This window comes from Opisthorchis viverrini (genome assembly GCF_000715545.1).
Source record: "Opisthorchis viverrini unplaced genomic scaffold opera_v5_21, whole genome shotgun sequence".
In the NCBI taxonomy this organism is placed as follows: domain Eukaryota; kingdom Metazoa; phylum Platyhelminthes; class Trematoda; order Opisthorchiida; family Opisthorchiidae; genus Opisthorchis; species Opisthorchis viverrini.
In genome coordinates, this window is record NW_008751677.1 from 1328896 (window position 1) to 1395862 (window position 66967).

Consider the following 66967-nt stretch of genomic DNA (forward strand, 5'->3'; position numbering starts at 1 on the left):
TGTCTACAAATTGCAATTCAAGTTTATATGAAGAGAGTAGAAAATGGGGAAAATGTAATATTGATTTGCAAAACACCACAGTTACTGCGCATCAGAGATTTAACAAGCCTCAGTCGAGCTTCTTCAAAGCGCTGCTGTTGCTGCTGTACAATTATTTGGAGTTGTGAGGTCATGGTTTCGGGTTGTAGCCAGTTGTTTTTTCTTTCGGAAAGGTCGTGCAACTCAGTTTGACCTTGGCTTCCTGAACCTCCACTGCACAGAGCTCAGAAGGCGCATGAGCTTCAGACGTTTTTTTATGGAGACATAAAAAGATTACTATAGCCGTATTCATAGGGTTATCACACAATTCTGCCCAAGGTCGTGCTAGGATCTCCCTGAGGGACGAGATTCGCAGAGCTAAGAAGCTTGATCCAGATTGGCTAACATTCTGATCAATCAGGACATGCCTTCGTGTGGTCCGTTGCCTGCACGTGACACACCCGTCCGATCGACCTAATGTTCTGTTCGGTTACGATTCTGGTTAGCCTCCTGACATAGAGCTGATGGTACCACGCGACGACCGAGGTGGCATGTGTTGATTTATGTGTGCAATTCATGGGTGTACATGGGCTGGGATAATACAAGGGCGCTTAGATCTACACAGGAGGACGATTAGGGTCCTCAACCAAATCATTTGGCTCGAAAGCCTAACCACAAGGCAGCGATGTTTGGTGTGAAATGTGAGTGCATTTCAAGTTTTGCAGAACAAGTCGCCACTACTACCCTAACCGCCATCCTAGACTACAAGATCCTGTCCTTGACGGCTGATGCTATTACCACAACCTCGTAAGCAATCTTTTGGTGGTTCGTCCCGTACAAATCGGACCTGTACAATAAATGCCTGTTGCCGCTGTATAGTTACACGTAGTCGCTGGATGGCGCATTAGGCATCACTGATTTGTCAGCAACTTTCACATCACATGCATGTAGAAACCGTGTAAGTCACCGGGGATTATATTTAAAAAAAAGTCACACCTTAGGCAAAGACGAGGTGGAACTGGAACAAATAGTGAGAAACGCTGTTGCAGTGCATATAAACCAAACTAAGGTTATATTTGTTAAAAAATCCTACGAAGCCTTTCATGAATACCTCATAGGTCACGAAAATGTAAAATCGGAAAGTTGTGGTAATAGTGATTTTCATCCTTGACATCGTAGTGTAAATTCTGCTGACACCCTTCACGGATTCACGGATTGATACACAGGATCTAGGCTTTTGCCCGAGTTCCCCGGGTCGACTTTGTTCTTATCGTTTAGTGGCTGTCATTCACCTGAAAGACACTTAATGTTCTCAGTGTGGGGCAGTATGCTCGCCAGATCGAGGATTCGCATAAATAAGTGTCTATTAGTGCTTTGGACTAGGTTCTAGAATGAGCGTGGACAACCGTCGGAGGAAGGTTATTCCACGCAGCTACTACCCGAAATGAAGGAAATTAGCCTAATGAATGTGTGCGCTCTGAGCTTGAAAATCTTACCATGTCCCTGCTGTGTGTTTGTTGGGTCGATGGTGAAAATCTGTTGGCCAAGTTTTGTTCAAACAGGGCATAAGTAAGAATTGGGTCTCCTCGGAGGCGGTGATACTCCAGGAAAAAAGAGTTAAAGCACTGCGGATCTGAGACCGGCAACCGTTTTTGTACCAACTCCGTGGCCACGCTCAATGAGGGTGATGTCTTCCGTGCGTCCTGAGTAGACAACTTGGTTGGCGTATGCAAGGAACAGTCCGACGTAGGTCGCATAGAGTATTTGAAAGTTCATGCGAGTAATACGGGAGAACGTGCGCTGAACCGTCCGTAAAATGGCGAAGGCCCTTGAGGTCGATTTCTCATGGTGCAGTGAAAAGACAAGTTTTAGGAGACCCAGATACCCAAAATCTTTTTGGCGTCTATCCTCATGATGTTTTTTGGCTCTTTCTCGCCATACATAACAGGCATTCGCTGAGTCTCTTCCAAATGACATATGGACGCACTTTTCTTCATTCAGAGGAAGGTGCCAGTCCAACGACCACTGCTTTGCAGCGTCTACATCCATTTGGAGGGCACNCTTTGCAGCATCTATATCCATTTGGAGGGCACTGGCATTGGAACTTTATAATTTCAAGTCGGCCGCAAAAATTAGATATGGGCCCGCAGTGGTCCCAAGACGAAGCCTTGCGGAACTCCAATGGAGGTCGGCGCTGGAGAAGAGTAGGTAGAACCTACATTCACTCTAAATGATCTGTCTGATAGGAACGCCTCGATCAGTGAGGGATTTTGCCTTGAATCCCGTAAGACTCGAGTTTGTGGAGCAGCGAGACGCAAAGGACCCTATCAAATGCGTTTGAGAAGTCGAAAAACATGACATCCGATATGAGTCCATCGCCCTTGGATTGGGTTAAGCCGTCCATAAACACGAGCATGTTTGTCACACAAGAACAGTTTGGGAGAAATCCGTGTTAAACTGAAGATGTCAAGTTTTTTTAAGTGAGGTGATCTAGGATAGCTCGCTTCAGAATGCGTTCTATCACCTTTCATAGCACGCTAGCGAGGCTTATGGTGCTGTAGCTCCCAGGTAATAGTCGGTCACCAGTTTTTTAGATTGGCGTGACAACGCTTCCTTCCAACCAGCGGGACGGTATCCTTTGTCAAGCGACTGACGACTAGATAGAAATGATTTGCCAGTGTAGACGACGTTTCCTGCAGTATATTTGGATGGACCTCGTCGGGCCCCATCGCGCAGGATGGTTTGAGTTGCCGAAAAGCAAGTCAGTGGAGAGCAAGTCGGTTAGAGGCTGTTCGTCGTTATGCCATGACAAGAGTGTAACGAGGGCGCTGTGGCTGAATATAGAGCTGCATGATTTTCTCCATAAACTTCAGATACATTCGCTGGGTCATTCGTGGGTTCTCCGTTCCTGTCCCTTAAGGAGAACGCGGATGGCTTGTTTCTGCGGCGATGTCTCATCTATTTGAACGGTACATTTGTTTTTCTGGGCGAGGTTCAGAATGGTGGTGGCGTTTTCGTGTGTTCTAATGGCGGATTTTTGATTCTTAGCGGTTACACATTTTACGAAATGCCAGCTCATTTTCTGTTTCCTATAGTGAACTTTTTGAAAAATGTCGAGACCTCTTTTCCGAAGGCACCGAACCCTTTTGGGTAGCTTGCGGCTCATCCGAATGCTTGCTGATTTCTAAGACGAACATCGCGTCAGCCTCATAAACTTTCCGGACAAGACTTGGGTCGCGTTTTCCAATTTGATACACCTAAGGCGTCAGATTGGTTTATCCCTGAATCTCGAGGGACGTGTGTATCAAGCTATAGTACGGGCTGTTTTGTTGTGTGGTTGTGAGACTTGGCCTATTCGAAACGGAACTGACACGTCTTCAGGTGCTCGATAATTGTTTTGGCAGAACTATAACTCGTGTGGGTTGGTGTCGGCGAATCCGTAATGAGGCGATTGGAAAGCGCGTTTTCGATTGTGCAACGGATACTTCCATTGAAGAAAGTGTCCAGCACCAGAAGCTGCGTTGGTTGGGACATGTGTTGCCTATGCCGAACCATCGTTTGCCGAAGAGAGTGCTGTTTTCCATGCCCGATTCAAAGTGGTCTAAGCAGGAAGGTGGCCAACCCTTGATTTGGCGAAACGCTTGGGTACTGTCGGTGCTACTCGCCTTCCAGGATGAGGACCGTGTGAAGCTCACTGCGCCTGGTTAGAGACGTTTCAATAAACGGCTGCCAACCTATGTCAGTGGCGTTCTTGTTGTCTCCTTCTCTCCAGGTTGTCTGAGTGAATGTCTGGAGGTGTAGGCACCTCAGAACTGTTGTGGTATGTTAGCACCAAGATGGCTCAGCGGTTAGAGCGTAGTTGTATTAAAAGCCCTACAGTGAAGAGAAGAGAAAAAGAGTGGATGAGGGAGGGGACCTAGTGCCGGACTATGTCAAGCATACTGAGGTGCCTACACCTCCAACCGCTCAATCAGACAATCCGGAAAGAAACTGACAACACGAACGCCACTGACATCGATTAGCCGCCATTTCTTGCAACGTCTCCAGCCAAGCACAGACGGGGTCACGGGAGGACAGACGGGATCACGGGAAGATCCGTGGTTCGAACCTGACCTTTGCCTCTCGACGTCCTCTGTCTAGACTCGGGCAACCCGGCAGTATCTCAGGCCTCGTGCTTCCTTTGGGTTGCATGACAGCTAAGCACCGAAAAGGAGTTACAGCTGAACGATTATTATTTTACTTCATCACCGATTTCCTTCCCCGTCCACCTTTATTCTTTTCTTTACAATAATGCTTCCAAATAAATCATGGTTGTACGGCTGTGAAGCATTGGTGCTGAACACTGATGTCATGCTCTCGATGATGATCAGACAGGACAATCGGGATGGGCGAGGCCTCGTGTAAGTACAAAGCAACCCCACCAGCCCTCCCTCGTTTTTAGTCAGCTCGAAAAACAGAGTAGCCGTCTATCGAGATCTCTGCGTCAGAGATATCTGGTGTGAGCCGGGTCTCTGAGTGCGATTATGGACGGCTGTTCAAGGCAAACTGATCGCTTAATATCGCAAAGTTTGTTGCAAATGCTGAGGTATTTCATGGACAAGCATATCAACACTGTCTGTGCTGCCTTCGAAGATGAGCAGCAGAGAGTTGTGTGACCAGAGAGGTTAGTAGACTTAATAGTTGTACGTCGGGTTTGAGTCCAAGGCTCCGAAGGGGCCTCTGAGACATACTCGTCTGCTTCCTGCCTTAGTGGTTTCGAGAGATGCTTTAATTTGCAGGGTTTTTCTACCCGTGGGAGCTCGGTTTGCGCGGGCCCTTTACCTTCGGGGGATGAGGTTTTTTCTCCGTGGGCAAAAATTCCGACCATTGTTACCTTTACCTCTTTCAATACCGCCTTTTGGACGACCGGATTTGCTGTTGCTTAAAGATTTGGGGTAAACTTGCGTCTGTTTGGTTTCTTGGGCGTATTGGTGCAGCCTGACCGAAAAGGTGTCTATGTGAGGTCCTGAGGGTAGGGTGGCAGCACCAAGAAGTAATTCTTTTTGTTGGAGCTCCTATGAGGCTCGTTTCCGCAGAGGACTTCGCCTTGAAGCCATCCAGCAGTTTTCTGTTTTGGCGAATATTATGTGGCTCGTTTGGCTGCAATCACCTTTCGTATTTGTGTGGACACTCGATCCACTTGCAATCAGCGTAGCCAACTGGGTGTACGTGGGATTTTCTGGTTCGCTCTACTCAGGTTTGTGGCTTTGGCCGTCGGGGTCTTGGGCGACGACGGTGTACACAAGCGAAGAGGATACTTTTTGCGGAGTTTAGCTGGAGATTGGCGGTTTCACGTTCTCAGTGGTTGTACGGTTCTCGCTGCATGCCCCGACGTTGAGGTCAATGCATGTGGTTGATGTGTCGGTAGGCTTCACTGCTTGTCTTCGCATATTTGACTCGGTCCAGCACAGAAGTTATGACTTGGGTGTGGAGTTTTCCACTGCCCCCTTTTGTCGTCTGTTACAGAGAGAAGCGCTGATAGTTCTACGTACTTTGGGCGCTGCTTCCGCGACTTGCCACCTTTATTCTTTTCTTTACAATAATGCTTCCAAATAAATCATGGTTGTACGGCTGTGAAGCATTGGTGCTGAACACTGATGTCATGCTCTCGATGATGATCAGACAGGACAATCGGGATGGGCGAGGCCTCGTGTAAGTACAAAGCAACCCCACCAGCCCTCCCTCGTTTTTAGTCAGCTCGAAAAACAGAGTAGCCGTCTATCGAGATCTCTGCGTCAGAGATATCTGGTGTGAGCCGGGTCTCTGAGTGCGATTATGGACGGCTGTTCAAGGCAAACTGATCGCTTAATATCGCAAAGTTTGTTGCAAATGCTGAGGTATTTCATGGACAAGCATATCAACACTGTCTGTGCTGCCTTCGAAGATGAGCAGCAGAGAGTTGTGTGACCAGAGAGGTTAGTAGACTTAATAGTTGTACGTCGGGTTTGAGTCCAAGGCTCCGAAGGGGCCTCTGAGACATACTCGTCTGCTTCCTGCCTTAGTGGTTTCGAGAGATGCTTTAATTTGCAGGGTTTTTCTACCCGTGGGAGCTCGGTTTGCGCGGGCCCTTTACCTTCGGGGGATGAGGTTTTTTCTCCGTGGGCAAAAATTCCGACCATTGTTACCTTTACCTCTTTCAATACCGCCTTTTGGACGACCGGATTTGCTGTTGCTTAAAGATTTGGGGTAAACTTGCGTCTGTTTGGTTTCTTGGGCGTATTGGTGCAGCCTGACCGAAAAGGTGTCTATGTGAGGTCCTGAGGGTAGGGTGGCAGCACCAAGAAGTAATTCTTTTTGTTGGAGCTCCTATGAGGCTCGTTTCCGCAGAGGACTTCACCTTGAAGCCATCCAGCAGGTTTCTGTTTTGGCGAATATTATGTGGCTCGTTTGGCTGCAATCACCTTTCGTATTTGTGTGGACACTCGATCCACTTGCAATCAGCGTAGCCAACTGGGTGTACGTGGGATTTTCTGGTTCGCTCTACTCAGGTTTGTGGCTTTGGCCGTCGGGGTCTTGGGCGACGACGGTGTACACAAGCGAAGAGGATACTTTTTGCGGAGTTTAGCTGGAGATTGGCGGTTTCACGTTCTCAGTGGTTGTACGGTTCTCGCTGCATGCCCCGACGTTGAGGTCAATGCATGTGGTTGATGTGTCGGTAGGCTTCACTGCTTGTCTTCGCATATTTGACTCGGTCCAGCACAGAAGTTATGACTTGGGTGTGGAGTTTTCCACTGCCCCCTTTTGTCGTCTGTTACAGAGAGAAGCGCTGATAGTTCTACGTACTTTGGGCGCTGCTTCCACGTGTGACTTGCCTCCTCCAGAGCATAACTGCCTTTGGTAGTCGAGGGGTCTCTGGTGGTTGAGCAGAAACTGCTGTCCGGATGCGTTGGCGTGCTTCCGGGAGCACAGGGTCTAAGACCACAATCGGTTTAGCCATAAGTTTGGGGTCGGCTGATCTGGCGCCAAGCGGAAGCCTGTTTCGCGCCTCTCTCCTAGAACTGCCATGGCCCAGCTTTCGCGCCTCTAGAGGGCGATCTTGGGATAGGCGCCTTATCGTTGGGAAAGCATTTTGAATGTTGACAGCTTGCTCCAAGATCTGTACGGCAGATGGGCAGGGGAGGGTAACTTAAAGCCCAAATTTTCGCTTGCTTCCCTCGTGACGTCACCATTCAGCGTGAAGCGACGCGTGGTCAGTGTGAGGATATGCATGTGAGGTTTGCCTCCTCCAGGGCGTCACTGCCTTTGGTGGGTGAGAGGCCTGTAGTGGTCGAATAGAAACTGCTGTCCGGGGACGCAGCTGGTTTCGTCGGCCTGCTTTCGGGAGCACAACGGGTTATGGCCACAATGGGCTTGGTCATGAGTTTGGGGTGGCTGAATTCGTGCCCAGCGGAAGCCTGTTTCGGGCCTCCAACCCTGACCTGTTGTGACTCTGCTTTCGCGCCTCTAGAGGGCGATCTTGGGATAGGCGCCTTATCGTTGGGAAAGCATTTTGAATGTTGACAGCTTGCTCCAAGATCTGTACGGCAGATGGGCAGGGGAGGGTAACTTAAAGCCCAAATTTTCGCTTGCTTCCCTCGTGACGTCACCATTCAGCGTGAAGCGACGCGTGGTCAGGCTTTGTGAGGATACTACCAAAGAGCGACTGCCATCTTTGTTGGTGTGATTTTTTCAGAGAATTACTCCTAGATGATCAGTCTACTCTCCTTTACGCGTTTGTCCACTAGAGACTCCGTGGCCGTCTTTATTACCGCGTCAGAGAGCTGGATGAACTTCCTCGCAGCCAGCGGACCCGGGATGGGTAGTGCGAGGTAATCGTTCTTTATCAACTTTCGTCCAGGTCGCTGCATTCTTTGTTTCTGCATCCTCCGGTGCCTTAGAAAGAAGCTCCAGTTTCGCGTCGAGTATCCCGATTAAAGCGGAACACTCACACCGGTCTTTCTCATTCAGCAATGGGGATTTGGCTTCGTTTTTAGTGGCTCTCCTTAGTCGCGGTATGCATTGCACCCTTAATATGTAGGCAGCTGGCGCAGACAAACGGGTCAGCAGAGTTAGCTAGTTGGCTTACCTGGTCGTCCTGTAAACCCGTGCATTTAAAGTGCCACCAGGCCTTGCAGGTGTGGCATTACATACCGCGTCTTACGTTCGACGGACAGTCATTTCGTCCATATTTGTTGTGGTCCATCGATGGTTGCAGAGAGCAGTCCGTATTCATTAGTGTCTTGGTTGAGACTGGGTGCAAAATAGGGACTGAGTGCAAAATAACGGGTTATCACGTAAATGTTTGTGTGTGTGTGTGTGTGTGTGTGTGTGTGTGTNACACGTGTGTACTCTGTAAATAGATTGAACAGTGAAAGAATTGCTTTACAAATTTGCGCGAGAGAAAAACGAAAACAATTTCGAACGTGCTGCGCTGTATCGATAAATGAATTATATCTACCAGTGCGTAGCTATCTACTTATGCTTTCCCAGATCATCGATGATCGAAAATTTGGCAGTTATAACCAATGTGTACCACGTACACGATTCTTAAAGCCCATGGCAACGATGAGAGTTTTGGCACAAGGGGTCTTATGCAGCAGATGAGTACTCACATTCTCATATTTCAGGGTGACCGCGTGTTGTTCGTACATGCACATCATGCAGCATCCGGAGAAGCCTGCAACTGGTGTGGTGCAGTTTGACCTTCGCATGTGCCAGTTGGATTACGAAGCACTCCGCGTGTCAGGGCTGGGAGTTTCTTCTGCTACCTCATAAGCACATTGCTTGGTGATTTGACTCTTGACAGTGCGATGAGATTCTGCATTACTACTTTTAGAATGGCTTTTGACAAGCTCGAGAGACAGGTGTAGAGCAACCCAAGCGCATCACCGGAGACCAAGCTGCACGTCTGCAAAGCGTTGGTTTTTTGGTTCCTTGTACGGCATTGAAACACTGACCGCGTTCGGGTACTTGAGACGCTTTCACATGCGCTGCGTGTGGTGGATATTTGGCGTCCATTGGACGGAACGAGTGATGAACCCTCTGCCACACCCCGTCCGTTTTTTTTGATACAAATAAACCGCAAGGCTTTTGGATTAATCGATGGCATCGAGGATATCGATGGTCCAGTTTAGTTCGAAACATTGGATGCCCTTTCCTCTCTGAAGCACCTTCCGTGTAACCTGACGGATACGAATTAACGGAATATTGGCAGAATTTATGTGGATGCTTCAGTCAAAAGTTTAGGTGAAAAGTCTCCAGAATTGCGGAGCGTTAGTACGAACGGTATAGTGGAGTGAAACGGGTTCCTCAATTCAGTGGCTCTCAATTTCGAGGCAAACAGGAGGACGATTAATATCTTCGACCAAAATGTTTAACTGAGCTATCTCGAGCGCACACCTTAACAGGACAATTGCGATCTTCAACCAAAATCTGTGGCTCAAAACCTTGACCACAAGGCAGCGTTGTTTGGCGGGAAGCACCAGTGCATCCCATTTTAAAGGACAAGTTGCCACATGTTCCAACCCCAAACCGGAAGGGCCAGGAGACCGTAGGGGTGAGAAATCTAACCACTGATCAGCCTGGTATGAGAAGCTGCGAGCGCCGCCCGGACATCCCCCAGTATAACTCAGTGTCCCAGAAGGTATGCACAACATGGTAAGATCCAGTCTTTTCTAGACGGTGGCCATAGTTCCGATCGCATCATGACACGTGAGGCCAATACGCAAATCTCTAAGGGTTGATCGCGTTTGTTAGTTTTAGATACCTATGACAGTATAGCAGCATATCTGTGAATCTCAAGGGACGCATGTATCCGGCTACACTGTGGGCTGTTTTGTTGTACGACTGTGAAACGTAGCCCCTGCGAGTGGCTCAGAGCAAACCGGAAGTACTGTGCGCGAGTGTTATTTGATGTATTTCGGTGTGAAACGCCAGCCAGGAACGGATGGCAGTCTACCATCTGGTTCAGTGTTGACAGCATGGTACTCCAACAGTCATTGGCAATAAATTAACGGGCTTCCTGTCAAAGAAGACATTATCACTAGGTTAAAGGGGTGTTTTCCATTTGTTTGAGTTTGAAACGCAACAACTTAACTTTCGTACTTTATTTCCAATGGGTTTCGTTAGACTGTTGTGGTCAGAAAGTTGTCTTTGAGGACATGAATTTGTGTCGACCTATCCGTTGAACAGTCCACTAGCCCTGAGCGGCGAACCCAAGATTAAACTAAGTAGGTTGCCCAAAGTGTCATGGTCGCTTTAGTGTGTAGGAGGACTACCAGTACTGCCAGTATTTACGATTTGGGAGCGCCTCTAGTCATCGTCATCATTATCGGCGACAGCAACATTAGCGTTGACGCTGATGTTTTGCTTCCACAAACTGTATATAATCATATCTAGGTCCATTGAAAAGAGAAGAGTGTGGGAGATAGGGTCTTGGTACTTGTTTATTGTGGGTATTCTGAGGTGCCTACATCTCAAAGTATTCACTCAGATAGACTGGGAAAAACCGACAGTACGAACGTCACTGACATCGATCAGCCGCTACTTCTTGCTGTGTCTTCAACCAAGCTCAGGAGGTCTCGCGGGGCCCATCTTAGAAGGCGGATCGCACCGGCAACATCTAAATTCTCCGTAGTCTATTTCGCACCATTCTTCCCAGTCATTCGTTGTCCTCCCTCGCGGTTCGTGCCATTCTGAAGGGGGTGCGGAGAACAACACTTGTCTCGCTAGTGTTCCAGCATAGGTCGTGCAAAGCCTAGCCTAGTTGGTTGTGTTGTTTTTTTTGCAACTGAAGCACCTGCTGCACAGCCAAATACCCGTTTTCCAACCACCTAGATAGGATTTCGTTGACACTTTCCGAAAGAAGCATTGCTTCTGAGGCATCTATGGTAAAAGATCTGAAGACGCCTCACACCGTCTGTCTGCAGGGGCCGCTTCTTGCAGCCATGCAACAATGAAGCCCTTGCTGTAGCCTTGTACACGCAACGCTTAAGACCCAGGGATATGCCTTTGTCACCACAAGTGATTTAGGCCTCGATTTCATCAGACACACTTCCTTCAGAGCTAATACCAATGGGGTTTGTAAAGTTCTCTACAATTTCCAGCGGTTGCCCTTGCATCGTTAGAGAGAGAGAGAGACTACGTTTTGATACATGACTTTGCACTTTGAAGGTGCAAGTGCATGCCGAAGGATGGCATGATTGTGGTCAGTTTAGTTATTGAGGTTTGTACTTTGCCTTGATCGTCAAGGATTAGGGTGGCGTCCTCTACATACTCCAGATCGGCAATTTTCACACCACTATTTTAAAAAACTTCCAGCTTTCGCTTCATTATTTCATCGATGGTGAAGCTGAACAGTAACGGAGAGAGTGGGCATCCTTGTCGGACATCACCTTTTGTAGATGAGCTTTTAGGGAGCTCACTATGGACTCACCCCGAGGAGTATGCGAATATAGGGATCGGATTATGTACACAAACTTCTTGGGCATGCCCTGGTGGACACGTGTAGTTAACAGCACTCACTGATAGAGGGAGTCGAATGTACTCCTGAGGTCAAGGAATGCTAAGTTGTAGGGTTGCCTGGGACGCAGATAAACACAAATAGGCTAGACAGACACTGGCGGAAGAATTCACTGTCATCCTTGAACAGGATAGGTGGAATGTCGGGACCAGGAGGACGATGACATTTGAGTGGAGATGTGCACTCTTACACCTTTGAGGGTGAATAGGGCTCCATATTCACAACCCATTTTCCATCGAAGCCCAGGATTCCCGATTTGAGTTAGCAGGTGGCTAAATGAATTGCTTCTCGTAGTACTGTGGCCACCGGTTCAAACGTTCCGCTTAGTAAGATATTAGGGGCATTTTGGTCCCTGATAATTTCGCTTACAAGAGGCTTCCGAGGATCGGTCGAACGAATGAAGTGTAACATCTTGCGGACGTTTCCAGCACGTCCCGCACCTTCCTTTTCTTCGGACTTCGGGCTCACCAAGCTCCTCGGTCTGCCCGGACACTCGGTTTCACCTGGCGTCGGGTGGAATTGTCGTTGCCGCCAGGATGAATCCGTCACCAATCTCCAGCTAAGCCATGGTCTTATCAGAGATCCATTGTTTGGGTGAGATCGGTTTGTTGTTCCGCGAACAGGTGTCCCGGCTTTGATCAGTGCTTTAGATATTTCCAAATGCCCCTGGTGTCCGACATCGTACGTGTTCGAGGAGCCGGTTCTAATAGACTCGTTTTTAATGGCTAAGCTAGGTGTGTTCGTTTTGCGTAGACCTGAAAACCGCAGTGAAACAGTAGCGGACAAGTTCACGGTAACATTGCAGAGAATGCGGCAGGCATTTGGCCTGTTGAGTATACATGTGGATAATCTATCCTTCTGAAAGGCGGTGCTTGGAGTGAATGCGTTAATTTCCGAGGAATCAGCTTGACCTCCGTCACAACTAGGCTGTTCGAGTTGTATTATCTGCATTGTTTCACGAAAGTACATGAAGACGGGATCCGAAAACGGAAAGCAAGATTCCGGTCGGGAAGAGTCTATGTGACCAGACCACATACCGTCAAGTTTTGAAGTAATGACATGCGTCTAGGCGCCCCAAAGTTTTTGGTGTTCATTAACTTCAAGGGTCCGTACGATTTTGCCGACGACCTCATTACTTTTGGCTATTCTTGGTTGGTTGGTTGTCATGGATGATGATTGTTGGTCATTATTAACCAACCCTTGACCTGGCAGAGGGGTGTAGGAGATTACGAAACGTTTGATGCCGTCGGTGCTACTCAACTTCCAGAATTGGGGCCGCGTGATCCACACTGTTGGAGACGTTGCATTATACGGCTGCCAACCGATGTCAGTGGCGTTCTTGTTGTCAGTTTCTATCCATATTGCCTGAGTGAATGTCTGGAGGTGTAGGCACCTCAGAACTGTTGTGGTAAACTAGCACCAAGTCCCTTCCCCGTTCACCTCTATTCTTTTCTTTACAATAAGGCTTTCAAATAAATCGTGGTAGTACGGCAGTGAAGTATGCGTGTTGAACACTGACGTCATGCTGTCAATGATGATGACGATGTGCATATTTAAGCGCTTCATGCAAGTTTTCATAAAATTTTCAGAATGGCGATCAAGTGGTATATACTCACGAAATACAAGCTTTATCTGTTTCAATTTACCTCACCAGAGGTCGATGGCGTGGCTACACTGTGCACGTTACAAAGCGATTTTTATTCTGTTGCGACTACCTTGTCTTGTCCGTGGTTCGAACCCTACTTCGGCATGTTGACCGCTCCTGTCTAGGCTTGGGCAACCTGGCAGGATCCCTGCCTTCATGCTCCCTTCCGTCGGTGTGGTAGCTAGCCGATGAAAGGGTGGTACAGCTGAATGATTTGATTTCGATTTGAAACAGAACTGACCTCACTCTTGCGTTCAGCTGCAACACCCTTTCCATGCTATGCCACCCGAATGAAGCACGAGGGCTGGGATCCTGCCAAGTTGCCCAAGCCTAGGCACGGGGAGTCGAGATGCAGAGGTCGAGTTGGAACCACGGACCTTCCGGTCATAATACTCGCGCTCTAATCATAAGCCATCTCACTCGTGCATTGGCTAGATTTGGGGCTATCCAGACTGAAAACTAGCTTCCGAAACGGATGATCGCGCCTTCGGACAAAGCATCGGGCTACCTTCGTGCAGCCATTTCAGTAAGCATCATGAGGCTCAGTGCTGAGGGTCTTCACAGCAATAGCTGGTGTAGCTTGCTGCCTTGTGTGCATGAATATGTCAGTTGTATGAAGGCAGTCTGGAAGGAGTTTTAGCCTGATGCAGAATATCCTATTTTTCCGATGAGTGACTCACAAAAATAGCAGGTGTGTGTGTTGGCAACGGACGCGAGTAATTTCGTACTCCTTGTGGGTCGTAGAACTCATACTTATGGTAATACTCATTTGTCCGGGAGAATAACAATTACCGGTTGCATACACTGGAGAAACATTAGGGCCACCGAGACGTTTGACTCAGCCTAGTCCACATCATGACACAATTAAGTGATACGGTGATACTGGAAGCCGGTGTATGTGTATGCGATTCATAAGTCTTTCGGATGAAGTCTTGTTTTAATGACACGGCTACCCAATAAAGCTTCTTGTGTTGCCCAGGGTTTCAAGACGTTAACTCCTCCAGAGTACTGTCGGCCCATTTAATAGTTCCAGTTGACCATCGTTTAATTGAAACCCCCAGCACGAGAAGATAGTGAATGGGACTTCCTCGATTCGAAGAAGTGCGGGTTGGCTCATAGAATCTGTCATCGATTTTACTGAAACAGTTGAAGTCTAGATAGCCGACCGATAAGTTCACACTCATGCTCCTCAGTCTGTGCATTGATCTGATAGTGTTACCTCTGTATATCGGTGCGGAACGATGCTTTATACCTAGTTCTATGGTCAGTGTGTTTTATATTCGCGCTGTTTGTGGATAATGTGGTCATAACTGCGTCCGTGCAAAGCATCAAGCTGAAGTCTTATGAATTCATCTGGTAGTTGCCATAAGAAAGCGCTCAGCTGTAGCACCCTTCCGGTGCCTAGCTGCCATGCCACCCGAAGGAAGCACGAGGGCTGGGATACTGCCAGGTTGCCCAAGCCTAGACAGGGGAAGTCGAGAGGCGGAGGTCGGATTCGAACCACGGACCTTCCGGTCAGTAAATTCGCGCTCTAACCACCTAGGCCATCTCGCCATAAACGGGAATATCTTAAGCAATATACAGTGGTTATGCGTCCACAAAGTAGTAACCGTTACAGTTAGAAAAGTTACCTGTATATTGTGGAATTTTGTCGACTTTACTCGCTGTTACGGGGTGGAAATTGCGGATCGATTGCCTTAGGAAAGAGGTACTATAGATTTTCATGAAGTAAAGTACTCACCAGTCTCCTGAAATTTCTTCGCGTTTCCTCTGAGTCTCCTGCGGAAACCAAATTGAGTATTTAAGAGTGTTTGTCGAGGTATTGTAGATGTTCTGTTGTTTGCAGTTGACCGGCCCACGATGGGGTTATGACAGGTGCGTTTTCGCAAAATTAATGAATAGAACCGTGTCTTTATCCAATTAACCGGTCTGCATTGTCATTGACTTTCTGTACACCTGATTAAAACTTGTTCAAATTCTGTACAGTGAAATATTTGAAATTGTTGATGACAGTTCGTCGGTAAATGTGGACTTTGAGCGCACTATGTGGATGGCTGCCTGTGTTTGAGAACCAGGAATTTTACTGACTCGGTGGACTAGGTCCCGGTTCAGCTCGAGGAATAATTGGCTCATCCAGCCATCATGAAACAAGGATTTCGAGTTCGATGTTTTATTAGCTATGTAAATTGTTTCAAGCTTCGGGTAAAGAGAAGCAGATTATGACAGAGGATTGCATTTACAACACGAAGAGCGAGCTCGCCAGCATTATTAATAAATTCAAACAGACAAGCGATAGCGCGAGACCTAAATAACAGAACGTTGTGATAATCTGAAAAAAACAGGAAAGGAGAATGAATATCCCCAATTTCAGCGATCCCTGCGACAATGGAGAAGAAAGCTTTGAAACAGCGGAGATCTTCGCATCTGATATGATTGATTGAAAATGAAGAAGTCGGTTGAATTATTAATTGGTTTTGGAATTGAGGCAACACTTCAACCGAGTTGCCCTTTCATTGCCTCTTACTCATCTACAAAATGATTAAAGTCACCCGACTCCGATTTTCTTCTTATCATTTTAGTATGTCTGTCGAACATCACTCGGACTCCGGGTGAGTCTGATACAAGCTGACGAATTTCGTGCTCAAGAAGGATAATCCTCGATTGCTCGTGGAATGATCTTACCTCATCTCCTGTGTATTTCCCTCGTGCTATTTCCAGTCATAGCTATTGACACTATCGCGAAAATAAAACACGCCGTTTTCTCCAATGTTACGGTTCCCAGTGGTCTCAGCAGCATACTTTTCGTTGATCTCCCTCCGGACTCTGCATTTGTGGTTATTCAATTGCACAGTCCGTTTAACCCACTTTTGGTCTCAGTCTTGGAGTCTTTCGATTACGGAGCCTCACAACATTCGGAACATTGCGGCTTGCTTAAGGAACTCCCAGCTAACTCCACAAATGTGACTCTATTCATATACTCTGAATATGATAACAGTATGCCTACTTGGGTGCGCGCTGACGCTTATGCTACAGGCTGTACGTTCTATGGTTTTCCTAATCTTTTGTGGACCTTTTTTTAGATCCCATGCCTGGAGGATGTGGACAAGTTTTGTTCAGCGGAGTTTCCAACGCTGCTCTCGCGACTGAGGTTATGCAACTTCCTTGGTACCTAGTAAACCGAAATGACTCTTGTCAGTCGCTGCGATACTGGACATCACTGCTCAAGTTTCCTCCAGCAGCAGCACCCGGAAAACATAATGGTTCATCCGGTTGCCTTGCTGCCGACGACAGAATTACCTATTACTTATACACCACACCACTTGTTACCGCGGGTGGTTTATATGGTACATTTACTGATCCGAATTCCTATGAAGTTTCTGGAATCCTCGATGTCATGTCTTCTTGGGATGTTAACCCTCAGAAATTAGCTCACACATTCATCATTAGGTAGGTTTTTTGACGCTTCAGTCAGCAGGTTATGGTAGTTTGGTATTTTGGAATCAGCTCACCATTGACACACCATTAACAGTGTGCGTTGTTTCCAAATTAGTATGAAGGGTTTTTATGACTGTGGGTAGCATGGCCCCCCGCTGCTGTTTCGTTATGCTCAGTATATTTAGGGAATGTGCTACGGGTTCCAACTGTCTTAGGATAGTAAGACAACTTACGAGACCAAGGTTTCAGGAACTCATTTCACACCAGTTTCCAGTCTGCAACCAACATGCTCCAAACTCTAAACGAGACAAGACGTCACGTGGGTATATAGTGAAAGTTCAAAGTTCATATTCAGATGGGTAAAACATTTGGGGTGTGTAACTTTGTCCTCTAGATAGATCAGTATGTACATTTTCCGTTTGAACATCCCGATAATAAAAAAAACCTCAGCAACGTAAGGGTCCTCGACAGCTGGGTTTTGCGCAAACGAACTGACCTTTATACTGTATAACGAAGTACTGATTTGTCCCCAACGCCGCACTTGAGCCAGCTGTATAGTTTCTGTGTTACACTATGTGATTACAGCAACATTAGTGTTTGGATGTTTCACTGCGTCCTAGTAAATCTCGGTTGGTTATAACAAATTTGTCTCGGTTGAGCTTGTTATTCTTCCCGTTGGTTAGAGTACATGCATTTCTTCGTAGATGTGTCTGTAGACTTCCATCATGATTCGCTTTGTATCTCTGCTGAAATCCGTTCATGCATCCTACGTTTCATATACAGGAGATAAAATAGAAAGAGTAATCGTTCTGCTACAATACTCTCGGTGGTTAGCTGCCATGCCTCTATACAGGAGATAAAATAGAAAGAGTAATCGCTCTGCTACAATACTCTTTCGGTGGTTAGCTGCCATGCCTCCCGAAGGAAGCATAAGGGCTGGGTTGCCCAAGCCTAGACAAGGGAAGTCGAGATGGAGTCGTGAGGTCAAATCACAGATCTTCTGGTCAGTAAATTCATGCTATCACCACTAAGCCATCTCGCCCCCCTTATACAGGAGTGTGCCGCCGGAAAGGGCATCCAAAACATTTCATCCAGTTTTATTTCCAACAACTAGTCCATCAAACAACCAATTCACTCCTGCCTGATGAAACTCAAATGTCTGTTTGAGTTTCGAAAATCTTCGTAGTAGATTACGGTGTTCGTTAACCTATTTCGACGTGCGCACTTTCAAAGTACCGTCAGCTGCACCCTCATTTTAAGTCTTCGCTCAGCTGTAGCACCCTTTCGGTGCCTAACTGCCATGCCACCCGAAGGTTGCACGAGGGCTGGGATACCGCCAGGTCGCCCAAGGCTAGACAGGGGAAGTCGCGAGGCAGAGGTCGGATTCGAACCACGAACCTTCCGGTCAGTAAATTCGCGCTCTAACCACTTGGTCCATCTCGCCCCCATTTGAATTCTTGCTAAGTCTGATAAAATAATCAGTATATTGCGAAAATAAATAAATAGTAAATATAGGAATAAGGGACTTTGGTGTTTTATTCTCCAGGGAAATAGATCTCAATAAAGACATCTTTTCCTAATTTGAAGATGGTTTCAGTTAGGGGGCAACTTATTATAGGTTTTTGGCCAGTTCGAAGTGATATGGACATTTGTAATGGTGTAAACCGTGGGAAGATTTGCCTCCAACGAGTCTCATTTACGCAAGTGCGCACCGTCAGATCTACAGACAACGCGCAAAAGCCCAAGGTGTGAAGTGCAAATCGGTGGCCGAAATTCCGGTTTCCTCATTTCAAAGGGGTTTTACTTGAGAAAGTAAAAGAGTGAACTCTTCATTTGCACCTACAAAGTGTAAGGTCATGCTCGTGGACGTGCAGTCACTGAAAACGCCACTTACAATCCAGGGAGAGGTACTGGAAGTTGTGTATTAGTTTTATATTTATTTATTTGTATTAGTTTTATTAGTCCTGATTGTAGTGTGACGGATGAGGTCAATGCACGAATCTGCAAGACCCGGGCCGCGTTTGCTAATTTGAGGCACCTATGGCGCCAGAGTGGTTTATCCCTGAATCTGAAGGAACGTGTGTATCAAGCTACAGTGCGGGCTGTTTTGTTGTATGGCTGAGACTTGGCCCATTCGAGCAACGGAACTGAGACGTCTTCAGGTGTTCGACAATCGTTGTCTCAGAACCATAGCTCGTGTGTTGAACACTGATGCCATGCTGTCGATGATGATGATGATGAAAATACGTTGAAATTGTTGCTGTTAGAGTTAAAGTGGAGCATGTTTCCGCTCTCCAGCTGATGATAGTAGTGATACTCATAGGTTCCATAAGCTGTTGACAGTGGATACTACCTTCCATATTTCGAGGGATGTGAATGCCTCAGCCCTGTATTCTCATCGGCTATGACCTCGTGGTATCTTTTTAGTCGACAGTGGTTCACCATAAACCATGGACTTTGGTTTTCTATAATCCGTAAAAATCTAAGTGATTATCATAGTCAATTCACTTGAGGTTTATTCTTGGATGAACCAATAGGCTACGGTTACACTGAAGCTGACGAACATGGTTTTTAATCGACTAGGAATCTCTGATCTGGCATACAAGCCGTGGTCGGGTGAGTTGGCTAAAAATTGTTAGTCAAATTCTGCTGCTATTTTGGATCCCGAACAACGGGTACCTTTGGTGGTTTGTTCAAGCCAAGGTTGATCCAACATATGATTCGCTTGATTGTTCTAAACCTCTGCTCCTTCTCTACGTCTTTACTCATCGCGATCGAAACAACACGGATAAGTCCCGTGTGGCCGAATTTTCAACTGTCGATTTGAGGTGACTCAGTCCGTCGGTCCAGTACAGTAACGGAGTTCGCCAGGGTTTTCAAGGTTCCAGGTTCACATCCTATAGCGAAATATGATTTTCCTGAGAATATGTGGCCTCAAATAGAAAGGTGCGGTGTGGCCACCAAAGCACCCAATAACCTGAGATTCGGAGTTCGCCAGGGTTTTCAAGGTTCCAGGTTCACATCCTATAGCGAAATATGATGTTCCTGAGAATATGTGGCGGTGTGGTGCGGTGTGGCCACCAAAACACCCAATAACCTGAGATGGAATGACTGATGGTAACACGCTTAGTCTGTTCTAGGGTGTACTTCAATTTAACACTTGAATGGTCAGAGTTTGCGTTATTCTTGGATGGCGACCGGATTCCTGTATCCACTTGCCACACTGCTATCCCAGATTAGCACGCATCAACCTGAGATTTCTCCTTAGTGAAGTCCCGTATTTCGTATCTGTTCATCGTACGGAACGACATTTACGGTAGACTGCAAGGTTTCCAGAACATATAATGTGAGAACTTCTTTCAGTTTAGTTCCTTGAGAGATAGTCACGGTATGTTGTTTCTATCGGACATGCATCCCAAAGCTTCTAGTCGATCTGTTTGCCAATATCCTTTGAGCTATACGAGTTGCTTCACGGGCGTCTTTTCATAAACAACACGTTTACTTTGATTTTGGAACTCTACAACAGGCTTCTGTAGTGTGCGTCGTCTTCGCTGTGTGCGAACAGCAAGAGCAATTGACTTTTCCCCACACTAGCCTACCATCGTGTCTGCGCATTGGAAAGTATTTTTTCTCCCTGTCCAAACTAAAACAGAAATGCTGTTTGATTTGATGAAACCGATACCGCGTCATTATCTCCGAGCGTCAAGATTACTAACTGAGCCCTGTTTAAGGGTTCCAGTGATTGATTACGCCCGTGAATTTAGCAGGTTTAAAGCTCCCATACGGGTGTAATAAATTCCCTTAGTTGAAATGATGCAAAACATGACTTCAGTGAAATAAACTTCGGAGGCTCCATTTGCGCGGGGACTAAGATTCACAAAGTTTATTTTCACAACTAAAATGACAACATACACGTTCAACGCCATAGCACCTTCGATAAACAAATAGGAAACTTCGAACTCGGTTTGGTTTTAGTTTCTATCTGCGTTGCAAGTAATATTATTAAACGGGAGACTTTTTCGCATGCCGTTCTGTGATTGCCATTTAGTATCGTCAGCCCCGTGTGTACACTTTCGCCAACTATCCACGATATCCTTGCTGATAAGCTACCAGGGGAGGCGTTGTATGCATTGTATGCGAATTTATGCACCGCGCTTGCATTTTTACCAACCGTTTACGTTATTTATTCCATCAGTGACAACAGTTTCAGTTGTATTAGGAGAACCAGCTCCGAACTTATGTGGACTACACAACTGCCAACGGAATAAACGTTTTCGTTGAGATAAATTTGATTGCCCTTGACAGATGAGTTCTGTTTCTAGCATCACTTGGTCCGCGTAGAACCTTCCACGTGAGCTTTATAAACAAACCGTTTTCGGTTGCACATGACATGCTTGTACGCGTCATTATTCAATAGATCAGCTGATTCGCACGTTCAATGGCTTTGAGGTTTAGCTAGATGGCTATCAAACGGCTATCCAGACTCGGGTTCACGGTATTAGGAAGGTATTAAGAACACTGGTCTATAACAAGTAGAGTAACGTGTTTTCTGTAGACCACCACTCAGGTTTGGTTGCTCTCTTCAAGCGTCTCATCTGTTTGGCTCGTGGTTTTCAGAGTGGTAATTTCTGGGCAAATTAGTGGAACTTCCAGTTCGCTTCTGTTGAAGTTGTGCGCCACGGGTAACACCGTTGGTTTGCATCGCTCCAGGCGTAGTTCTCGGTGTCGAAATTGAAGAGTCCCGCCTGGATTTGGGGGTCTGAAGTGGTCGTGTCGGAATGAGGTAGAATATTGTCAGGCATCCTCTTTCTTTGCGTCTGTTTCCAATCATGAATGACGATTAAAGTGTTAAGATGATTATGCACCAGTACTGTCGTATTGCTGTCTGTGATGATAATACTGATGTATCATTAATCCTTATTTTGCTTTTTTGTACAAATCCAAGGTTCTCCCTCCGTTTCTGAATTTCTATATTATCTTTTTGGCACAGCTACCTTATCGAGCCACGGGACCACTTGAACTTTCGTCACTATTTTCTAAAGGTGCCGATGAACGCTTGTTTTGTGCTTCAGTTGATCTCTTAAGGTTCATTTACTGACATGATACCTCCTCATTGTTGATATTTTCAAAGGCTACCCGAAACAGTTGTCGGGGCCACGTTAATATGAGTCTCCGGAACCTAGTTGATCTATTCCAACTACTAGCTAGCTGTGATCAATAATCACACAAAGCCTTGGATTATTCGGTTACCTATTCGCCATACTTGAATGATTTGCTGAACCATATACATAGTCGTACGATGTCAAATGAAATTCATGTGCACCATTAGAAAAGTGTGCATGCATACGCAGTTTGTTCTATCTATTGTAACTGTGATTTCTGCGAAGTGATTTGCCCGTGCGTGGCCTCTCAGTAGCCTCATCATCATCATTGTCAGCTGTAATAACCCCCTACAGTGGTTATAGCTGCCACAGTTTTGTCCAACGATGATTCGGGGAGGTGGGGTAGTTAGCGGCGTATTGGAGGCGGGAGCTGATAAATTAGTGCGTAAATACAGCACTGTAGGTGAACTGCTAAGTGGGAGTATTGGGAAGGTAGCTATGCATTGAAGGCAACAGCTTGGATGCATGAGCGCCATTGAGGGCGCGACTGGGCCATGTCTGACAATATCTCTAATCATTGATGTCGCCCGTCTCGGGTCCCCATCCAGGAAGACGTCGATGACCAGCGCAGCTGGGTTTGCTGGTAATGGTTTTTATACTTCGCTGCTAGCGTTAGCTCCAAACTCAGATCTTTGGGCCATCCCTCAATCCAAACCACAGGTTATTATCAAGCCACCCTGGGCATATTCTTCCATCCACACTGCCACAACTTTACTGACCCGTTAAACCTTTTTGTAACAACCCGTCGTTTGCCTTTTTTGTCAATTCTCAGAGCATCAATGTTGGACCAGAAGCAGCTACTGGAAGTGCCTATCGCCCGACGGCCTGGCACAGCTGTAGTCCTCACGTTGGTTGCAGAGTTGCGTGATCAGAGCAGACAATCTCGTGTGGCTTATGCGCCGGTTGTGCTCTACGGGTGTCCGGCTACTCCACCGATCCACAGCGAATTCGGCGTGGGACTGGTGGTGCGTAATCAAAGTTGTCGTCTGTCCTGTGGCATTCTCCCCACAAATTCACCTTCGATCTACTTCCCCGTCGCTGTGCTCCTGTTAGCAAGCATGTTCTACGCATGCTCGTGCAATTTGCTCATTTGGCCACGTGGGTTCTCGGCTGCGTGCTGATTATTTGTATCTCACATATTAGTGTTCCTCATTATTCATTCATCCGGCTGTGTTCTCAGTCGGAGGCGTTTTCGAGAGTGAATGAGAGGTTAAAAGTACGGTTTCGTATTTGGAACATCTGGAGAAAAAAATAACCGAAGTGCTACCAATGTAACGGTGATACTACTGATGGGGGGCATTCGAGTAGTATGTTTTCTCGTAAATCCGCTCTGCATCTCTTGAAAATTGAGATCTGTTACGGAATTTGTGGAGTCGCTCTATGGCATTTGCTTGCAAATGAGTAACAGTCAATGAATATCCAGGAAAGTGCAGGAAGACGCGTTCAAGGAGAGGATGGATATTCAGTTTTGTAAACCATTTGCACATGAGTTTTGCTCCATTGTCCAATATGCTGTAACTGTTCAGTTGGCATTTTCTAGTAAGTAATTCCGCAGCAAAGGCATTCTTCTTTTCACCAATACTGAAACCAAGTTCTTTGTTCATCAGACTGTGTAGCTTGGAGGTGTCCCTTACAAAAGTTTTATGTTCTGTCGCACATACTTGAGCTGACGTGTGATGGTGACTTTCCAGCTACTACGATGAGCTGTATAATTGCCAACCTTTCTTGACTGATTTTGCCGTCACCCATTGGTCCTCAACAACTTGAACTTTCGTGTTTCATCACATTTTTCTTTTTGCGGTAATTTCTCGAAATTACCAACCTTCAGGGAAGAAAACATCGTTGCAGGAAAGGTGAAGCCTCCTCGACGGTTTTAAAAATCTTGAACCTTAAATCAGGATTTATCTTCCTAAAGAAAACTATTTACAAGGTTTCAACGTTGTGAGTAGTCTACTGTATGAAAATGTACTGCAACATCTCGAATATCGTACCCAATGAAATATTAGGTGTCCTTTTTAAAGCACATTCAGTTGAAGAATATCATAAAAGAGGAATTTAGTTGGGTCTTCCGTGGAAATTAAGTTGATGTGTGTTGATGAGTGCATTTTGCAAGGTAGGATTTATGTTGTTTGAAAGTTTGTTTCACATCTTCCGTGCTGAGATAGCACGAGTGCAGCCGGTCAAGACGGAGCGTGGCAGGCGAATTCGTTGGGCCCATCGGACTACAGCGGCCTCCGATAGACTATGCGAGGCAGTTCTGTGCTTTACCAGCGCCATTACTCGAGGGAACTTTCGTTGTCGTGATACACAACTTCAATTTTGGACACAACGAATGCCTCGAGTGGTGCAGTGCCATGAAACATCCTCCGCTGGAATCTTCGTCGATGTTAAGTTCCCAGATTGTGAGGAAGTTTCCGATCCACAGACATGTTTTAGCGTTGTTGAGTGGTCCGGCAACGTAGAGAGTTCAGCATCTTTCGCCTTTCAGCGACACAGATATTTACATCAACTGATTGAATTTCAACCTGCTTTTCGAATCAATGTATTCTTAAAGACCATAAATTCCATGTCTTTCTGGGATGATTGAATAAGCCGAAGCTTATCACGGTACAAAACCTAAAGTTTTCAAGATGGGGTTCATCAATTTTCAACTGAAGGACTTCCGCGATAGATGGAGTCCTTCGGCTTTTCTGCAGCAGGTTGGAAATGGCTCCTAGACTTACTAACCAAACAATCATGATGACACTGGATCATCTGCGTGTAGTTTATTGAGGCTGAAGTTTCTAGTCGACAAACAGTGATATGAAATTAACTTCCTTCAGATTGTTGGGTCGCTATTTTTGCCAATACCCGGTCTCCTTGTGTGTTGTTTTGGCGATTGCGATTAGTCACGCATTAGATACTGAAAATTGGGTTCTCGCTTTTCTTTTCAAGTTTATTTATTCGTATTGCTCCCCAGGTTGTGCCGCCAGCGTCATGGTCATGTCTTCTGTGTTAGGGACTATCTTCTTCTATCGTTATTCCCTTCCGACGTCTGATGGTAAGTTCTCGACCGAATGCTACACGCTTTGTGTATGTGTTTATATGTGCTAGTCGGGCTGAATTCGGCAGTTTTAGTGCGCTGTTGTGTCCATCTAGGACCCGACTTATTTCAATGTTGTTTCTAGATTTTGATGCCAGTCGTTCGGGTGTGATAGCAGCTCTTTGAATTTCAAACACGGAGTCAGAATTCATGAACGACGAGTTGTCATCTTCAGTCGGAATATCAAGGACTATCCACTTTTACTTGTTTGAATGCAGCCAATGCCAAAATGTCGGTCGATCGTACTTGATCGCCGCTATTATAATAGTATAACAAACTTACCTGAGATACGTTTCCGCGTCAGCGTATCCTATTTGAAGGCGGGTAGCTCCAGTTGTCTAGGTAACTCTATTTTGAACAATGTGGGAGTGGGGTGTGCAACCCAACTTTTCAAGAATTTACTTAGATAAGCTCTTAATGACCCGCTCCTTATCTGGTAAACAGGTACATTCATGTATTTTTAAGCCCATTTCATGACTGGGAGTGTTTTATTTGTAATAGCGGCCAATTTGTGCCTTATGGTTTACTTTTTTACCCGAATGAAGGACTTCCCTCCTACCCCCCCCCCAGTCAGTAGTGATCGGTTTCTACTTGCGGTGTTTTAGTCAACCGTTGTATGGCAAGGCCTTTCATGTTAACCGCTCCGAGGGGTAGTCTCGGTTACAAACCTCCTGGCCTAGTCCTGTGGGAAACGCATTCAATCCCCTTTGTACCAATCGACAAAACAACTGAGGTGTAAGTGCTGTTGGTTTTAGTAAGGTTAGACGTTTGAAACTCATTCGGTCATTTGGTGGTCCAATTGTTAAGACATAATAAGCTGTAACACCCTTCCGGTGCCTAGATGCCATGCCAGCCGAAGGAAGCACGAGGACTTCGATACTGCCAGGTTGCTCAGGTTTAGACAGCGGACGTCGAAGCGCAGAGTTCGGGTCCGAACCACGGACCTTCCGTTCAGTGAATTCGCGCTCTAACCGTCTCGCCCTTGTTAAGATACGCAAGACTGTCGACCGTTTTTATCTCATTGTTTGCATGATGGTTTGTGTGTTTATACGCGTTTGATCATATGGAGACCAGCGTGTGATACATTATCCAGGACCCTTTTCATGATGCTTGATTTTTTCACCGATTGACTTATTCTTGTCAATTTTATCTGCCTCTTCTCACGTTTACATGTAAACTGGACGTAATACACTGCTCCACTTGTTTGGTTTAGTCTGGTAAATGTTCACTTCTTGCCAGCGGTTTTCGTCTTAAGCAACATAAATTGATATCCTTTCCCTCATGCAGCCATACTGGTCCTTGCAATCAGTGTTTTACTCCCTGGATTGCTGGCGCTTGCAACGTTCATCCTCATCTGGTGTCTATGCATACGCCCAACACTACACTACCACAGAGTATTCGGCCGTGGGCCTCTGATGAAGATCCAGGAACCGGATACTACTCCAGGCACTAGCACTGTCAACGAACCTTGGAACACGGAACTGCTAGCTGGGACACCTACGGAAGTACAGGGGGCTGCGTTTTATGTCGCGGATAGTGACCCGCTCGTCGATAATTCTCTCGAACCTGTCTCCGAGGTGCCGAATTGTGGTACCTTGGAACCTCTTTTATCACACAGTAACTCGTCAACCGCACATGTATGCCAAGCAGATATGGAGCAGACGCAGTTGGAAAATGACCGTTCTCCATTTTGCCCCTGTTGCTCAAGTCAGCACAACTCACAGTACGACTGCGCGGGATGCAGAGCAAGGCGATCGACTCGTGTGTTCAGCTTAAGGCCGCGCCGGATAGCGCGACTTCCTCCGGTACTTCCAGCTGTATTCCTATTCGTCGCTTTGTTGTCGGTGCTTTTGGGTAAGTTGGCCTTCCCCCTAGTGGCCCAGCTTTGTTTATGTTGGTTTGAATTATACGCCTGACATTGTTGGCTCAGGTGGCTCTAATTTTTTTTTGCGCACTGGTTGACTTCATCATCGTATCTCGACTAGTGCTCTATTAGCTCGTTGATTTCGGCAGGTTGACTAATCCCTTGATTTCGCGGCAACTCATCTTTCGGTATCACTTTCCAATGGACCAGTTCTTCTATGCACAAGCTACTCGGATTACTCACCTGATTCACTGATTTCTGTGTTTATTCGCCCCATCTACCGATGTATGGTTTTCAGATAAATAATAGGATAATCGTTCAGCTGTAACGCTCTTTCGGAGCCTAGCTGTCATGCCACCCGAAGGGAGCACGAGGGCTGGGATACTACAGGGTTGCCCAATCCTAGACAGGGGAAGTCGGGATGCACTACTCTGGTCCGAACCACGGACCTTCATGTCGGCAAATTCGCAAAAGAGGACTTTTATTACCGACTGTTTAGTTTCATCGGAATGTTCACCCTGTTACAACCCGACAAATACCATACAGCTGCCTCATTGTTACTGGGAATAACCGTCAGTCTCTAGGTAGATCTGCATCCACGGGGGCGTTCGTTGCTGCAATTGGCTGTTCATTAGTGTGAGTTCCTCGCAGTTCCTCGAATGATGACTTCCTGGTTGGAAGGCTCGTGCAGGTCTTGGGATTTCCCCTTTCCTATACTCCACAAGTAGTAAGGAAACTTCACTGTCTCAATAAAAATTCCACCTTACATTTTCATCGACTCTTCGAAGTCTTCTGAATGATATCCATACACTTGTTGGCAGCAACTGTGACCTAAGGGACTTGTTGATTAGTCTTACTAAGTGCCAGCTAGAAAAAATGCCTCATTAACAGTGGCTATGGAAGTCGAATTTGGCTGTTTGTCGGAATTTAATCTCTCCGTGGTGATTCCATCCGATGCAGCTTTTTATCGATTTCAAATGAGAATAACGGAAATACAATGCAGAGTTTTGGGTTCCGTTGTACGCAATTATTTGTCTTTTCGTAAATTGAAACTAATCGCTTTTTGATGATCTATCTCTGGATTGGTGTCTCAATGTTTGACTTTTTGGAATTGGGGTTGGTAAAGCATCCAGTTCAAAAACGGCACAGCTGTTGCCCATTATTTGCGTTAGTCTTGTGATTTCCCATTTTATGGGAACTGAAATAAGAGGGGCGTTGTCGATTATTCCGAAAATTTACACCTCTCAAAAACACATTCCACTCGTTACACGACTGTTTCACGTCACATCTCGTGTTTGGAGTCCACTTGAAGGCGATCACCCTAGTGAGCCTTGACAACATCGAGCCCATCTGCTTGCTTGTTTGCGTGACTCGCAGCCGCAAAGTTATCTCAACTTTTGCTATTCCTATGGAATGTAACGCATCAGTGATAATGGTGCGGTTTGTTGGGGTGTGCACAAACAGAGGGCGATCAATTTCTCGTTCGCTAACTGCTTTCGCGAAGTAAGTCGAAAATACAACGCAGGAATGAGTATTCAATCGAGCCTGCATCATTCTGCTTGACAGCACAGACCCATCTCCATTGGTCGTGGTCGCCTCCAAATCACCGAAGCCAAAAATGAGGCGTCGACTTAACGGCATTGAGTACGTATTAGATTCTCGTTTCGGATACAAAACACACCAGAGCCAATCCCACCTGGTGCATAAGCAACCACATTCTGCTTGTTTGAGTATAGTGAACGATCATATGGACGGGTATGCAGGTTCTGTATATAAGTTTTGTGGGTGCGTAAATATCACGGCCATGGAATTCGAGGCGAACAATTGTAGCAGCCTTATGGTTGGTGGGCTTACTGATACGGAATACTTGGAAGTATAAGGTAGGGTAATTTCCATTACCCATATTGTTATGTGTAGCAAGTAAACCGACTCGGTGCGGCCGCGCGGTGCACGCGATTACTTTTGATCTTGTTATTGTTGTATGCAGAATGGGTTAGTTTAAGGCCACCTGCATTTGAACAGGAGGAAAAAAACCGTTCAGTTGTGGCACCCTTTCGGTGCCTAACTGCCATGCCACCCGAAGGTTGCACGAGGGCTGGGATACTGCCAGGTTGCCCAGGCCTAGACAGGGGAAGTCGAGAGACAGAGGTCGGACTCGACCACGGACCTTCCGGTCAGTAAATTCGCGCTCTAACCACTTGAGCCATCTCGCCCCCAGGATCATTAATCAATGTCTTTAGCTATAAGGCTTGACAGGAATTCGGCCTTAACTAACATACGTCTATGTATCTAAGCATATATCTAAACCTTGAGGAAAATGTCACCTTCCTTTTCCCGACCACCAACGTTGGATACCTTGGTTGTTGGATCTCGTGCTACTAGCCAACCTAACAAGACGGGTGCTACGCAGTGTAGACTACTCGACCACTAAACCACACAAACCGTCAGCCGGCGTCAAGGTCCATTCTTTTCGTGAGGAATCTTCACTGCCAAAGTACGTCGATTGGTCTTTGGGAACAGCGACCCACTTTCGATGGATCAACTGGCTCCAACTCGATTATTAGATTGTTTGGACCGCTTACTCGGGACCCCTCACGCTTCCCTTCCCGTAGAGCCTTTTCCCGTGAAACCATTTTCACATGGAATCGTTAACCAGTAAGCTGAATCACGTTCACATGTGCTGTTTATGGATGATTACGCCGGGGCAAGTCATACTAATTGTCAGGAATTTCTCGATTAGACCGTCTTCACTGTGAAGTCATCTAACTTCCAACTCTATCAGGCAGGTGGACATGTTCATTGCATCACCGTCACTACGTTGCTTATCGCTTGTCGTTAGCCCTACTGTAGCATCTGGGTTCAGTGTACTTTGGGTGCTCAGTTTGTAGCTGATAGATTGAAACCTTTCGGTTGCATTTGAGAGAACTCTTCGGTACATTGTGATGGTCGGTCACGTAGCAATGGTCATTCGGTCTGTTCTGGAGGTTTTTGCGTGACCCATTAAACCCTTGTGAGTCCACCTTGTCGTTTTCTCGATGTGTCCACTGAGCCACAAGTCACCGCATGTTATGACTTTGGTTCTTTTCAAGTTCTTGTAGAGATGGGTTTTTTCTTGGAGGGTATCTCTCCTGTGAAGCGAGGTGTATGTGAAGCGGTTAACTGCATGGTTTTTATGATTGTCCGTACCTACAAGCTGACCCCATTACTAGTGGAATTTAACAAATAGTGAATTGTTATAGATTGTACCAAACAGCTACTATCAAATATCAGTCATAAATCGCGTGTGATCATCTACGTTTGAATAAGGCAGAGTATACCTTTTAAATTTGTTTCGCCCTAAAACTCCCCTCCACAATTTTTTAGGCACACACTCCTGATTGCACTAACCCTCTGCACTAGTCCCACTTTCGACTAGAGTACCACAAGTCTATGAACATGTTGGCACGACAGAATCGAATGCACGGCATGGCGGAATTTACGTTGCCTAGCCATACACCCATTTGTCAACCGCTTCATCCAGTAACGTTACTACTGTACGTCATCTTGTTACCACATGGTAAGCTTGTGGGGCATATTACACATCGATTGATAACTGTCTTGTGATCTAGGTTCAAACAGCAGCCAGTACTGGTCGTTGGTTTGTTCGTTAAGGTGGTAGTTTGATTTGTTACCACATGGTAAGCTTGTGGGGCATATTACACATCGATTGATAACTGTCTTGTGATCTAGGTTCAAACAGCAGCCAGTACTGGTCGTTGGTTTGTTCGTTAAGGTGGGTAGTTTGATTGCAAACGTTTCATCACCAATCAAGGTTAGTGAGCGTCGTTGAAAGCGGCATTGGGTCGGTGGTTGTGCCCGGCACTCGTTGTACGGTGTCTGGACATCTTGGATGGGATTTGAGCACTCATTGCCTGCTTTTGGTGAGTTTCAGTAGGATCAGGGTGTTGAACTGTTCGAAAGGGTTCATCATTCTTTAATGGTGTTATTGTAGTCATACTGGCAGGCCTGGATGTACATGTGGGTCGCATCAGCTCATGTAACGCCCACTTTGGCGGTGCTATCAAGTTGGATTCATTTAGCGCTGATATCAGTAAATGACAGTGGAAGCTTTGTGCTCATGATTCTATATTTCCACATATTGATGTGTTCTATCTCCTGAGCAACACTTATACTGCATCCCATTGGTTTTCTGTTGGTCTACCGCCTTTTCAGGTCAACTGTTCTCCTTGAACGATTCGCCTGCATCCTACCTGTCGTTCGTAATCCTTATGGGTCTGTTCATTCTGTGCCCACTGTGCGTGTTCAAGAATCTTGTGAGTCTCCGTTAACCCAAATAACTAGTTCTGTTTTGCAAGTATGCTCGTGTTACGGTTCATTACATTTGTTGTGGTGTCATGTCCATGTTTCTCATTCTGTGCTGTGGTCAGTTTTACCGATTATTCCTTGCACTATACACAGTCAATCTCTTGACCCCATTGTGCATCTGACTGGAGCTGGCTTCCTCTATTATCCCACTTTCAGGCGTTCGGTCTTTCCACTGCCTTTGTTGGTGTCTATCTCAGCCTTGGATGTGTGTGCCTTTTCCTTATCCCCAACGCCTTTATGCCGCACATCCTGATTGAACAGTTTTTACGGCTCACTTGGATTGAGCACCGACTGGCTGTTCTGCAATTTAACGCCGTCGGTCTTTACGGTACGTTTCCTTATCCTTGGTTGCAGAGGTGTTGGAGAATCTTGTCCTTAGATTTCCGTTATTTGACATCTCTGTGCACTGACAGTAGAATTTCGATTTAAATTCGCTTTTGAAATATTCAGTCTCTGATCTTCAATCCTCCCTGTGAAATCATGATTTCTCTCGTTGTTCTGAGTGCTAATCACTGGTCTAATCATTGGCCATGTGCTCCGTGTGGAACATAAACGGAATCCACTGAAGATGCATCTCACCCTGTCCAGAAATGATTTGTGGGTGTGCAGGCGATGACAATGATATCAACGTTAGGTACATCTTGGAATAACCTTCGGTGTATGGGGCTTAGTAACGAGTTTCTTCGACTGAGTAGCTCCCTTAAGTTGGACCTTATTAGTAACATCCTCTTGCAAATGCTGAATACTTGGTAGCTTGTGGTAGGACCCCCAGCTAGCTGTTTATACGTTACTCACGGTGCTGCTTTTCTACGGTAATGAACCCTGTCCTGGTGATGCAGAGGTCTCTGGAGCTGGATATGCCGGCGTGGGTATTGTATTGAGTGACCGAGCGGAAGCGTCTCTACTGGATTAGATACTCGTTGATAGTTGGCTCTGCATGGCGCGTTTCGCAACGTCTGTGAAAGAATCTGGAGGAAGCGTTGTCCATCGCAGACCGTATGCGCCAACTGACTGTAGCTCTGAATTTACGAAAGTCAGTTTCTATGACGCTCAAGGTGCCCTTTTACAACGATCTAAAAGCTTAGATATCGTTGTGGTTTCTGGTAGACTAAACGCTGCTGAGGCTCGACTGGGTGTTCTTCTTGGGTTGAATAGGAGACGCAAGGACAATGGAGATCGCTTGCTACATATGTGTGCGATCACAGGCTGTTGCTTTGCAGCACCGATTTCCGGAACAGCGGAAACCACTTAACAACGTGCTGACCACTGACGAACCAGCGCCGAGTCCAAATAGACCACATCGTCGTCACTTACTGGTGGCATAGATCCCTCACATCCTGACGCTTCTTCTGGAACATCAGCGTGGACTCCGATCATGCACGTGTGTGCTGATGCTTTTCTTTGCACTTCTTAGGTCTCCACCAAATGTGCACATCTCGCTTAGCCACTGAGAAGCCAAGAAATCAAAAGAAACTTTCATAAGCAGCTCCTCCAACGCCTGCCGGACGGTCCGATGTTGAATATAAATGGCCATTAGGAAAAAAATCTAAAGCGCTACTCAAAGCCGTATTGTCTGTTTGCGATACAACCCAACCAACCTTATCCAAACATTGGGTCTCTAATAGGACCGTGCCTTTGCTGGAGACCCGGCGATAGATTCCATTCCACTTGATTCGTTCGACTGGTCCCCGGAAACCTATTGTCAGCGAAATAATCAGGGACCAAAATGGCAGGACGTTTAGACCACTAGGCACATTACTTCGTACAGCAATTCAGCTGGCCGTGGTTGGTTGTTGGTCTGTTCGCCGAGCTTGGCAGTTGGATTGCAAACGTTCAGCCAGCCGAGGTGACATCGTCAGTGCAAGGTTGAGTGTTTTGGTTTCATGCTTTCTTTGAACCTATCCAGTGTAATCCCGTGCTTGAATGGAACGTCACCTAACGGGTTGATCCGTCGTTTATAGGGCCTGCTTACTTTAGGCATGCCATGCAGGCCCATGTGATCAACACTTATCGTGTCTGATGCATATTCAATATGCCCAAATTATCCTTTCCATACAGACTTGCTAATATTTGCAACGTGGATCATTGGCACAACAATTTTCGGGCTCCTAACGCTTTGTTTGATTCGACTCCAAGATGCACGTGAACTTTCAGAGGCTCAGCGCGGACGTTTATTAAATCCAAACTCACAATACCAAACCACTGGGGGTGCGGGTAACATCCACGCTAGCAGTTCATTTTTGTGGAACGACGGAGCCGGTGTGTCTCGCCCGACGCGAGTTTTGGGCAATCGGCTTGCTCCGATTGGTGGAGCAACTGGCGCTGATTCTGGCCTCATCGGGGGGATCACTCCAGTGACTGGTTCGCTTGCACTTGGAACCACTGATTGTGCGGACAGTGCAGGTCGATTGAATTCGAAAAGTGTCCCCTCAACGAGCCGCCCATTTTCCGAACGTTCACAGCTGTTGTCTGCGTAAGTTCTCCAGCATTTTTACCGAACTCTTCGCCATTGGTTTAGCCAGGTGTTTAGGCTCCATCCACACTACTTTCTTACATGACATGTGTATGCAAAATTAGGTGCGGGGATCAGGACATTGGCTAAATTGTGCCAGTGGCCTGTTCAAAAGACAGAAACCAGGTCTAGCCACTTTTCGAATTGAGTCGGTTGCTCATATCTGAGCTACATGTTTAGACAAAACCAATAAAGGCGGTCGATCACTATAAATCAGATTTCAGTCCAACTGGAAGTGTGACCGGTAATGGCTACCTAGTTTGAGTCTTGTGCGATCGGTAGGACTGATCAGTGTATGAATGCTGAGTAGCTCCCTCGCCTCTAATATTTTCTGGCTCTACGTTTATGCTTCACAAGGTGTCGGTGTTAATTTCACCCGTGAACCAATGGTTGCCCGAGATCGCTTTGTTTTTCTTCGATTTGGACATGTAACGGGTACCTAGTGACTCTTTCGTCCTACCGTGCCACTGTTTACCCGTTTATGAGAGCGTCTCTATCCAACACAGTCATCGTCTTCATCACTGACAGCAATACACCAGTAAAATATTTTTACAAACTGATGCTCGACTGTCACTTTTATTGCATCCACTGACTTGCTTTATGGCCGATTATCGCGTCCCTACCGGATACTGACTGTAATTAGGTGGCTGCTGCGGCCCTGTAACATCCTATTTCATCCGGAACTGACGTCCAATATCAAAGTTGTAGTCTCCGGACTACTCATGAGTACGCAAACCTTTAATCCTAATACATCAATCTGTTTACCAGTGAAACTATGAGCCTGGGGCAACGGGATTCAAATCATGCAGCAAAATGTGCGCTCAAACAACAATTACATTCGGTCAAATAATAGAGGACTGAAACGTATGTCACTTGACTGGATCAGCTGTTTCAAGTAGGTAGTAAAAAAACCATACTCCTTAGCTGTCATGTAACCCCAAGTAGATGGACAATGAAAAGGCGTAAGTCAGCCACCTAGGTAGAGTAGCCATCCACTCAGTGCTACGTGCTAACCGTGAATGCCTGATGGTCACAACTTGGTCGAACGAGAGACAGCATCTGCCTCTGTTCACTGGTGGGGGGGGGGGACACCGACAAGTCTGAACGCTGTCAATGAGGTCTGCCTTCCGGAATGAAATCTTCCTCATCAAGGTCAAGGATTTATAGTGAGTATAGAAAGTACACACGGGATCTCAAGTGTTGAACCAAACGAGAGCAGATTAAACTGAACTACTGACTAATGCTTCATCACTCAAAGTGAAAACAACAGATTGTTGTACTTGGTTCTGGAATGTCGATTAGACGAGGATAGCAAGAGATTTGGGACAGAATGTACTTGCTTAGCCAAGTTTAGGTTGTAAAGGTGAACTGCACTTGTCTCCGCTTCGTCTATTAGCTGGCATCTGAAATGTTTTTATTTATGAACGACTGGCAAAATTAGCTCCTAAGTCAGAGTCCAAATACCCATTGAGTTTGAAGGTGACGAATCGTCGCAGAATTGAGGTAACCAAGTACACTGGAGAAACATTAAAATTCCCCTCGTAGGATCAGTACCACACTCCAGCGCAGCTCCATTTTGGAAAACTGAATTCACTATCCTCACCTGAGCTCACTCCACCTTTTGATTCTTTTTGCACATACCTAGTGAAGTCATCTTGTAATCGGCAATCTATCGTACAGCTCTGCAGCTCGCAAGCTATTTCGTGTGATTATCCTTCGACCGGTCAGATTTTGTCCTTCTCGGTCGGTAGTTTGAGATGCGTTTGGTCAAAGTGATGGGATAGGTCCATCACTAATTCTACTGGTCAGACCACTGTACGAACTGTCGAGTTCAGTATTTCCTGCTCAAATCTATTTGTGAACGTCGAATTTTATAACCTTGTTTATATTTTCTGGTATTATTCAGTGAATCCTTACTTCGCATTTGAGATCCGTGGCTCCATTTTCTCTAATTTGCTTATTTGCAATATTAGTGCTCCTCGGATATCTTATGGTGGTCTTGCCAATACCGCACAACCGTCGTTGATGCCACTGAGTCGAGTCCAGTTGGCTTGTGGAACAGGAGTTGGGAATCGCCTATCAAGTAACAAATTTCGGTACCCCGGCAGCCAGAGTCAACCTTCACTGACGACACCGCTGAGAATGGCATCGAATACTGACGACACAGCTGGGAACAGCACCGAACAGCCACGGTGACAATTTACTTGCTCCTCGCGATCAGATTTACTATTTCCTCTGGGACTGACTTGACTTTCTTTGGTTGACATCCTAACCGGATCAGTGATTTGATTTGTATTCACTATTATCACTGAATGTAGTTGTTTTCCACTCCCAGATTATTCGTTTTCGGGTTCATCACTTCGGGGACATCTGGTAATGATGTTCTGTTCTTGCATGTCTCGGCCACAGCTTGCCGTTCCAGAAGCTAGCATACTTATCTCTTGTCGACCGTCTGCTATGCAGTGTGTTTGCTAGACAAACTGGTCGTTGCTGATCACTACACGGTATGCACCTTTCGAAGGTCATTCGAGTTAGTCTGAATTAAAACTCTTTTTAGTTTTCTTAGAATACTCCACTTTATCGAGTTAGAGGTTGCTTTCAGATCAAAGTTAAGTCGCTTGTATTGAAGCAGCAAATTTGGGTGGATTTCGATAGAATACTGCAGATGGTTTCTTCACCGCTGGTCGAACGACAGTACCCCTGTCATTATTGATACCTTGAAAGCCAAAAACTTGCTCGATTGAGCGACATTTCCCAGACCTGTACCATTAGTAAATAGTATCGCGTGTCTGCCGTGTCAGCAACCACCCCCTCATGGCTGTACGGCAGTGAAGCATTGGTGTTGAGCACTGATGTCATGCTGTCGTTGATGATGATGATGAACCACCCCCTCTGGACAGAGGTTATCACGGAGGAAAAGGCCTTCGTGGGACTTTAAGCGTACCAGGTCGAGAAATAACTTCGCCAAAGACTTCAGAATTTCCAGAAACTAGACGATGGATATCCTCAGTTTCAAACCATACCTTGATAAGTCCATTATTCCAAACTGCAGTGTTTCATCTTCAGTCACTCCAGACGTCAATTATTCGTGCGCATTTCCTAACGGTCCCGATTTTGATTAATCTTGATGTGTAGGAACGACAGCAAATGGTTCTTTTAAAACAGAGCAGTGAACATATTGATGGAGTCACCACGGGAAGCTCCTTTCAACCGATCCTGTCCTTCTCTTTTTCATCTGTAGTAACCGAGTACTCATCGTACAGTGGTCGCCTAGACAGCGAATAAGAGCTAATAAAACCGGTATGAAAGAAACCAGTGAAATGAACAGCAGACTTATTGCCGTGCCGTGTGTAACTTACCCTTTAGAAACAAGGTCTATTTCACAACTGTTCCCCCTGGGACATTCCGAACACCTGGTTGTGCTTAAGTTAAGAACCAGATATGCCCAACTTCATGGACCGGCAGAGAACACATGCAGACTAGTCCCCACGTAAACTCCTGGAGAGATCCGATAACTGTATGACTCTGTATCTACCAATCGTGTATACTGAATTTTCCAATCGACGTTTCGTCCTATAAGTGAGGTCAATCTGTGCAGATAAGTAATGTGAATCTCCTTGATGAGGATCATCAGCAATGCGGACCTCGCGAAGTTTCGAGCATATTGGAAGCCGCATCTCCCGGTTGGTAGTGTAATACTAAACTGTATGGCCACGAGCGATGGATTAACAGTGTGTGGGTGTTCCTTATTGGCTGTTCGGCAATGACACCGTTCGCAAGGTCCTAGGGTGTACCCCGTTAAATGACAATAAATTAATAAATAGCATGTCCCAACCCTTCGAAAAACTGTGGACCCCGTATTCTTATTCTTGAGTACCACTGATATTTTATTCGATTCGCCATTTTTGCTGTCTAAACAAGGGTCCATCAATTTCACGGTCCTCATGATGTGAAATCGTCGCAGCCGTTAAGATGTAGTTTAGCCATAAAGAGATTCTCTACTAAGTATTTGTTCCAGTCGTTTGTGTTCGGATAAACTGTGGCGTTTAATGATGACGGTTAGTAACTGAGTATACGGCTTGATGTCATCAGGATCTATTAAAATGCTGCGTAAATCGGCTGCTATGTCATGAGGGAGTACTGCGATCACATAGTGATTCCGCAAAGGGCAAACTGAGCTTGAACTTGAGTGAACCAGGTGCATGGTTCGTGGTGTCAGAATAGCGGAAGATGAACAGAGGCGGCATTGATGATGAGTGTTGGTGCGATTGAAGGTGAAGGTGGATCTGACACGGTATACGTGGTGTGTCTGACTCACCAATAGTTGGTGCTCTATTTGTAACGTAATTAAATTGATTATCAGAAGGTGACATGCATCAACAAGTGTAAACCGAAGGAAAAATATGGAAGTGTACGTAGGACGGACTAGTTCTGAAGCCATCAGAATGCTCAACTGACAGCCCAAAATTTCAATTCGAGTAGACACGCCCGGGCAGTTGAGCTCCATAGTGTGCGGATAATGGTATCCGGTTGTGCGCAACACTCGGCAGCTAGTGTTAGATGTCGTACAACTAGGTCTGAGCTACGATGGTCACGGAGGATCAGCCCTAGCATCGGTGTATACATTGGAAAAAAGTTTCCAACGAACCCAATTCGAACCAGTCTTAATTGTCAGTTCGTTTGGGTACGCACCCAACTGCGCACTGATGATGTCTCCCCGTATGGTGACGAAACGTTTGCAAGCGGCGAACAGATCAACAGCCACCTGATCAACAACCAACTAACACCATTATGTGATGATCATGATGTTGGTGGTTCGATGCACCTATCCGTATCATTACATTTAAAGACCGAATTCCGCCTCATAAACCCTGAACTAAAATATTGAGTGTGTGTAGATGTTCTAAACGAATTACATAGTCTTACCTTATTCTAGCCCCAGGAATGAGTGGAATTCGAGTTCATTCGAACCCATATTAAGGAACACCTATGAACAAAGCGCCTTCCGTGATCGAAAAATCTGTCGCAAGGTGAGACGAAGTACCGTCTCCTAGGAACGATTTATGAGTTGATAGTACTGTTAGCAGATTTGGTGATTTCCAACTGAGATTTCATTGTGTAAGTGAGTCAAATCCATGCTGGAAAGCCGCCTACAACTATCATCCTTATTAGGTGTAATCAGCAATGCGCATCTGACGAAACTCCCGATTAGTAAACTCCCGGAGTTAAAGAGCCCACCGTTCCGCCACAAGCGCTTGAACACCAGTGTGATTGACTCACACTTAGAGTAAATACAGCGCCAATCAGCACTCGGTTGCGGGATCCATATCGCGTAATCACAATTGCGAACTGGCTTTTCGGGTGACGACTTCTCCGGTGTAAGTTTCGCCCATCTTGCGATAGCACTCTTCCTCTGAGTTACCTACAGATTTGGGGAATTTGGTGGTTCATTAGCTAATTTCATTGATCAGTTGGGGAAAGCAAGACCCGTAATTGGGTGTATTGTTATTTCGCTTGTTTACTTACGCAACATACGAAGGATTGTTATTGCACAATCAGCTGTCTTATTTCTTCATAGAGTCCAGTAACTGAACACGAAACGAGTCTAAACCTGGTGACATTTCTTCTTCCAGTGGAGAGAATGTAGGTTACCATCGGGGGATCCGATGATTTTCAGGAGACTGTTTTTTAATGCTTTGGAGAAATGTGTTGCTAGGCGACGCCAACGAAGAACATGTTAGATTTTATCCAGTTTGTCCGGGTGGTTGTGTTGAAGAGTAGACACCTTGCGTGTCTGTGGAGGGACTCCTTCCGTTGATGGCTCTGCTAATCACAACCACATCCTTTCTGTGGTTCTGCTACATTTGATGGAGACATGTTGGTGGCCGACAGGGATCGGTAGGATTCAGGTGAACCTGATTCATCACACATTTTCGACATGTGCACAGCGTTTTATTGAATACGTTTAACTTTACTGGGAAAATCAGTTTACAATCTAGAGAGATGCAAAACATTCAACAGGATAGGTTCACTCATATTTGAAACGGAGTGGAGTATCCAGAAAGGAATCAATACTAATTTTGGATCAATATGAGTAACATCAGAATTAAATATCTAACGAAATGCAACTCAAAGAGTGAACTACTGCAAATAACAAGAACGATAAGTGGGTTTTATTCCTCCGCTCGAGAATTTTGAGGCCAAGACGCCGTTGAAGAGATGTCATGAGTTGATTCTGAAATGTGTGTGTCCTCCCGAAGAGCTTCAGGTTTTGGCTCAACAGTATAATTAAAAGCGGAGAGGTATGGATTGTAGCCGAGTTGGGGTAGCACAGGCTGCGTCCGTAGGTAGTTGAATGGCATATGGAGGGCTGCCGTGTAAAAAAACAAGCAGTATGTAGTCTGAAGGACATGAGTATGTCATGCACGTGTGACATGTCGTGCACCAATTGACCCACGATCTAATTGAGTATAAATAGGGTATAAATTTATATGACCCCACTTTCCCAATTGAAGTGAACCAATGGTCATCCATAACAAGGCGATTCTGACTTTGGTGCGGCTACGGTGTGAATCATTTTTACTACGAGACTATCTATGAAGCCAAATTAGCGATTCCAGAATAGGTGAAGTTCGCAAGCCCCAACATGGATAAAGGTTCCCTGATCGACAGCTGGAAACATTACTGCAGCCATCATGAATAATAGAGAGAATCAACCGACTCCAGAAGCACATGTGTCGCAAAAGCCTAGTAATACAGTGCTGGCATGTGTCTTTAATTCAGGACTGCTTCCCTGATCCTTCAGTTGAAACGTTCGGATAGAGAGGGCAGTAGGAACGTCACCAACATGGCAGGTGGCACTATTCTGTGACATCCGCACCCCCGATCTCGGTGCGGTTAGTCAGTAATTTGCCTACTAGCCAGAAGGTAGTAATTTCTTACCACTCAAAGGATTCACCAACAGACACTCCTGTTGAATCCCAGAAAGGGTAAAATAACTGTATAGTGCTTCCGTGCTCCTTATGGCTTAGTCTTCCGGCGGCCTGCGGCCGTTCCTGGCTTTGATAATCGGCTCACGGTTTCGAGGATAAGGGTGCAGAAAGATATGTTCATTACTTTTCATGTTTTTTTCCGCGTGAGTGATGACAATTCTTAAGTTGCCGGCTTTTTGTCGACAATTGTAAGATATAGGGATTATTGATGTATACAGAATTTTGGGCTTATTTTCGTGATTTGGTACTCTCCCTTGTATGGAATATGAACTCAGCGGAGTTGTTCGATGGTGTGTGTTCAGCACAAGCTGCGTAATCACGCTTTTTACTGCGACTTGTTTGGCACACTGAATTTCTTCTTTTAGTCTGCAGGTTTTGAGTATATTGCCGGATTTCTCATTTAAGAATTGTCGTTTCCCTGAAGGAACTGATGTGGTCAGACTTTACGTTCTCTCAAGCTACATTTATGTAGCCTGATTTTTTCTTGTTTTTTTTATCCTAGTGTCCTCGCTGTATTATTATATATCCGTCTGATGAATTGTACGAAAACCTGTCAAATGTCTGCATCCTGCGGTCGTCGTTCCTGGTGTTTACAACTGTTTTCGTTAGCACCATGTGGAAGGAAGCTGGTCTGTTTTGGAATCCGAAAGTATGGTTTGGCAGAATTTTATTCCGATGCTCAACGGGCGACAAGCCGCGTGAAAAAAATGCATTCTAAATAGTATGTGGACACTTTCGGATGGCGCCGCATATAATGAGGTTGTGAATATTGGGGATATGACGTGAATTTTGAAATGATACATACAACTGCAGTGTATTATCCCGTTGACACTTCGTCAATAATCGCTCCTAGTCGTTGGTTTGCTTACTAAGTTGGAAAATTCGATTGCGAATGTTCCACTACCTTTGAGGTGTGTTCAGTTCGCTGCTGGGGAGCGTAGTGTATCGTAGGGATGGATTGGTAGTTGTACATCTGCTCTACGTGAGCTACCAACGTTTTCAATAATAGCATAGCACTTCAGTCGTATGCGTATGCGTCGTGTGCGTATGCGTCAGCTGGTGACCGTTTATGTATTTCCTCCCATCTCCCGATGTCCCCTCCCGCGGATCCTCGCTGTTCTTTTCTTCTTGTGTATGCTGTTTTATATGACTCATGAAGCTTACGTTGACCTGAATCTGGTCTCTACAGCCTTGTAACAGTTTGCTATTATTGATCGCATACATGCCTTTATCCAGCACCTGAAGCGACTAGTGAGTGTGAGCAAGCCAATTCTCGCAACTATGCACACATTTTTTCACAAAAATATGCACATGATAATTTACAGAACGCCAGTCATTATACCCGTAGAAAGTCCGGCCTTTTTCATATATTGCAAAAGTAAATGCCTGTCTGAGCTGGATGAATCTGCTGGAGTACGTGGCAAGCGTCAGAATCACCGAACGACCGGCAGGTAGAATGAATTCTGCCTCAAATCACACGCAACAGAGATATCGGACCGAAAATTGGCTTGATTTTGTTTCTCACCGGCGATTTATCTTTGTGTGTGGCTGAATAAGCTATGTCTATTTGTCCGACTCGTGGTGCACATACTTCCGTACAGGGTAACCTTGAAAGAACGACATCCAGCTTTCTGTGAACATTGTATGCTGCCGCCGCAATGGTATAAACGCAGTTGCCATAATACATCCAAAATCTGTCTTCAGTGTGCTTTCAAATTCAGATTGAGTGAAGTAGAAGTTTTACTGCCAGATTCTCAAGTTCCTTTGCTCAAATGACCCATTGTTTTTGATACTATCGCAAACATTTAATCTTGTCTTGCTACTTTGCCTCACATAACAGATGAGGTCGATATACAAATTCCCATATATTACCTTTCATATTATTATCATATTATCTCATATTATCTCTCTTTGGTACTACATACTACGAAAAACATTACATCAGAGTCCCAAAGCATGTGCTCAGCACAAGGCCGCTCTTTTACCAGGATAGTAACACCTAATATATGTAGCAGACAACTTCAAAAATGACGAATCGCTTATACAGTGTGAGGTTCACTAGAACATGTATTTAGCATCACAGGCTGCAGTGGTTTGATCAGGCGCTGCGCGCCCTATTGGCCCTTCAGTCAACAAAGTCGACCAAGCGAAACTGGTGAACATTACATTTATCAGACAAGAACGAAGACCAGCTTTAGCAGCTAGCGTGGTCAGGGCGCAGAACATGCTGTACACCATACTGATCGAATAAACTGAAAACTCGTTTCCATATATTAGGGGTAATATAGACGTATTACTTTGAAGTATTGAATCCACACCAGAGGCGGGTGTTCTGGCAGCCTCACGGTTTAACAAAATGAATAGAAGAAATTTCGGATTTGCTAGGAACTTGGACTAAACAGAAAATACTCCAGGAGTACAAGCGACTCTTTCTGGACCCACATTGTCACTTACTATCTTGGCTTGGTGGTTGAAACTGGACTGATAATCCACAGTGCCTGAATGCTGAATATGGCTATAGGTTTTGCGCTATTATATGCCTAACCAATACAATTCAAAAACTTATATGACATGTATCACCTTTCTAATTATGTGTTCTTACCAGGAGGTTTAACTTAGGTTTACGTTTTCAAAGCAAAAGCATCTCACGACTACCCGTTACGGATGTGTATTCTGTTTAATAAAGTAAAAACACTATAATGAAAATAAATATTGCAAACCGGTGCGCTACAACGCCCGACGATATGAAAGTCTTTAAAGCGTATTCAGCAGCATACGTAAGAAGACATCGAAACCGAAGTCTAGTATGCGGAGAAAAAGGACAATACAACAGTATAATCCTCGTTTGCCCACAAAAACATTTAGTTGTTGACCGAATTATATGTTCAAATACTATCCAGAGATAAAAGTTCTGCAGAACTACTAACCTCGGAGGCCCATCTGATATTGCAATATTTGGTGGAGAATCAGGGAATTCATCATTGGACGCCCAAAAAGATGGTTTGTGTGAGGAGGATAGTAAAATAATAGTGGTTTCACCGGTCGAATTGGGAAGCTTCCTGCAACTGCTGAACTCAGTGCGGAGCCAAGGATTTGTTCCGATGGACGTATATGGATGGGCACGTTTAATGTAGGCTTCAGATTAACATCGAGAGCCATATTGCCCTGATCATGGACAGTGTTGTGAGAGATTGGCTGCTCCCGCAAGTGATTTTCAGGTATAGGTTCCGGTTGGCTTTGTAGCTGATTCAAGTCTTTTGGGTCAGTTAAGAGGGGTTTTGCAAAATAGTGGTTACCTGCCACATGCTCATTTGAAGGTGGGTTGTGTGAGGCAACATCTAGCTGTTGACTGATACAGGCGTTAGCTGAAGCGGCGTTTGTCTGAACAACACAACTGTGGTAATGTAAATAATGGTGATTTTACCATTGCTTTGAACCAGCGCAAAGCCTAAGAGCTTAGCTAAGCAAAATGTAAATTAAACCCACGTTTTGTCCCAGCGGTCCAGATGCCATTACTTGCCGCTGATACGATGCGGTTATTGGATTGCACGGTACTGCTGTAGTAACACCGGGCCTTTCATTGTATTGTGGTTTTGGGTGGTTTGATGCCCTTTCCGCCCTTACAGTAGCTTGTGGCGGGGGGTTTCCGGAAAAATTTTTCGCGATGTTACTGTCCACGATTTCTGACACAGCTGGGTCTGCATACAGCTGACTCAGTGCAGCGGAAACATGAGACGTAGAAAAAACAGCCCGAGGTTGGTTGTTGTTTGTACTACTATGCGAAACACTATCAGGCCCACGTGGGGCTTCAACCGAACTCTGGAAAGAATTTCCTACTAACCCCAGAAGTTTGTAGTAAGCACTCATATCTGCAGGTGATTTGGGCTCTATTTGTTGAACTCTCAGCTTGGATTCGATCTCCCTCAAAGTTTTTATGTTCGGTGGACGGTCGCCTAGAATTGTCATCAAAAGGTGTGCGCTCACCTCTTGTAGAATACTCAGTAGAACCAACTGCGTTGCGATTTTTGGTGAAGCTGGTGTCTAAAAAATCAGAATTAGAGTAGGTATTGCGTAAACCTCCGATCGGATGTTTAGCTCGATCATCAACGCCACCAAAAGTTCCTCCTTAGAATGCTGCATAACCTTCTGTCCAAATATATGAACTCACCAGTTTGACGTTTGTGCAAGGTACTATTTTCCTTTTCGTCGTCTGAAAATCGTCCAATCATAGGGAAACTAACGCTAACCACCAGCTGACATATCATAATCGTACTGGTCCACTCCTTCATCTACATCTTCGGGACCATAAACATACCACTCAGGATGGCGGTTTGTGTGAGGGGCATATTTAGTCCACCCATGACTATATGGGCTGGAAAGATTAGGGCGGTCATAAAAATTCCTCTCTCGGAAATTCTTCGAATAGAGTTCAGCGGAAACAATGGCTTCATCATAGAATTTGCTCTCCTTTTTATTTCTATTTTCGAAGTCTCCTTTAGAGGATGCTGCCGTTTTATCTTCTTGAAGCATAAAAACGTAAATCACTAACCAAAGTATAGATTATCCTCACCCTGAAGGCCAAGTATGGATGTCTTATTTGTAGGCCTGCTTTCAAAATTTCGATGCAGTCCAGAGTACAAATAAGATAACTTTCTTGTCTTAGATTTTGCAAACCTCCTATCGAATATAGGCGGCCAGTCTTGTGCTGTTCTACAGGAGCGGTAAGTCAGAAGTTGTGTCTGTTTTGACTAAGTAGTGATAGTTAAGAACAATACCCGTGTGTATGTGATTCTTCCATGCATTTTCTTGGGTATTTCAACGAAAGACTTTATAGCGCTATCCAGTAGACTTATTGCCGCCATTTTCACAATAGCTGTCTTATTGATTACTTCAAAAAGATAGACATGGGCGTTAATGCGCAGTTGCCTCGATTTCATTGAGTAAAACAACTGAACTTTAGTTCAGTCCAGCTCAAGTTGAAAGATCCGGTAGCTTGGTCAGATTTAACAAGATAAATCGCATCGGATCACACGGCTTCAAGTGAGGGGAAGTAAAGTCTGTTAAAGGTCATCACGTTAAGGGCGGAAAGCAGCTGTTTCGTCTGCTTTGAACCACCCAACCTAGTGCAAAAAGCATAACAGGTTCAAGATATGGACAAATATATTCCGTGTTATTTCAGATAATTCTTAGCATTGACCCGGCTATTTGCTTGGTTTCATCTAAAAAAACCAAGCTGGCCATGGTAAAATGCCCCATGGCTTGTGCCGTGCACTCCGAATACAGGTAGCGTGACATGAGAGATCCTAACGATGAAACCGACCACCCATCATAGTAAACTGGGCTGTGCCTAGCGGACGTTCACCTAGGTTTTGAGCTTTGAGGACCGTATAACCGTCTGCCTGCCACCTTCTGACAACTTACCGTGCTGTATTCATTCACCGTAGGCGACAGGAGGTGGATTCCGCGCCGGCCTCTTCAGAACCAAAGAGGCGGTGGTTAGGTTGGATCTTGCCTGACTGTATTGGATTGTATAACAAAATCCAACCTTGCATTGGGCCCAGTCAGCCGTAAGTAAGTCTGCATTACGCTTTACATACGCCATGAAATAGTGAAATTTATAGGACTACAGGGAGCCTTTGGCCGGGACAAATCAGTGCGGTCACATTCGGGGTTTTTCCGCCGCGACATGCGACGGAGTAATATTAAGATCTCGAAAGTCGACATTTAGTTCTGTTGTTTAGCACGCTCATGAAAACCTAAAATACTGCAGGAATGAATCTTCAAGTCGTACTTATCCCAGCCCATCCCGGCCTATTGAATATTGTATGGGTATGCCTGGAGCTACACTGAGTCTCAATATATTTTCTTTACTTTAAAGGTGGCTGCAGTTTTGTCGGGGCTATTTCTCAACCCCATAAATTTTTAGATCTTTTGTGCGAGAGCTGGGTGGGCTTTGGCGCCTAATCCTTGCCCAACCTAGGTATTCGTTTGAATCCCCCAGATATGCAGGCCAAATTTCCCGTCTTCGGTGTTTCGATTCTTGGGTTGGATACACAAATAGCCACTTACCAGGAGTAGGTGGCAAAGAAAAAATTACGCTGAATCGTGTATACAATAAAAAAAGGGTCAAGTGGAAAATAGTAACCAGGACTTGTTCTGTTTAAAATGGTTCGTCGTGGGCACAGTTCACTGAGTGAATAGTAATTCAATTATGATTGTCCAGGGGTGTGCTCACAACACAAAATCCGTAAATACTCCGAAATGTTTTGATATCGTCACTAGTACCTAAAGCTCGCGGATGATCGCAGTAGGCGCAAACAAAATTAGAAAAGAAAGTCGAAGCACGCGTCCAAGCTTGTAGTGTATGAGATTTCCACGTAGAACGCTAGCCTAATTCGTCCTTCATATATGGCGACACATTCCAGAGTTTAAAAAATGCACCGGAAACTTTCCCCGTCTTTAAAAGTATAAGATTTCGACTATCGAAATGCTTTCAGTGACATGCTGAACGGACGTTCAATGATAACCGTATATTCCCCAGCTTAGTTCTTGGTCTTGACCCCCAAAGATATCGCTCCCAGAAAAACAACCACCAAATCTGTGCAACGTATGTTAACACCGAAAACCTGGATAAGAAAACCTCTGGAGCGCATCGTACGTAATGTGGATGGTGATACACTGAAAATTCTGACGACTTATGGATCTGTCACTGGCAACCATCATTCAGGGAATTTCAAGACTTCATTGGCTGTTTGATCAAAGTGTTGTCCAACCAGGGCTCTCCTTGAAACCGAGCCGGCAGATGGCCCGCACTTTTGGTCACTCTTTTGTGGGGTATGTTTCTTGGCCGTAGCAGTTTCCAGCTGCGAACGGTATCTTGCGAAATCACGACTAACAAGCGCGTACATCGATCACCGGATTCTCAGCAGATACTGTAAGCAGGGAATCATGATCGACTCACGATGGTAATCACCAATAGGCTCCTTGATTGATACAAGAGATCAAGGATTTCACCTGAGTTTCTTGGGTCCTGTCGGTTCTCGTCGTTCAGCGGCTTTCGTTCACATGAAAGTCAGAAGCACCGCTCTGCAGGTTTTCAGGGCGAATATGTAGGCTCTCCGGCTGAAGTCCTCACACATAAGGGGGTTTAAAATTGCCTTGAGTTCGGCAGTGAACGAAGTCCTTACCTTCCCGAAAGTAGGCACATACTCTTGCCCAACTAGTACTAGGTCTATAGATCAGCAAACAAATATGCCTCTCCTGGGTCCATGTAGCTTGCTGTCATTCTCTGTTAGTTTCTTTTATTGACACCGTTATTCTGATACCTACTGGCAGCAACCAGATGCTGATGCTCTCATCCTATTCATTCCTCATTCCCCGCCTTTCCAAGCTTCAAACTTCGACTGCAGTTGCATAAACGCCCCATAGAACCGCTATTCATTCAATCTGGCTGGTTCCCGGTATACACTCACAAGCTCCTCCAACGAAAGGTAAATTATCCGTGACCCTGCATTGACCTGAATCTCCGTGTCAATTTCCTCGTCTCACCCGGCTCCAGCTACCACGGAAATGCGTATTTCCTCTCCGATCGCGGCACGGTTGACGACCGATACGGGGCCGCCCGTGAACCGAAGCATGTCAGTGCAATGATGGCATGGCACTGTCATATCCTGTGTGATGGCACTCCCGCAACCATTTTCTGCGAAATCTTGACCGCACCCTCTCGCCCACCAGAGCCGATAATCGCAACTACGAGCGAATTCTTCATCTGGCCCCAAATGTCTCTGGGACGAGTTCCATCCTACCCGATGAATTTTGTTCAAAATTGGCCAGCCTGGTTTTCAGTTGCGATTTCGACTTGCTTATTCCACAACTTTAATTCCGTACATGGTGTTCAGTTGCTTTATGCATTAGCACAATCTCCAGATCCAACCTATTCATTACACCTGCATTCCCTCCAACAGAGCAACCAGTGGGTCTACTTAACCTCAGATCAAACCACATTTTTGAGACAAAAATTACTATTTGCTCCCAATTTGAATTATTCCATCTCTATCTCGATTTTTGCTCGTTGTGACTCTGGCCATTTACCCAGCGGCCCAGGGATACTCATGGCCAGCAATGGTATTCAGTTTCAGTTCATGTCAGCCGGCTTTGTCTTTAAACTAGTCAGAATTCAGGTCCACTTTTCCATGCAAGTTGGGATATGAATCGTGTTGAAACCGTTAGCAAACCGGCTGTGTATTGCCACTCTTCCAAGAAACTGCCTTAGAGATCGCTTTGAATTCGGAACATAACAATCCTCGGCCTTTGCCAGTTTTTCTGACAGTGGGCTAACCCCACCACCAGCTTTCCCTGCTTAGGTCAAGCACGGAATCTGTACCCTTGAGAAAATCCGCCTCCAATATCGTCTAGTCCACGTCTAGGCTGATCGGGAACGCGTGCTGCCCGGACTAGTCACGTAAGCGTATCGAGTGCATTGAAAATCCGTCAATCTTCATTTGAAATCCACCTACGGCTCTCACGCCTGGCGCGCACGGTCTGCGTTCAGCTTGATTTCCTCTTCGCCTGAGCGATACGCCTGCTCCTGTATCAATCAAACATAACTCCCTTTTCTCGTCTACCTTGACAACGGCTTGCATGGTAACTTGTGTCAGTGCGCTAATCATGACCCACCCAGGAAAACAGGAGTACTCTAAAATTTTAATATATACAAGTGATCGGGTGCGGGGACACACATGTGGCACCGGCTGGTTCGAGCGTGCCTCCGCGATACCGTCTTTACGGGTGCAAGCTGTTCGGCGGGTTGGTCCACTCTGGTATGCAGGTCCTCCACTGGTGAACAATCCTTCTTCTCCTGCAACTGCACCGTGGCCAGTGGTGTCGCGGCTAGTTTCCGGGCCAGATGCACCAGCTCCTCCACACTCAGCTGGCCAGTTGCTCGCGCCAATCGCAATTGGGCACCGGGCGCCGGCTGCACGTTTCCGCCGAACTGATGGCGCGACACTCCGTCCAGCTCCGGTAAAGCGGGACCCAACGACTGCTGCAGGCCAGCAAAAAACAGGGTCGGGTCAGATCCAGGTGCCATTCTGGCCTTCTTGGACCGCCCCATAGACTTCTGGCGGTCGGCCAGCCGCACTTTGCTGCAAAGACTTCCTTCGCCGCGGCCCAGTCCATCTTCCGAGGGCCCCTTCTGGCCGTATCCAGGGCCGCGTTTGCCCGGGCCCTGAGGAGGTCTTCATCGCCACTAACTTAACCCGGTGGGCATCCAGCCCAGCAGCCTCCGCAATCCCTTCAAAGCCCCAACATGAAGGTCCTAACATCCCAAGTCTTAAAGGGTTGTTGCCACGGGATATTCATCCTTATCCTTGTCACGGCACCAAGTAAGCCTTTACTGCTCGGTTGTTTATTAGAAAACGCCAACTGAGCAGTTGCAGGCTATTAGACATGGAAGCAAACTCTCATATACATCTTGTTTACAAAAAGGGCATGTGCATCTTCTCCCTGAACGCGTCTTCCTAAACTTCCCTGGATATTCATTGACTATTACTCAAATGCAAACAAACGCTACAAATCGACAATTTCCGTAATAGATCGCACTTTTCAAGAGATGCGAAGCGGATTTACCAGAAACCATACTACTAACTTGCCTCATCAGTAGTATCCACCATTACACTAGCATACCGTGAAGGATGATTGGACACATTCTGAAGCAAGCCATCTTAGATCATTTTAACACCATTAAGTTTGTGTCGCCAGTTTCACCTTATCCCCTATTCGTTCCTGCGTGACCAGTTTGCTCATATTTATTGGTAGTGTGGCGTTTAGTAGCCTTATTTTCCTTCCATTATAGCACTACGTAGTTCACCAGTTGCATAATCGTTCTTTGTTTAAATACGAAAAGCTGCAAAAAACGCGCACTTGTACAATTTCACATAATACAAGCGTGGTCACGTGCTTCGACTCTCTCTTCTGATTTCGCTCGCGCTTGCAGCGGTCATTCGCGAGTCTCATGTACTAACTCTGGTACCAAAACATTTCAGACATCTTCGGAATCTATTATATGTGGGAACTGTTCAGAAGAAGACCTCTGGACCTGGGCCAAAGGCGAACTACTTTAAAGAGAACAACTGTTAGTGAGTCTGTTCCATCTGATCTCTTTATTTTTGTATACCCAACCTAGCGTAATTATTTTTATCTCTTTGCCACACACTCCTGGCAAACTAAATTATTGGGTAGCCAGACCACTACAGCAGCTTGTGCCAGAACTTTAGACTTTTTGGTAGCATTCAAGTGAATCGCTGTTCCATGAACTCAAGTCTTGCGGAATTCAATAAGAAATTCTGTTTTGGATTAGGGCATTATTATTGGACAGAGCATTCCGGATAAACTAGTCTCGGCTTAATCTACTTCTGCATTTATATCCAGTGGAGGTTGTCAAGGCTTCGTTTTGAGACTATTTCTGCTTCTGCCAACGATCTAGATCCCAGACTGCGCGAAATTAGCGAAATACAGTCGTTGGCAAACAATAGTTTTGCGGCAGGGTCACCTGGAACAGCTTAAAAGCACCTCAAAGAAAGAGTTAACCGAGTTCTACGCGTGTGTAGCGGACTAGGACCTTATCAGCGTGTTCGGATAAATTAACAAGCAAAATAACCAATACAAAATCACAACAGGAAAAGAATGGGTAGTCAAATGGGGACTCGCGAATATGTATATCCAATAGTCCACTACACTGATCCAAATGCAGTAACTGGCTGTGAAAGGAAACATTCACTTTTCGGAATTTCCCACAGACGGTTCCGCGTGCGTGATATATTCCACGGTAGGAAAATTATTCACGGCTAAGAAATGTCACAGGGATTTATTGTGACGTTCAGCAGTTGACACAAACACAGAGATTTGGTTCCACTGGTTCAGAAGTCAACAAACAGTTCGACGGAGCGTAAATATGCTCGTTCACAAAGAAGTCAGAAGGGCGCACCGGAAAATTGTGTATTCCTGACCGTAAAACAAACATCATGGTACAATGTGAATGACAGATAAAAGTGTGCTTTAAGTGCAGGAAGAATGGTAAATGTGACAAAGGATTACAGATATTAAAGACTCCAAGTTCATCTGTCCGCTTGTTTAAATGTCGATTAATCCATCCAACCATCCATTCATCGATCAATCCATCCATCCATCCATCAAACCATCCATCCATCCATTCAACCACCATCCATCCATCCATCCATTCATCCATCCATCCATCCATCCATCCATCCATCCATCCATCCATCCATCCATCCATCCATCCATCCATCCATCCATCCATCCATCCATCCATCCATCCATCCATCCATCGTTCAGCAGTCAACAAACAGTTCAACGGAGCGTAAATACACTCGTTCAGCAAGAAGCCAGCAGGTCGCACCGGAAAATTGTGTATTCATAACATTAAAACAAACGTCATGATATAATGTGAACGACAGTTACAAAGTGTGGTTTAAGTTCAGAAAGAATTTTAAATGTGACAACGGATTACAGACACTACACGTGCCTATCGTAAAGTCGAGTCTATTTGCAAACCAGCGTATTTCGCTGGTCTCGAGTAAACTCCGCATTGTTTAAGGCGACTTGTTTTATGTGCGTGGAAAGCGCTCAAGTTGATCAGTTATGTCTAGCGCGCACTCAAAGCCCCCATATGTGCTTCTTCCATACATGTGATATTTTCAAGACAAAAAATACTGTGCAGGTCATATGTAACCAAAAACTGAATGTTTATCATTCGATGGGGTCGAGCAGGACATTGGATATGAGCTTTTCAATGTCCAACTAAAATGACCTGGAACGGTCGGTTTTAAGAGAACACAAAGCAATGCGACAGTTTCGGAGAGTTAAAGTTGGAAGCTACCAAGTAGAAGCCTGCCACTTGTAGCACTTGCGGTCAGATGAACCTGGAGTTCAAAGGATATCACGAAGATAAAAGTGCTGTAGGTTTTTCCGCCAATGGCAGCAGTTGGTCTGACACATGAAGTAAGCTGCTAAAAGACTATAGGTGGGGGGATGTCTTCCGAATTAGTTGTGTTTAGAGATTCCGAGTTATGATTGGGCTAACTTGAGCCAAGGGAAGGATGACCGTCAATTCCAGACAGAATAATATATTTGAGACGTCAGAAAAGTTGGTTTGGAATATGGTGCTGCTGGCAAGAGATGGTTGGTTGAACCGACCCAAATAAGGTAAAAGAAGCCGGTGAAAGAATTTTCGTAAAGTAGCGAGCAAAAGCAGTCTGAATGCAAGTGTCTGAATCAATTGTCAGACGATGTCAGATATAATTAATAATGGCCGTGAAACGGTGCAGCACAGGTGGTAAAAGGAGTTGATATATCACCGTAGATGGGTTTGATGAGTTGCAGCAATCGGAAAGTTACAAAACCAGTTCCCTTCCAAATGAGGCGATGAATTATGTCAGGATGGTTAAAGACAAGACTTTAGGATCACTTAGATGCCGAAACATGTTCTGAAGCATAATTAGACTTCAGAAATTGCTAGCAACTGTCTACAAAGTTACTACTAAGCACGCACAGCTACATACGGAAAGCGCGCAATAATGTGGACACTTCCACCGCAGAATCGTTGTCAAAAATATGTACTAATAACGGCCAATACATAAATCGTAACATTTCGAACCCAAGTTTGGCATAATACAATTTCTTCCACCACAGAGGACTATTGTGGATTGTACGAAGGTACCCCTACAAATTCTTGCCAAATCATAGTAATCTTATTTGTATTTAAATGACTAACTCTTGGGGGAGTTTTGGTTAACAGGATTTAATCTGAGTTTAACTGGGTACCGTCCATTCCCCACAATTTGTTCCCACTGACTGATACATGGTTACACATTCGTATCAGAATAGCAGTCAGAATGTATTTGATGCACCCACCGTCACTGATAGACTGAAGCGGTTTTGCCAGCAAATGACTTTTAGTTTTCACTTATCTTTACTTCCTACCCGAAACTCTCTCAAAAGCGCTGAACGCCGGAAGTAAGCTTGTTTCAAACAACCAGTGCCTTAGTTAGATGTGTTTAGATTGCCCGTTTTGGTGTCATATTCCTTCTCACTATTTCACTGTTGTATTTTACTGTCGGCGTGTGTAGTTCTCGTTACTCCGCAGCAAATCTATTAAATTTTGTAGGAGAAGCAAAAATTTATGTTTACTTTATGAATTTTACCACGCAAATAATGAATTTGTTTTACCGTTAAAATAGTTGCCAATTTACTCAATATTTTCGCTTGAAAAGTTTGCAAATAATATTCTTCTTATGTTACGGACTACAGATCATGTAGATAGGGGTGCCGATGTCCCGGGACGCGAAAGCTCTTTCGCCGCCCTCTACCGTACCCTAATCAACTGGGTGATTCGGCAAGTTTGTGAGTACTTGGTTCGATGCATGAGAACTGTTCTCAAGAACACTTTGAAAGGAATAAGTCCTCACTTGAAAAACAACATCAAATGAGTTATTTATGAAATAATTATGACATTTCGGTAGCTGAATTGACGAAGCGAATGATTTAGCCATTTTTTGACTTGAATATGCTTTTGTCCCCAAAACTATTATGAAAATGTTGGAAAATTCACACCAGCGTTTTGTAACTCCTGGTTAATCACTGTGTTACTGTGATAATGCGTTTGCGTGATGAACAAATATCTCCTTTGAAATGTCATATATTTTGTCAACACTGCTGATGCACAAATGGCTCACAGTCCGTGTCGTTGAACACCCCTGCGTAAATTTAGCTTGTTCTAGAAGCACATGTAGCACATGAATCCTCCTGTCGATACATTAGTTGGTAGTCTGATATTTCCTCAACTTTTAGTCAATGACATTGCTGTTGCTGGCAATTTCATTTTAACTACACAACACTGAGTCTCATGAAAACTATTAGTCCATGGGGGATACTGTATAATAACAAGCGTTTCATACTGGGATCCTCCGTTCGCCAGAATCCACCAGAATGGTTGTGCAAAGATCGTGGAGGATTGTCTAGGAGAAAATAATGTAAGCACAACTCCTCAATCAGTAAATATATTTGAGAAATTTACAACGTAATTCATTTGCTCATGGCTCTATCCAGCGAAGAAATCCTGACAGGTGGATCTGTTAAGCGTTGTCTGCGGAGTTGGTTAAGCTGCTCTCACTATTCAGGCAAAAATACGCTCGCATGTTTAGACATAAACATTCATATGCGTCCAGCGTGCATCTGAATTAGTTATGGAATACCCGCCACGCGTGTCATTTTGACGACGTTCCAATGGTGTTACAACCAGGATTATACACACCTAGCAGGTCCTGATGGAAGAATAACTCGGGTTCAGTGCTTCTGAAGTTTAATTCGGACACACTGGAACAATCACACTAATGGGTGGGGGGTTTTACAGAACAGCGAAGTGTCTTCTGCTTTGATCTTATGGCTGTTTTTTCAATTAAATCCAAACTGTTCAGAGTTAGTTACTATGACATTGGTTTTCACGTGGAGAATCACATAAGATACTATAATTAAATCCGGGTAACGGACTTATCATGATAGTTTTTTAGGTAAAACCTGTTCCACTTTTCTGTCCTAAAGTCATGCTCTTGGGAAGTGGTTTGCCATTTATTCCCCCCCCCCCACTGCGCATACGACAATCAATGGCGGAATGCCACCAAGTGGTTGAAAAATAAACTAACATTACTTCAGCTATTTGTTGGGTAGCGGGTGTCACCAACTTTATATAGTCTCAAATTTATCCCCCGTACTTGTGCATTACGATTGAAAATACTGTTTTCGAAAAAAAATTGCATTCTCTCAGTCATTAACGACTAATCGTCGGGTTAAAGGCTTGTGACCAGTACAATGCTGCGTCTTTGGAAATCGCTTCTAATGAGAATGACTGCAGGAAGTTCACAAATTATTAGGTGACTAATTGGCTTGCATTAGGCGGGATAGACTACCTCTATAGAGAAATTCGTTCATGAAGTGGACACCCTAATTTTGAGGTTTTGGAGTCTATTTTACGTATAAAACACAGCATGATAGGGACGTATTCCCACAGGCCGGGCAGCTCAGGGCAGCTCAGCCACCTCACACGGTTTAGATGCAAAGAACAGTCTGTCTAAAAAATCATGGCCGACTGAAGGAAATGTCAATTCAAATGTGATTGACATTGTGTATTTGCTAATTCCAAGATCCGACATACCCCAAAGACCCTGGATATAAGATATGCCCCCTTATTATTCTGTTGTTCGTTCTACATGTCGGCAATATCCAATATCGGTTCTTCAAATGCAGCAAAACAACTCCTAGTGTTTTCTTTCATTTGGGCTTGTGTCTTCCCTGTCTGTCTTAAAACTCACCACAAAATGCATCTGATAGCACTCCTGGCAACAGAAAGTGCATCTGGGAACGACACCATTTCAGGCTGTTTGCTTTCTTTGAAGACCGACCATATGTGTGGGGAGGTTATCCATCCATATTTATTCATCGGTTTCAGATTGTACTGTGGAGGTAACGCATCAGATCACGCGTCATAAACACTCAAACCACGTGACATTTCCTGTCCCACTTGCAACCTTAGCCGGCAACTTGTACACTAAAAATTCTCATTCATTTTCGTTTACGCGGCTACCACTTGCGTAACGCGCCAGACTTCAACACCTCAGGTCATGTTTTATTTATGTTCGTGCAAGTATCAAACACGAATGAACACTCCTCTCTTTACACTGCACACAATAAATAGGCGTAAAACTAGGCTCAACGCACACACTTGCGTGCACACGAGAGGAAGCCGACAGAGCTCCGCAAGTCTCCACGGGGAACTACGGAAAACGTGTGGCAACTATACGGCAGAGATGTCACGTTCCGCGTCCGGAACTTCACTCAGGAATTCTCAACAGGTGTCCTCAAACGATAAGTTACTTTTTGGCTTATTCAGCTTTTCACATTGCATCTATTTTTATCAGGTGCATCTAACTACTGTTTCCATCGCATTCTAGTAAGACAGACATGTGTTAGTGCTTGTTACCTTCTGATAATCAACCCGATTGCGTCACCACTAACAGTACCACTTGATTAGTACCTGTTAATTTCAACACTCACACAAGGTTTACACTTGAAAACATTGTGGTGGTGCTTGAGTGAAGAGGGTTCTTTGTTCCATTTTGCATATGGAACTCCACTTGCAGCTAGCTATATTGTCCCAAACCCATCTAACGTAAACACGTCATCAATCGGGTGAAGTACATTGTACTAATTAGCTCGGCTCTTTTGGAAGTGTCTAGTCCTTCCATCTTTTTATGGGAATTCATCTTGGAAAGATAGAGAACAACTCAACTTCTGCTCAATGTACTGCCAGTGCTCTGGTTAGAGGACGCTTGTTGAACTTCCCACACTTTCCGTACTGTATCAATAAGGTCCTCAGCGCCTTGTCACACGGATTATGTAAAATCACATGACCTTACCTGCTGAAGAAACTGCGTCTCCTCAGACTTACCTCAAACCAGATTTCCTCAGCCGTTTATATGGCTCCTCTGGTCTGTGTTATCACTTTGTTACACTCCAGATTATCTCCTGATGCCGCCTTCCAGTTGTGGCAGCGGTGAGCATGCTTGCGTGAAAGGTCCGAGATCCAACATTCGCATCAGTTAAACTTCTTCTGCGAAGTCCAAATAAAGGTCACTCCAGAACGGACACTAGGCCTGTACACGGTGACTAGCTGAGAAACGTTAGCACGATGCCTTTTAAGGATCAGGAACCTCTGCTCCGCCAAAAGGCGCCTTGTCCTTGCGCTCATAGTTGCAAGTTAGTTAAAGAAAAAGCCCAACAATAATTCCATGAAGGCCCACTTCCATAACCCAGTTCACACTCACTCTAATGAATATTGTCTAATTATGATTTAGATGGTTTGAGCCTAACATCAATCTGTTTTACATTTTGTTGCTCTGTAATGTCCTTGTATGGTAGGGCACCACTCACTGTGCTCTCATCTGGACAGGAAATTTCTAATCACTAATCGCCTTGTGATCTATTCACGCGAAATCTTGCCTATTTAATAATTCATGCATCTGAAACTATCTTAATGAATGTGCGAACCCTCTCATCCTAGTTGAACCCTTCAACAACTTTTCGATTTGCGATCCCTCTGAAGTCTTATTTGATACTTGCCCAGTACCTAGTACTCCTTGATTCAACGTCATCTTTTGAGCTGTGCTATTCACCCGGTACAGCCTCTGATGCCACTCTAGCCCCGAACTTTTTACTTAATAAGACCGAGTGGAAATCACAATGACTCCAGAGGTAAGTATAAGTTAATTCACAATAATTCAAAGGGAAATAGAGACGGATGAAAAATTCTCATTGTTTTACTAGTCTTTTCCAACATGAAGGCACAAAAGGGTTCCGCCCATCTTAGCAGCACGGACGTTGTGTCGCGGAATTTCTCAAACTCGGTTTCTTCTTTTCGGCTCCCGAAACCTGTGAGTTGCAGTTTCCCATTGCTTCTCCATGAATTGCTTCACACAACATTGTTTTGTGTGTGACTGTTTTGTCTTAGTAAACTGTGTTATTGACCTGACTTTTATCCGAATAACTTCCATTTAGTGTAGTCCCCTCTCAAAGCACAAGATGTACTTCTTCTATCTTGCAATTTACTGGCATGTCGAATAAAACCTCCTGAAATGGTTCCTAAATCGTTAAAAAGCAACCACCATTATAAGCTGCCCCCCACACGCTTGTCACCTGTTCACGAATACTTACACTCTGTTTCACTGGTCCTAGTTGTGGTCTTTAGTTCAGGTGTGTTGTTTTCGCCTATTAGGAATGCGTTAGGCACCCATGGAAGCTACCTTAAATGGATAACCAAGTAGTTTAAATAACCCAGAAGACGTACAGTCACAGACATGAAAGAGAGAGAATGAACAAAGACGAATGGTGTGGAACCATAAACATGAACCTTCCTTCAAAGAGAAGAGCTCGTTCTCTGAGCCATGGCTGTGCATTTCTAAATACACCTCTACAACCATGTTTTCAGCATATCCCTGGTTGAGCATGCTTGCGGCCATCTAAAATTAACTGCCTGCCAAAATTGATGCCTGACCTTGAACCAATCGTGGTATCTCAAGTCCGCGGTGGCGAGGTTTTCTCCCCGTAGCGATAACTCCGAATTTTGACTGCTCTTAAGTGCACATTTTAGGTAATTGTTAGTTCGCCTGACAGCGAGAATGGACATTTTGAGGTGTATCAAGTTGTATTTTATCACAATAACTCAAAATGCGGGATGATTTTGGTCTTGTGGCTTTGCGTGTCATTTAACGATAACTCCTTGGATATTCACATCTTACTTCTTGGATTCTACGGCACTGTCATACTGGTTCACAGTCGCCTGTAGGAAAGCTTTAGAAGAGTGTTGGCACTGAGGTGCGATCTTCTGTAACCCCACCTTTCACATTGTCTCGGAACTCGAACCACCTAGTGCACACGTCTAATGATGGAACTCTACAAGAAAGCCTCAGCGTGGATAGAACATCCAACAGCACTGAAGATTCGTTCGCTGATATTTGGACATTTTCTTAGGAACCCATCTCGCCGTACCCTGGTGTAGTGTTTCAAGTTTTGATAAGACCTTGTTGGATCCACTAATCCGCTGGATCCGCAACTTTGTATCCAAAAGAAACTTGTGCGACCTCTGAACTTGAACTGGCCTACGAAACATCCGGTCCCACAAGCCTGTCTGACATTGAGGTCAATCATCTGTTTCCGAGACCCATTGACCTATCCCTCGTCCAACCCCCTTTCCTTTGATTTCCATTTCTCTAAAGTGTATATAGCCCCGATCATAACCTGTTCCACGTGATTTCTGCTGCCATATAAATTTGTGATGTATTAACCAAGAAGACCAATCACAGAAAACATGCTTTGTTCGCTACCTTCTTTGTTCTCATAACTACCACGGGTATATTCAGCCAATCCGCAATTTATCCTCATCATTCCATTCATTTAAAGATTCTAAATGTACTTAACAAGCCTCATGCTAGTACCTTACATGCTGAGTCCATATCGTGCGGCTGCACATCAGATGACACACCATTTACCTCTGTTTCCTTTGCTATTTCTTAAGCAAGAGGCTCTGATTTTATGTATGGACAAAATTCTAATATTGAGCCGAGCGTTCTTGCTGAAAGTACTCTTTCCTGCTGTTCTGAGTCCATGTCTTCATGCCCATATGTACTGTCTGCATTTTATGTTACAAACTCACATCCTTTCCGTGTTACGAACGAAATCCTGACCGGTGGCTCCCCACCAGTCATGCCATTCGCCGTTGCTTTATGCCATCTGTGAACGTCTTTGTTTTATAGTCCTTAGGCTTTCCATCCGTCGGCCTGACCAAATCCTTCTCCGGTCCATGTCGAAAATTTTTTTTGGCTAGTTACGCAAACTTCAGTATGAAGTTACCTTGTGTTCAGCATAGCTGGGTCCCGTTATTTAATTGCTCGGTTTTCCAGCAATATAAGTGGTAGTCACCGTGTCTTGTGTAAAATCTTGCTTATCCCTCTCGTCAGTTGAAAATTTCACGATGCGTTTACTGATCGTATTAGTAGCGCGCAAATGAGTTACAATGTCCGGGTTCAGTCTGAATCAAACGGTTGCCTCAATGCAAACTCTCATCCATTTACGTTTCATCCCCATCTGAGTCCTTCAAAATGAAATTTTCGTTTGTACTGAATTCATTGGCATAAAACTTAACAAAAGGGATTGCTTATCGTTGTGAAACTCTTGTTAGGGGGGGGGGGCACCGTGAAGTTGCATTTGCAGGCAGTGAATCAACTTGCCCTTTTGAGCCGTTGATGGTGTCATTTTTCTGGTTGGCAATCCATCGCTGTTATTCATAGTTAATTACCGAATTTTCAGGTGTCAGTTTTGCTAACAGTCTTATGTACTAGTGCAAAAGAAACGGCAGAAAAACGGAAGTTTGCCATCTGTTCTCTTAGAATTCAGTCGGATTCTAAGCACTGTTGATACCCAGGTGTGTTGAAACCAGTAGATGATCGTTTTTATCCATCCTACTTAGGGTGAACACCATAAAAATTCCCCGTAACAAAGAAAGTGATAAATGGGGGTCAGAATTCAACAGGTTGTTTAATTTTATTATGACATATATTTTCCAGAATATCCAGTTTTGCATGCGTGTGTTTCGTAACGTTAGATTTGGTATAGACCACGGTTTGGTACCATGTATTCATGCGGTTTTCATAACGATAGATGATTTTTTTATAATAAAATGGAGAGCTATACAGAATATTCGCAAGGCGCGTTTGAGTTTCAAAATGGCAGAAACTCGTACACATACGCGAAAAATATGGCAACAGGGCTCGGGTAGCCAGTATTCAAACAAATGGATTTAATTTTTGGCAGATTGGGCACACTGCCAACAAAAGTGTTGACACAGTGACCTGCTGAGGTGTTAGGGTGTTAGTTGTTTTCATGTCTCTGTTCACCACACACAAGGCTGTTTCGTGCACAGTGAGGTGTGTTGAGCGAGCGTTCTACTGATGAATTTTCAGCGGATTCACAATGGCCCGAAGTAGTGCAATATTTGCTCATACAAGTGGTCGGTGAATTTGTGTGCTTGAGATCCAAAACCAGTGACGGAGGTTGCGTAAGTGATGCTTTCGGATCTTCGGGTGGATCTGTCAAGTGTTCAAAAGTGAATTTATCCCGAACACACATCGACGCCGTGGACAGACCGCTTGGAATGGAGATTGGAGAAGGAACTGGTGAGCCCGAGAGGAGTGGTTGCTGAGAAGCCGTAAACCTCCTACTAAAACCCGTTCGTTTACTGTCAGAACGTTCCAGTTTGTTTCCACCTGGCGGGTTTCCCAAGAGTGCTTGGTATCTTGCTTCTGGATCCAAGGATTGACCGCAGTTGTTCAGAGGTTTTTCAATCCAGTTGACTTTATCAGTCTCAACTTCGTTCCAACACTTGTTTGCTGGGTTGGGTGCTTTATTGCTCCATTCCGAAGTTAGCCGGGAAACATGCAAAGGGTGTTTACAGGTCTGTTCTATGGTACAGCGATTATACCCGTCTGGTCTGCAAATGTGACTAAACCGTGGAAAAAGACAAAACACAAAGGAAGCGATGAAAACTCCGATAAGCAGACAACAGAGAGCGATGAGTATCACATAGGCCACACTGAATGAATCTCCGTTCAGATTCGCCATTATTGTGGCGGGTTTGATTCGTGCTTGCGGAGAGAAGGAAAGTTTGTCTGAAATGCAAGAGTGCGAGAAGCGGGATAAGGGTGGCATTCGCATGATCGACATTACTGTTTATAAGATAGAGATAATTCATATTCACCGCAACAACGAAGCGTGTTTATCACGGAGAATCAAACCGTAGAAAGGTGGCTTGGAATAATTCGTAAAAACCATTCTAGTTTCAAAGGGATCAAAGTCTTTGACAAGGGAGTCCAAGGCCTATGGCTGCCAGATTTTTGAAACCCAGTCAGATAATATCGTTTACTTTGAACCTTTGGAAGTAGATACTGGTGAGTTACTAACTCGTTGTGATTAGGATCACCCAGAGACAATAAAAAAGATCCTGGATATCCAGCATTTCGAGTTGGGTCTTACTAGGCTAAATAAAGTGCCTGCAGTCCTAGTTGATAGAGGAAACGCCTTAAAATTTACGTTGAAATTTCTTAGTAATTCAAGCCGTTCAAATGCACTTATGAAATGTCGACTACTAAATATACGGCGATGGATACGTAATGCTGAATACTTCCGTCAGTTGTAAGTCAGTATGCGCATCCAAAATCTAACTTGCATATAGTTTGCGTTCAGGTGGATGAGGGCCTTGTCAAATGGTGCAACGTTTTAGCCGATGCCGTAAAACACACGAGTCCGGTCTGATCACATTAGAGAACGAAATCTACTGACGTGCTAAGCTGGTTTCCGGCAGAACTGGTCGATAACACCAGCCAAAACTTGTCCGTGTCGGTGTAATCGTGGCACTCTTCTCGCACAGGTGAATAAAAAGTGAGTCGACGAAATCAGTTCCCTAATCAAGAATCGAGCAGTTTGAGTAAACAAAGATGAGTAAATTTGGAATAACATCGTTGTCCTTTTGCAAAGTAGTGAGTTCGGAGTGGATAATCGAAGTATAAATCAAGAATAAGCTTGAAATTTTGCACTCCGAGGGGTGCAGACAGACGACCCAGGGTAAATATATGTAGTCAAACAGTACATTTGCAATCGCAAATAAAGGCGTACGCGAGAAAACGGAGAAGACTATACCAAAAGGCAACGTTTTTGCCCGAAAAGTTTTTAACCTGTCATATAGTTTCATGTTGGATCGTGAACTTTTAAACTTGATAAAAACCCCCTACCATGTCACTATTGAAAGCTTATACTGTCGGCTTTCTAAAGTACAATCTCTTTTGGTTTGACTCATAAAGCGGTTTCTACCAGTAAACATTCGTTTAACGTTGACTTTTCCTGAACAAAGTAAATCATAGTACCCAGAAAGCGCTGGATCTGACGTTTCCGTGGAATGTCAGGCATCTACTGAATACTAAATACATGACTGGGTGGTGGATTTCAAACGATATTTCGCATGTTTGTCGGTGCTCAGCTTAAAAGTATCAGCAAGCTGTTGATTTAGGAAGCGGGAAACAAAGATATTTCAAATGGAAAGAAAATGCGGTCTTGAGATCAGTTTAGTATGACTCCAAACTGTGCGCGATTGAGTTTGCTCAGGAAACCGTTTGCCAAACATAGTTTGCTTCCATTCACCTGTCACACACTTAACCTACGTTTTTTCTTGCATACGCAGCGACCGCTACACTGATGGTACCTCCGGCGCTATATGCTTCTTGGACAGTAGCACAGCTGATTCAGAACTTCCGGAGGTCACGTGCCAAACCAGATTTGTCAATTCCTAGCCTCTTCCTGTTATTGGGTCACCAGAGAGATTCAAATGATTCGTCCCTTGCGCTGCTACACAACCAGAGTCCAATTTTTTTTAAATTCCTAATCACTGCATCCGTCGGTAAAGCTTACCAGCTAGTATTCTGTATAAACCGAATTCAGTGGGCTCTGGTCACTTTTCGTTGCGGCTTTATACGCTCTCACACTTGCCTGGTTGCCTTCAGAAGTTAAGCGAGTAAAATAACTATAGACGTTCGTACTAATATAGTGAGCAAAAGCACCATGGTGTACTCCACACATCTAATAATAAATAATAATAATCGTTCAGCCGTAGCGCCCTTTCGGTGCCTAGCTGCCATGCCACCCGAAGGAAGCACGAGGGCTGGGATACTGTCAGGTTGCCCAAGCCTAGACAGGGGAAGTCGAGTGGCAGAGGTCGGGTTCGACCCACGAACCTTCCGGTCAGTAAATTCGCGCTCTAACCACTTGAGCCATCTCGCCCCACTCATCGCCTCCACACATCTAAGTCAGGTTTAGAATATCCTATGCACCGGGAGTACTCGGTGAACCGCATGATTCGACAGTAGGAGAAATCACCTTTATTCATGTGTGCAATGGACTTCAGCTTGCACGAAGATTAGTTCAGTACTGAGACACTCCCACTGCAGTACTCAGTCTCTAGCACATTTCATCCAAAGTATCAGTGTGCTTTCCGCACTCAAGTGCTTCAAGTTGAACAGCAGAGCAGTGCAACATAACTTCCGTAACGAAATCTAAAGTGACAAGTAGTATTGTTTCGTCTCCGTGGCTCAGCTATGTTACAACAACTTAAAGAACAGGTACAGAAGTCATTAATCCCTGTTGTCTACATGATTAGCCAAAGGTTCACATAGGTCGTTGTTCGTTGAATTGCACGTGAAAGCAGGTTCTTCATTTCTGTGGATTTAAAAAATGTACCTGAGAAGTCACTTTCTGCAGCTGTTTCTCTGGAGACTCTCTGAGACCTTTTTACTTGAAAAATTTCGTGCTGTCCAAGTATGAAGCCTAAGAATTACCAAAGCATGTCCATCATATGTTCCGGTTGATCGCTTGAACCCCTCGTCCTCTATCGGAGTAGCAGCACCTGAATGACATAAAGACGCCTAGCGGCTGCACAACAATGAGGAAGCAAGTAAAGCTGGGAAGGCGCAGAAAAGGCCTGTGACTTACTGTCAAGGGGCATTCCGTACTCAGGCAAACGTTCAAGACCTACTGTTGCACGCATTCAACAAGCAGTTAGCTAGATATATTTGTGATATCTCTGAATAATACACTGAGAACCCTAAAACTTAGGACAAACCGCCAAACGAAATGACCCTATGTGAGTCGCTTACGTGTAACAACCTACAGTGCTTCCAAAGGGTCACATGAATAGTCACGTGATATCCTAACAAGAAAGGTTTGACTGTCTATTTCCAGTGGCCATATCAAGGCTTGCTCTCGGAAGAAAATTCAAAATCGCAAAATTTGTTCTCGATGCTTAAATAAAATTGGCGAAGTAGGGCTTCTTTAAATTCGAAGATTACATTTACTGATGGTTGGTGGCATAGGTGGTGCTGCTGAGCTATCTGATTTAGCGTACGATAGTGATAAATCTAGCCCTTGTTCCATCAAAATCGTGTTTAGTTTAAGACTTTTTTCTGTCACTAATGCCTGGCGTCACCCCTAAAACGAACAGTCAAAACGGTAGTGTGGAATTTCAAATGAAAGATCATTCAGATACGGATCGTTCTATTCTATAAAAAGATACTAGAAAGTAAATTGAATAAAGTGACGTACAAACCAGGTGTCTCCTGGTAAAAATATCCTTCCTGGTTATAACAAATCATGATATATTACGGGCTTTTGTGATTTTCAGAGCCTCTTGCCAAAGAGTGACCCTCTCTCTCCTTTAAACAGGTCGGATTCAGGATACCGATTAACATGAAGTTTTTGGAGGCGTTTCTACATCATAGCTGACCGAATCTACCGTCCTACAGTTGCGGACTGCGTGCATCCATACGCACACTCTCACAGGCTTTACATGAATTTAAGCTCACCTGACATTTTGTTATCCTGAAATGAATTAGACCAGACTGATATCTCAGAACAGAATCGTTGTTCTCGACTGCTTCCAACACATATGGCATTTGGACGGCATCGACGCTCGCGTGTCTGAACACCCGTCTTCAAATCACAAGGTGACCATACTGACCAATCAAGCCAGTTTCTCTCGGAACCTGAGGTTTGGAAACGCGGGGCACGAAAGTTAACGAACATTGTGGAAAACAGATCTCTGTTCTTGTTGAATAGTGCGATAGGTAAACAGACATTAGCTAACTGGTGGAACTCATCATTTTGAGGCTAATTACGACATCAAGACTATTTAGAATAAACAGAAGTCTGATTGCGAAATTGGAACGTGTTCTGCACTTGTGACTACAGTTGATTACAACTTTTGACGGTCGTGGAACCTCCTCTTTTCGGTCGACTATTTAATTAAAATTTGAGGGTGAAATCAAAGGGGATCGACTTTGCGGGAGTGATATATATCCGGGTGAATTTGAAGCGATATAAGAGACTACCACCCATCAGAATTGGTTATTTGCAACATGCTGCGTAATTTTATGCACCATTTCGCGGCGGAAATATGTAAAAAGCTAGACCTTCAATGGATTATTGAAACAATCTTGCAGTTTGGATTTGCAAAAGCCTACGAAGAAACAAATTTTCCTGGTTGGAAAATAGACTGCTGCTTTCTGGTGCTTTTCGTGCCTACCGCTCGAACCATATTGAGATATGCGGTTTTCATCTTCAAGAACAAATGATGAACGCATGAAAGCCCATATCAACGAACGTGCAATGCTGTTTCCTCAGATTGCAGTATAAATCTCAAATCACTTTCTGTGAGGAGTAATATGAAATTTGACCAGTAGAGACATTCCGAAGTGAATACGTTCTCATCAAATTAGGGTAGCTGGTGCATAGTCTTTTCGTGCTTCTCTCTTTGTAGGACTTCCAAAGTAATCGTTACAATTTTATGGAGTTCCATGGTGATACACAAATGGTATTGCTTGTTGTTGTTTTGCAGTGCGTACCTAAACGCTGTTTGGCTGCTTGGGACATTGCATTTGGTGATCGCCTTAGTGACGGTGGTCGTCTAACGGTTCGCGTTACCCGTTGACCACCCACAGACATATTCTCAAAGCCAAGACCCCATGTTTTGTAAATGTGAATACGATTACACAACAGTGGCGAACATTTAGAGGGCTTCTTTTCACGGAAACATCTGGCACCCTTTATTCCAATGATGTAGTATTTCTTATTTGGTTATGCTACTTTGTACTCAAAGGCATTTTTTATTTTGTTATATTTTAAATACTTT

The 66967-nt window shown here is 44.9% G+C and overlaps 3 protein-coding genes across 3 annotated transcripts in view; 1 reads left to right on the forward strand and 2 right to left on the reverse strand.

The window, feature by feature from the left end:
- Window positions 1-15874: 15874 nt before the first annotated feature.
- T265_01890 (hypothetical protein) lies at window positions 15875-35956 on the forward strand (the record flags this gene model as incomplete). Its single annotated transcript, XM_009166016.1, has 9 exons — window positions 15875-16238; window positions 16283-16649; window positions 22572-22897; window positions 24759-24839; window positions 26169-26735; window positions 30958-31058; window positions 31267-31438; window positions 33169-33583; window positions 35596-35956. The coding sequence occupies 9 exons, from the start codon at window positions 15875-15877 to the stop codon at window positions 35816-35818; spliced, it is 2616 nt and encodes an 871-aa protein (XP_009164280.1).
- Window positions 35957-42672: 6716 nt separating this feature from the next.
- Window positions 42673-45144, reverse strand: T265_01891 (hypothetical protein; the record flags this gene model as incomplete). Its single annotated transcript, XM_009166017.1, has 7 exons — window positions 42673-42866; window positions 42912-42995; window positions 43542-44008; window positions 44456-44567; window positions 44599-44739; window positions 44783-44824; window positions 44862-45144. The coding sequence occupies 7 exons, from the start codon at window positions 45142-45144 to the stop codon at window positions 42673-42675; spliced, it is 1323 nt and encodes a 440-aa protein (XP_009164281.1).
- Window positions 45145-60772: 15628 nt separating this feature from the next.
- Window positions 60773-66967, reverse strand: part of T265_01892 (hypothetical protein) — a gene marked incomplete at both ends in the record, with an annotated part of 48083 nt that continues 41888 nt past the window's right edge. The window contains 2 exons of the mRNA XM_009166018.1: window positions 60773-61904; window positions 65643-65822. Coding sequence (XP_009164282.1) covers window positions 61108-61904; window positions 65643-65822 — 977 coding nt within the window. The remainder of the gene's footprint in view (window positions 61905-65642; window positions 65823-66967) is intronic.